The sequence below is a fragment of the Bacillus rossius genome, chromosome 3 (assembly GCF_032445375.1).
Source record: "Bacillus rossius redtenbacheri isolate Brsri chromosome 3, Brsri_v3, whole genome shotgun sequence".
Classification (NCBI taxonomy): domain Eukaryota; kingdom Metazoa; phylum Arthropoda; class Insecta; order Phasmatodea; family Bacillidae; genus Bacillus; species Bacillus rossius.
In genome coordinates, this window is record NC_086332.1 from 123943453 (window position 1) to 124015541 (window position 72089).

The 72089-nt window shown below is 46.9% G+C and overlaps 1 protein-coding gene across 1 annotated transcript; it reads right to left on the minus strand.

Moving 5' to 3' along the window:
• Positions 1–34134: 34134 nt before the first annotated feature.
• LOC134531373 (putative nuclease HARBI1) lies at positions 34135–41575 on the minus strand. Its single transcript, XM_063367075.1, has 4 exons — positions 41466–41575; positions 40535–40712; positions 40148–40168; positions 34135–34641 (listed from the first exon to the last, which is right to left on the minus strand). Exons 1-4 carry the CDS (start codon positions 41573–41575, stop codon positions 34135–34137), a joined length of 816 nt encoding a protein of 271 aa, XP_063223145.1.
• Positions 41576–72089: the final 30514 nt, after the last annotated feature.

The window sequence follows — 72089 nt, forward strand, 5'->3', positions numbered from 1 at the left end:
CTCCCCCTGAGTGAGCCTAACATCCCTAACCGACTCGTTACCACAGGAGAGAAGCATAGCCTCCCCCTGAGTGAGCCTAACATCCCTAACCGACTCGTTACCACAGGAGAGAAGCATAGCCTCCCCCTGAGTGAGCCTAACTTCCTAACCGACTCGTTACCACAGGAGAGAAGCATAGCCTCCCCCAGAGTGAGCCTAACATCCCTAACCGACTCGTTACCACAGGAGAGAAGCATAGCCTCCCCCTGAGTGAGCCTAACATCCCTAACCGACTCGTTACCACAGGGGAGAATCATAGCCTCCCCCTGAGTGAGCCTAACATCCCTAACCGACTCGTTACCACAGGAGAGAAGCATAGCCTCCCCCAGAGTGAGCCTGACATCCCTAACCGACTCGTTACCATTAGGAGAGAAGCATAGCCTCCCCCTGAGTGAGCCTAACATCCCTAACCGACTCGTTACCACAGGAGAGATGCATAGCCTCCCCAAGAGTGAGCCTAACATCCCTAACCGACTCGTTACCACAGGAGAGAAGCATAGCCTCCCCCAGAGTGAGCCTAACATCCCTAACCGACTCGTTACCACAGGAGAGAAGCATAGCCTCCCCCTGAGTGAGCCTAACATCCCTAACCGACTCGTTACCACAGGAGAGAAGCATAGCCTCCCCCTGAGTGAGCCTAACATCCCTAACCGACTCGTTACCACAGGAGAGAATCATAGCCTCCCCCTGAGTGAGCCTAACATCCCTAACCGACTCGTTACCACAGGAGAGAAGCATAGCCTCCCCCAGAGTGAGCCTAACATCCCTAACCGACTCGTTACCACAGGAGAGAAGCATAGCCTCCCCCAGAGTGAGCCTAACATCCCTAACCGACTCGTTACCACAGGAGAGAAGCATAGCCTCCCCCTGAGTGAGCCTAACATCCCTAACCGACTCGTTACCACAGGAGAGAAGCATAGCCTCCCCCAGAGTGAGCCTAACATCCCTAACCGACTCGTTACCACAGGAGAGAAGCATAGCCTCCCCCTGAGTGAGCCTAACATCCCTAACCGACTCGTTACAACAGGAGAGAAGCATAGCCTCCCCCTGAGTGAGCCTAACATCCCTAACCGACTCGTTACCACAGGAGAGAAGCATAGCCTCCCCCTGAGTGAGCCTAACATCCCTAACCGACTCGTTACCACAGGAGAGAAGCATAGCCTCCCCCTGAGTGAGCCTAACATCCCTAACCGACTCGTTACCACAGGAGAGAAGCATAGCCTCCCCCTGAGTGAGCCTAACATCCCTAACCGACTCGTTACCACAGGAGAGAAGCATAGCCTCCCCCAGAGTGAGCCTAACATCCCTAACCGATTCGTTACCACAGGAGAGAAGCATAGCCTCCCCCAGAGTGAGCCTAACATCCCTAACCGACTCGTTACCACAGGAGAGAAGCATAGCCTCCCCCTGAGTGAGCCTAACATCCCTAACCGACTCGTTACCACAGGAGAGAAGCATAGCCTCCCCCAGAGTGAGCCTAACATCCCTAACCGACTCGTTACCACAGGAGAGAAGCATAGCCTCCCCCTGAGTGAGCCTAACATCCCTAACCGACTCGTTACAACAGGAGAGAAGCATAGCCTCCCCCTGAGTGAGCCTAACATCCCTAACCGACTCGTTACCACAGGAGAGAAGCATAGCCTCCCCCTGAGTGAGCCTAACATCCCTAACCGACTCGTTACCACAGGAGAGAAGCATAGCCTCCCCCTGAGTGAGCCTAACATCCCTAACCGACTCGTTACCACAGGAGAGAAGCATAGCCTCCCCCAGAGTGAGCCTAACATCCCTAACCGACTCGTTACCACAGGAGAGAAGCATAGCCTCCCCCTGAGTGAGCCTAACATCCCTAACCGACTCGTTACCACAGGAGAGAAGCATAGCCTCCCCCTGAGTGAGCCTAACATCCCTAACCGACTCGTTACCACAGGAGAGAAGCATAGCCTCCCCCTGAGTGAGCCTAACATCCCTAACCGACTCGTTACCACAGGAGAGAAGCATAGCCTCCCCCTGAGTGAGCCTAACAACACTAACCGACTCGTTACCACAGGAGAGAAGCATAGCCTCCCCCTGAGTGAGCCTAACATCCCTAACCGACTCGTTACCACAGGAGAGAAGCATAGCCTCCCCCTGAGTGAGCCTAACAACACTAACCGACTCGTTACCACACGAGAGAAGCATAGCCTCCCCCTGAGTGAGCCTAACATCCCTAACCGACTCGTTACCACAGGAGAGAAGCATAGCCTCCCCCTGAGTGAGCCTAACATCCCTAACCGACTCGTTACCACAGGAGAGAAGCATAGCCTCCCCCTGAGTGAGCCTAACAACACTAACCGACTCGTTACCACAGGAGAGAAGCATAGCCTCCCCCTGAGTGAGCCTAACATCCCTAACCGACTCGTTACCACAGGAGAGAAGCATAGCCTCCCCCTGAGTGAGCCTAACATCCCTAACCGACTCGTTACCACAGGAGAGAAGCATAGCCTCCCCCTGAGTGAGCCTAACATCCCTAACCGACTCGTTACCACAGGAGAGAAGCATAGCCTCCCCCTGAGTGAGCCTAACATCCCTAACCGACTCGTTACCACAGGAGAGAAGCATAGCCTCCCCCTGAGTGAGCCTAACATCCCTAACCGACTCGTTACCACAGGAGAGAAGCATAGCCTCCCCCTGAGTGAGCCTAACAACACTAACCGACTCGTTACCACAGGAGAGAAGCATAGCCTCCCCCTGAGTGAGCCTAACATCCCTAACCGACTCGTTACCACAGGAGAGAAGCATAGCCTCCCCCTGAGTGAGCCTAACATCCCTAACCGACTCGTTACCACAGGAGAGAAGCATTGCCTCCCCCAGAGTGAGCCTAACATCCCTAACCGACTCGTTACCACAGGAGAGAAGCATAGCCTCCCCCAGAGTGAGCCTAACATCCCTAACCGACTCGTTACCACAGGAGAGAAGCATAGCCTCCCCCAGAGTGAGCCTAACATCCCTAACCGACTCGTTACCACAGGAGAGAAGCATAGCCTCCCCCTGAGTGAGCCTAACATCCCTAAGCGACTCGTTACCACAGGAGAGAAGCATAGCCTCCCCCAGAGTGAGCCTAACATCCCTAACCGACTCGTTACCACAGGAGAGAAGCATAGCCTCCCCCTGAGTGAGCCTAACATCCCTAACCGACTCGTTACCACAGGAGAGAAGCACAGCCTCCCCCTGAGTGAGCCTAACATCCCTAACCGACTCGTTACCACAGGAGAGAAGCATAGCCTCCCCCTGAGTGAGCCTAACATCCCTAACCGACTCGTTACCACAGGAGAGAAGCATAGCCTCCCCCTGAGTGAGCCTAACATCCCTAACCGACTCGTTACCACAGGAGAGAAGCATAGCCTCCCCCTGAGTGAGCCTAACATCCCTAACCGACTCGTTACCACAGGAGAGAAGCATAGCCTCCCCCAGAGTGAGCCTAACATCCCTAACCGACTCGTTACCACAGGAGAGAAGCATAGCCTCCCCCTGAGTGAGCCTAACATCCCTAACCGACTCGTTACCACAGGAGAGAAGCATAGCCTCCCCCTGAGTGAGCCTAACATCCCTAACCGACTCGTTACCACAGGAGAGAAGCATAGCCTCCCCCTGAGTGAGCCTAACATCCCTAACCGACTCGTTACCACAGGAGAGAAGCATAGCCTCCCCCTGAGTGAGCCTAACAACACTAACCGACTCGTTACCACAGGAGAGAAGCATAGCCTCCCCCTGAGTGAGCCTAACATCCCTAACCGACTCGTTACCACAGGAGAGAAGCATAGCCTCCCCCTGAGTGAGCCTAACAACACTAACCGACTCGTTACCACAGGAGAGAAGCATAGCCTCCCCCAGAGTGAGCCTAACATCCCTAACCGACTCGTTACCACAGGAGAGAAGCATAGCCTCCCCCAGAGTGAGCCTAACATCCCTAACCGACTCGTTACCACAGGAGAGAAGCATAGCCTCCCCCAGAGTGAGCCTAACATCCCTAACCGACTCGTTACCACAGGAGAGAAGCATAGCCTCCCCCAGAGTGAGCCTAACATCCCTAACCGACTCGTTACCACAGGAGAGAAGCATAGCCTCCCCCTGAGTGAGCCTAACATCCCTAACCGACTCGTTACCACAGGAGAGAAGCATAGCCTCCCCCTGAGTGAGCCTAACATCCCTAACCGACTCGTTACCACAGGAGAGAAGCATAGCCTCCCCCTGAGTGAGCCTAACATCCCTAACCGACTCGTTACCACAGGAGAGAAGCATAGCCTCCCCCTGAGTGAGCCTAACAACACTAACCGACTCGTTACCACAGGAGAGAAGCATAGCCTCCCCCTGAGTGAGCCTAACATCCCTAACCGACTCGTTACCACAGGAGAGAAGCATAGCCTCCCCCGAGTGAGCATAACAACACTAACCGACTCGTTACCACAGGAGAGAAGCATAGCCTCCCCCTGAGTGACCCTACATCCCTAACCGACTCGTTACCACAGGAGAGAAGCATAGCCTCCCCCTGAGTGAGCCTAACATCCCTAACCGACTCGTTACCACAGGAGAGAAGCATAGCCTCCCCCTGAGTGAGCCTAACATCCCTAACCGACTCGTTACCACAGGAGAGAAGCATAGCCTCCCCCAGAGTGAGCCTAACATCCCTAACCGACTCGTTACCACAGGAGAGAAGCATAGCCTCCCCCTGAGTGAGCCTAACATCCCTAACCGACTCGTTACCACAGGAGAGAAGCATAGCCTCCCCCAGAGTGAGCCTAACATCCCTAACCGACTCGTTACCACAGGAGAGAAGCATAGCCTCCCCCTGAGTGAGCCTAACATCCCTAACCGACTCGTTACCACAGGAGAGAAGCATAGCCTCCCCCTGAGTGAGCCTAACAACACTAACCGACTCGTTACCACAGGAGAGAAGCATAGCCTCCCCCTGAGTGAGCCTAACATCCCTAACCGACTCGTTACCACAGGAGAGAAGCATAGCCTCCCCCTGAGTGAGCCTAACATCCCTAACCGACTCGTTACCACAGGAGAGAAGCATAGCCTCCCCCTGAGTGAGCCTAACAACACTAACCGACTCGTTACCACAGGAGAGAAGCATAGCCTCCCCCTGAGTGAGCCTAACATCCCTAACCGACTCGTTACCACAGGAGAGAAGCATAGCCTCCCCCTGAGTGAGCCTAACATCCCTAACCGACTCGTTACCACAGGAGAGAAGCATAGCCTCCCCCTGAGTGAGCCTAACAACACTAACCGACTCGTTACCACAGGAGAGAAGCATAGCCTCCCCCTGAGTGAGCCTAACATCCCTAACCGACTCTTTACCACAGGAGAGAAGCATAGCCTCCCCCTGAGTGAGCCTAACATCCCTAACCGACTCGTTACCACAGGAGAGAAGCATAGCCTCCCCCTGACTGAGCCTATTAACACTAACCGACTCGTTACCACAGGAGAGAAGCATAGCCTCCCCCTGAGTAAGCCTAACATCCCTAACCGACTCTTTACCACAGGAGAGAAGCATAGCCTCCCCCTGAGTGAGCCTAACATCCCTAACCGACTCGTTACCACAGGAGAGAAGCATAGCCTCCCCCTGAGTGAGCCTAACAACACTAACCGACTCGTTACCACAGGAGAGAAGCATAGCCTCCCCCTGAGTGAGCCTAACAACACTAACCGACTCGTTACCACAGGAGAGAAGCATAGCCTCCCCCTGAGTGAGCCTAACATCCCTAACCGACTCGTTACCACAGGAGAGAAGCATAGCCTCCCCCTGAGTGAGCCTAACATCCCTAACCGACTCGTTACCACAGGAGAGAAGCATAGCCTCCCCCTGAGTGAGCCTAACAACACTAACCGACTCGTTACCACAGGAGAGAAGCATAGCCTCCCCCTGAGTGAGCCTAACATCCCTAACCGACTCGTTACCACAGGATAGAAGCATAGCCTCCCCCTGAGTGAGCCTAACATCCCTAACCGACTCGTTACCACAGGAGAGAAGCATAGCCTCCCCCTGAGTGAGCCTAACATCCCTAACCGACTCGTTACCACAGGAGAGAAGCATAGCCTCCCCCTGAGTGAGCCTAACAACACTAACCGACTCGTTACCACAGGAGAGAAGCATAGCCTCCCCCAGAGTGAGCCTAACATCCCTAACCGACTCGTTACCACAGGAGAGAAGCATAGCCTCCCCCTGAGTGAGCCTAACATCCCTAACCGACTCGTTACCACAGGAGAGAAGCATAGCCTCCCCCTGAGTGAGCCTAACATCCCTAACCGACTCGTTACCACAGGAGAGAAGCATAGCCTCCCCCAGAGTGAGCCTAACATCCCTAACCGACTCGTTACCACAGGAGAGAAGCATAGCCTCCCCCTGAGTGAGCCTAACATCCCTAACCGACTCGTTACCACAGGAGAGAAGCATAGCCTCCCCCAGAGTGAGCCTAACATCCCTAACCGACTCGTTACCACAGGAGAGAAGCATAGCCTCCCCCTGAGTGAGCCTAACATCCCTAACCGACTCGTTACCACAGGAGAGAAGCATAGCCTCCCCCAGAGTGAGCCTAACATCCCTAACCGACTCGTTACCACAGGAGGGAAGCATAGCCTCCCCTTGAGTGAGCCTAACATCCCTAACCGACTCGTTACCACAGGAGAGAAGCATAGCCTCCCCCAGAGTGAGCCTAACATCCCTAACCGACTCGTTACCACAGGAGAGAAGCATAGCCTCCCCCTGAGTGAGCCTAACATCCCTAACCGACTCGTTACCACAGGAGAGAAGCATAGCCTCCCCCAGAGTGAGCCTAACATCCCTAACCGACTCGTTACCACAGGAGAGAAGCATAGCCTCCCCCTGAGTGAGCCTAACATCCCTAACCGACTCGTTACCACAGGAGAGAAGCATAGGTTCCCCCTGAGTGAGCCTAACAACACTAACCGACTCGTTACCACAGGAGAGAAGCATAGCCTCCCCCTGAGTGAGCCTAACATACCTAACCGACTCGTTACCACAGGAGAGAAGCATAGCCTCCCCCTGAGTGAGCCTAACATCCCTAACCGACTCGTTAATACAGGAGAGAAGCATAGCCTCCCCCTAAATGAGCCTAACAACACTAACCGACTCGTTACCACAGGAGAGAAGCATAGCCTCCCCCTGAGTGAGTCTAACATCCCTAACCGACTCGTTACCACAGGAGAGAAGCATAGCCTCCCCCTGAGTGAGCCTAACATCCCTAACCGACTCGTTACCACAGGAGAGAAGCATAGCCTCCCCCTGAGTGAGCCTAACAACACTAACCGACTCGTTACCACAGGAGAGAAGCATAGCCTCCCCCTGAGTGAGCCTAACATCCCTAACCGACTCTTTACCACAGGAGAGAAGCATAGCCTCCCCCTGAGTGAGCCTAACATCCCTAACCGACTCGTTACCACAGGAGAGAAGCATAGCCTCCCCCTGAGTGAGCCTATTAACACTAACCGACTCGTTACCACAGGAGAGAAGCATAGCCTCCCCCTGAGTAAGCCTAACATCCCTAACCGACTCTTTACCACAGGAGAGAAGCATAGCCTCCCCCTGAGTGAGCCTAACATCCCTAACCGACTCGTTACCACAGGAGAGAAGCATAGCCTCCCCCTGAGTGAGCCTAGCAACACTAACCGACTCGTTACCACAGGAGAGAAGCATAGCCTCCCCCTGAGTGAGCCTAACAACACTAACCGACTCGTTACCACAGGAGAGAAGCATAGCCTCCCCCTGAGTGAGCCTAACATCCCTAACCGACTCGTTACCACAGGAGAGAAGCATAGCCTCCCCCTGAGTGAGCCTAACATCCCTAACCGACTCGTTACCACAGGAGAGAAGCATAGCCTCCCCCTGAGTGAGCCTAACAACACTAACCGACTCGTTACCACAGGAGAGAAGCATAGCCTCCCCCTGAGTGAGCCTAACATCCTTAACCGACTCGTTACCACAGGAGATTAGCATAGCCTCCCCCTGAGTGAGCCTAACATCCCTAACCGACTCGTTACCACAGGAGAGAAGCATAGCCTCCTCCTGAGTGAGCCTAACATCCCTAACCGACTCGTTACCACAGGAGAGAAGCATAGCCTCCCCCTGAGTGAGCCTAACAACACTAACCGACTCGTTACCACAGGAGAGAAGCATAGCCTCCCCCAGAGTGAGCCTAACATCCCTAACCGACTCGTTACCACAGGAGAGAAGCATAGCCTCCCCCTGAGTGAGCCTAACATCCCTAACCGACTCGTTACCACAGGAGAGAAGCATAGCCTCCCCCTGAGTGAGTCTAACATCCCTAACCGACTCGTTACCACAGGAGAGAAGCATAGCCTCCCCCAGAGTGAGCCTAACATCCCTAACCGACTCGTTACCACAGGAGAGAAGCATAGCCTCCCCCTGAGTGAGCCTAACATCCCTAACCGACTCGTTACCACAGGAGAGAAGCATAGCCTCCCCCAGAGTGAGCCTAACATCCCTAACCGACTCGTTACCACAGGAGAGAAGCATAGCCTCCCCCTGAGTGAGCCTAACATCCCTAACCGACTCGTTACCACAGGAGAGAAGCATAGCCTCCCCCTGAGTGAGCCTAACATCCCTAACCGACTCGTTACCACAGGAGAGAAGCATAGCCTCCCCCTGAGTGAGCCTAACATCCCTAACCGACTCGTTTCCACAGAAGAGAAGCATAGCCTCCCCCTGAGTGAGCCTAACTTCCTAACCAACTCGTTACCACAGGAGAGAAGCATAGCCTCCCCCAGAGTGAGCCTAACATCCCTAACCGACTCGTTACCACAGGAGGGAAGCATAGCCTCCCCTTGAGTGAGCCTAACATCCCTAACCGACTCGTTACCACAGGAGAGAAGCATAGCCTCCCCCTGAGTGAGCCTAACTTCCTAACCGACTCGTTACCACAGGAGAGAAGCATAGCCTCCCCCAGAGTGAGCCTAATATCCCTAACCGACTCGTTACCACAGGAGAGAAGCATAGCCTCCCCCTGAGTGAGCCTAACATCCCTAACCGACTCGTTACCACAGGAGAGAAGCATAGCCTCCCCCTGAGTGAGCCTAACAACACTAACCGACTCGTTACCACAGGAGAGAAGCATAGCCTCCCCCAGAGTGAGCCTAACATCCCTAACCGACTCGTTACCACAGGAGAGAAGCATAGCCTCCCCCTGAGTGAGCCTAACATCCCTAACCGACTCGTTACCACAGGAGAGAAGCATAGCCTCCCCCTGAGTGAGCCTAACAACACTAACCGGCTCGTTACCACAGGAGAGAAGCATAGCCTCCCCCAGAGTGAGCCTAACATCCCTAACCGACTCGTTACCACAGGAGAGAAGCATAGCCTCCCCCTGAGTGAGCCTAACATCCCTAACCGACTCGTTACCACAGGAGAGAAGCATAGCCTCCCCCAGAGTGAGCCTAACATCCCTAACCGACTCGTTACCACAGGAGAGAAGCATAGCCTCCCCCTGAGTGAGCCTAACATCCCTAACCGACTCGTTACCACAGGAGAGAAGCATAGCCTCCCCCTGAGTGAGCCTAACATCCCTAACCGACTCGTTACCACAGGAGAGAAGCATAGCCTCCCCCTGAGTGAGCCTAACATCCCTAACCGACTCGTTTCCACAGGAGAGAAGCATAGCCTCCCCCTGAGTGAGCCTAACTTCCTAACCGACTCGTTACCACAGGAGAGAAGCATAGCCTCCCCCAGAGTGAGCCTAACATCCCTAACCGACTCGTTACCACAGGAGAGAAGCATAGCCTCCCCCTGAGTGAGCCTATTAACACTAACCGACTCGTTACCACAGGAGAGAAGCATAGCCTCCCCCTGAGTAAGCCTAACATCCCTAACCGACTCTTTACCACAGGAGAGAAGCATAGCCTCCCCCTGAGTGAGCCTAACATCCCTAACCGACTCGTTACCACAGGAGAGAAGCATAGCCTCCCCCTGAGTGAGCCTAGCAACACTAACCGACTCGTTACCACAGGAGAGAAGCATAGCCTCCCCCTGAGTGAGCCTAACAACACTAACCGACTCGTTACCACAGGAGAGAAGCATAGCCTCCCCCTGAGTGAGCCTAACATCCCTAACCGACTCGTTACCACAGGAGAGAAGCATAGCCTCCCCCTGAGTGAGCCTAACATCCCTAACCGACTCGTTACCACAGGAGAGAAGCATAGCCTCCCCCTGAGTGAGCCTAACAACACTAACCGACTCGTTACCACAGGAGAGAAGCATAGCCTCCCCCTGAGTGAGCCTAACATCCTTAACCGACTCGTTACCACAGGAGATTAGCATAGCCTCCCCCTGAGTGAGCCTAACATCCCTAACCGACTCGTTACCACAGGAGAGAAGCATAGCCTCCTCCTGAGTGAGCCTAACATCCCTAACCGACTCGTTACCACAGGAGAGAAGCATAGCCTCCCCCTGAGTGAGCCTAACAACACTAACCGACTCGTTACCACAGGAGAGAAGCATAGCCTCCCCCAGAGTGAGCCTAACATCCCTAACCGACTCGTTACCACAGGAGAGAAGCATAGCCTCCCCCTGAGTGAGCCTAACATCCCTAACCGACTCGTTACCACAGGAGAGAAGCATAGCCTCCCCCTGAGTGAGTCTAACATCCCTAACCGACTCGTTACCACAGGAGAGAAGCATAGCCTCCCCCAGAGTGAGCCTAACATCCCTAACCGACTCGTTACCACAGGAGAGAAGCATAGCCTCCCCCTGAGTGAGCCTAACATCCCTAACCGACTCGTTACCACAGGAGAGAAGCATAGCCTCCCCCAGAGTGAGCCTAACATCCCTAACCGACTCGTTACCACAGGAGAGAAGCATAGCCTCCCCCTGAGTGAGCCTAACATCCCTAACCGACTCGTTACCACAGGAGAGAAGCATAGCCTCCCCCTGAGTGAGCCTAACATCCCTAACCGACTCGTTACCACAGGAGAGAAGCATAGCCTCCCCCTGAGTGAGCCTAACATCCCTAACCGACTCGTTTCCACAGAAGAGAAGCATAGCCTCCCCCTGAGTGAGCCTAACTTCCTAACCAACTCGTTACCACAGGAGAGAAGCATAGCCTCCCCCAGAGTGAGCCTAACATCCCTAACCGACTCGTTACCACAGGAGGGAAGCATAGCCTCCCCTTGAGTGAGCCTAACATCCCTAACCGACTCGTTACCACAGGAGAGAAGCATAGCCTCCCCCTGAGTGAGCCTAACTTCCTAACCGACTCGTTACCACAGGAGAGAAGCATAGCCTCCCCCAGAGTGAGCCTAATATCCCTAACCGACTCGTTACCACAGGAGAGAAGCATAGCCTCCCCCTGAGTGAGCCTAACATCCCTAACCGACTCGTTACCACAGGAGAGAAGCATAGCCTCCCCCTGAGTGAGCCTAACAACACTAACCGACTCGTTACCACAGGAGAGAAGCATAGCCTCCCCCAGAGTGAGCCTAACATCCCTAACCGACTCGTTACCACAGGAGAGAAGCATAGCCTCCCCCTGAGTGAGCCTAACATCCCTAACCGACTCGTTACCACAGGAGAGAAGCATAGCCTCCCCCTGAGTGAGCCTAACAACACTAACCGGCTCGTTACCACAGGAGAGAAGCATAGCCTCCCCCAGAGTGAGCCTAACATCCCTAACCGACTCGTTACCACAGGAGAGAAGCATAGCCTCCCCCTGAGTGAGCCTAACATCCCTAACCGACTCGTTACCACAGGAGAGAAGCATAGCCTCCCCCAGAGTGAGCCTAACATCCCTAACCGACTCGTTACCACAGGAGAGAAGCATAGCCTCCCCCTGAGTGAGCCTAACATCCCTAACCGACTCGTTACCACAGGAGAGAAGCATAGCCTCCCCCTGAGTGAGCCTAACATCCCTAACCGACTCGTTACCACAGGAGAGAAGCATAGCCTCCCCCTGAGTGAGCCTAACATCCCTAACCGACTCGTTTCCACAGGAGAGAAGCATAGCCTCCCCCTGAGTGAGCCTAACTTCCTAACCGACTCGTTACCACAGGAGAGAAGCATAGCCTCCCCCAGAGTGAGCCTAACATCCCTAACCGACTCGTTACCACAGGAGGGAAGCATAGCCTCCCCTTGAGTGAGCCTAACATCCCTAACCGACTCGTTACCACAGGAGAGAAGCATAGCCTCCCCCTGAGTGAGCCTAACTTCCTAACCGACTCGTTACCACAGGAGAGAAGCATAGCCTCCCCCTGAGTGAGCCTAACATCCCTAACCGACTCGTTACCACAGGAGAGAAGCATAGCCTCCCCCTGAGTGAGCCTAACATCCCTAACCGACTCGTTACAACAGGAGAGAAGCATAGCCTCCCCCTGAGTGAGCCTAACATCCCTAACCGACTCGTTACCACAGGAGAGAAGCATAGCCTCCCCCTGAGTAAGCCTAACATCCCTAACCGACTCGTTACCACAGGAGAGAAGCATAGCCTCCCCCTGAGTGAGCCTAACATCCCTAACCGACTCGTTACCACAGGAGAGAAGCATAGCCTCCCCCTGAGTGAGCCTAACATCCCTAACCGACTCGTTACCACAGGAGAGAAGCATAGCCTCCCCCAGAGTGAGCCTAACATCCCTAACCGATTCGTTACCACAGGAGAGAAGCATAGCCTCCCCCAGAGTGAGCCTAACATCCCTAACCGACTCGTTACCACAGGAGAGAAGCATAGCCTCCCCCTGAGTGAGCCTAACATCCCTAACCGACTCGTTACCACAGGAGAGAAGCATAGCCTCCCCCAGAGTGAGCCTAACATCCCTAACCGACTCGTTACCACAGGAGAGAAGCATAGCCTCCCCCTGAGTGAGCCTAACATCCCTAACCGACTCGTTACAACAGGAGAGAAGCATAGCCTCCCCCTGAGTGAGCCTAACATCCCTAACCGACTCGTTACCACAGGAGAGAAGCATAGCCTCCCCCTGAGTGAGCCTAACATCCCTAACCGACTCGTTACCACAGGAGAGAAGCATAGCCTCCCCCTGAGTGAGCCTAACATCCCTAACCGACTCGTTACCACAGGAGAGAAGCATAGCCTCCCCCAGAGTGAGCCTAACATCCCTAACCGACTCGTTACCACAGGAGAGAAGCATAGCCTCCCCCTGAGTGAGCCTAACATCCCTAACCGACTCGTTACCACAGGAGAGAAGCATAGCCTCCCCCTGAGTGAGCCTAACATCCCTAACCGACTCGTTACCACAGGAGAGAAGCATAGCCTCCCCCTGAGTGAGCCTAACATCCCTAACCGACTCGTTACCACAGGAGAGAAGCATAGCCTCCCCCTGAGTGAGCCTAACAACACTAACCGACTCGTTACCACAGGAGAGAAGCATAGCCTCCCCCTGAGTGAGCCTAACATCCCTAACCGACTCGTTACCACAGGAGAGAAGCATAGCCTCCCCCTGAGTGAGCCTAACAACACTAACCGACTCGTTACCACAGGAGAGAAGCATAGCCTCCCCCTGAGTGAGCCTAACATCCCTAACCGACTCGTTACCACAGGAGAGAAGCATAGCCTCCCCCTGAGTGAGCCTAACATCCCTAACCGACTCGTTACCACAGGAGAGAAGCATAGCCTCCCCCTGAGTGAGCCTAACAACACTAACCGACTCGTTACCACAGGAGAGAAGCATAGCCTCCCCCTGAGTGAGCCTAACATCCCTAACCGACTCGTTACCACAGGAGAGAAGCATAGCCTCCCCCTGAGTGAGCCTAACATCCCTAACCGACTCGTTACCACAGGAGAGAAGCATAGCCTCCCCCTGAGTGAGCCTAACATCCCTAACCGACTCGTTACCACAGGAGAGAAGCATAGCCTCCCCCTGAGTGAGCCTAACATCCCTAACCGACTCGTTACCACAGGAGAGAAGCATAGCCTCCCCCTGAGTGAGCCTAACATCCCTAACCGACTCGTTACCACAGGAGAGAAGCATAGCCTCCCCCTGAGTGAGCCTAACAACACTAACCGACTCGTTACCACAGGAGAGAAGCATAGCCTCCCCCTGAGTGAGCCTAACATCCCTAACCGACTCGTTACCACAGGAGAGAAGCATAGCCTCCCCCTGAGTGAGCCTAACATCCCTAACCGACTCGTTACCACAGGAGAGAAGCATAGCCTCCCCCTGAGTGAGCCTAACATCCCTAACCGACTCGTTACCACAGGAGAGAAGCATAGCCTCCCCCTGAGTGAGCCTAACATCCCTAACCGACTCGTTACCACAGGAGAGAAGCATAGCCTCCCCCTGAGTGAGCCTAACATCCCTAACCGACTCGTTACCACAGGAGAGAAGCATAGCCTCCCCCTGAGTGAGCCTAACAACACTAACCGACTCGTTACCACAGGAGAGAAGCATAGCCTCCCCCTGAGTGAGCCTAACATCCCTAACCGACTCGTTACCACAGGAGAGAAGCATAGCCTCCCCCTGAGTGAGCCTAACATCCCTAACCGACTCGTTACCACAGGAGAGAAGCATTGCCTCCCCCAGAGTGAGCCTAACATCCCTAACCGACTCGTTACCACAGGAGAGAAGCATAGCCTCCCCCAGAGTGAGCCTAACATCCCTAACCGACTCGTTACCACAGGAGAGAAGCATAGCCTCCCCCAGAGTGAGCCTAACATCCCTAACCGACTCGTTACCACAGGAGAGAAGCATAGCCTCCCCCTGAGTGAGCCTAACATCCCTAAGCGACTCGTTACCACAGGAGAGAAGCATAGCCTCCCCCAGAGTGAGCCTAACATCCCTAACCGACTCGTTACCACAGGAGAGAAGCATAGCCTCCCCCTGAGTGAGCCTAACATCCCTAACCGACTCGTTACCACAGGAGAGAAGCACAGCCTCCCCCTGAGTGAGCCTAACATCCCTAACCGACTCGTTACCACAGGAGAGAAGCATAGCCTCCCCCTGAGTGAGCCTAACATCCCTAACCGACTCGTTACCACAGGAGAGAAGCATAGCCTCCCCCTGAGTGAGCCTAACATCCCTAACCGACTCGTTACCACAGGAGAGAAGCATAGCCTCCCCCTGAGTGAGCCTAACATCCCTAACCGACTCGTTACCACAGGAGAGAAGCATAGCCTCCCCCAGAGTGAGCCTAACATCCCTAACCGACTCGTTACCACAGGAGAGAAGCATAGCCTCCCCCTGAGTGAGCCTAACATCCCTAACCGACTCGTTACCACAGGAGAGAAGCATAGCCTCCCCCTGAGTGAGCCTAACATCCCTAACCGACTCGTTACCACAGGAGAGAAGCATAGCCTCCCCCTGAGTGAGCCTAACATCCCTAACCGACTCGTTACCACAGGAGAGAAGCATAGCCTCCCCCTGAGTGAGCCTAACAACACTAACCGACTCGTTACCACAGGAGAGAAGCATAGCCTCCCCCTGAGTGAGCCTAACATCCCTAACCGACTCGTTACCACAGGAGAGAAGCATAGCCTCCCCCTGAGTGAGCCTAACAACACTAACCGACTCGTTACCACAGGAGAGAAGCATAGCCTCCCCCAGAGTGAGCCTAACATCCCTAACCGACTCGTTACCACAGGAGAGAAGCATAGCCTCCCCCAGAGTGAGCCTAACATCCCTAACCGACTCGTTACCACAGGAGAGAAGCATAGCCTCCCCCAGAGTGAGCCTAACATCCCTAACCGACTCGTTACCACAGGAGAGAAGCATAGCCTCCCCCAGAGTGAGCCTAACATCCCTAACCGACTCGTTACCACAGGAGAGAAGCATAGCCTCCCCCTGAGTGAGCCTAACATCCCTAACCGACTCGTTACCACAGGAGAGAAGCATAGCCTCCCCCTGAGTGAGCCTAACATCCCTAACCGACTCGTTACCACAGGAGAGAAGCATAGCCTCCCCCTGAGTGAGCCTAACATCCCTAACCGACTCGTTACCACAGGAGAGAAGCATAGCCTCCCCCTGAGTGAGCCTAACAACACTAACCGACTCGTTACCACAGGAGAGAAGCATAGCCTCCCCCTGAGTGAGCCTAACATCCCTAACCGACTCGTTACCACAGGAGAGAAGCATAGCCTCCCCCTGAGTGAGCATAACAACACTAACCGACTCGTTACCACAGGAGAGAAGCATAGCCTCCCCCTGAGTGACCCTACATCCCTAACCGACTCGTTACCACAGGAGAGAAGCATAGCCTCCCCCTGAGTGAGCCTAACATCCCTAACCGACTCGTTACCACAGGAGAGAAGCATAGCCTCCCCCTGAGTGAGCCTAACATCCCTAACCGACTCGTTACCACAGGAGAGAAGCATAGCCTCCCCCAGAGTGAGCCTAACATCCCTAACCGACTCGTTACCACAGGAGAGAAGCATAGCCTCCCCCTGAGTGAGCCTAACATCCCTAACCGACTCGTTACCACAGGAGAGAAGCATAGCCTCCCCCAGAGTGAGCCTAACATCCCTAACCGACTCGTTACCACAGGAGAGAAGCATAGCCTCCCCCTGAGTGAGCCTAACATCCCTAACCGACTCGTTACCACAGGAGAGAAGCATAGCCTCCCCCTGAGTGAGCCTAACAACACTAACCGACTCGTTACCACAGGAGAGAAGCATAGCCTCCCCCTGAGTGAGCCTAACATCCCTAACCGACTCGTTACCACAGGAGAGAAGCATAGCCTCCCCCTGAGTGAGCCTAACATCCCTAACCGACTCGTTACCACAGGAGAGAAGCATAGCCTCCCCCTGAGTGAGCCTAACAACACTAACCGACTCGTTACCACAGGAGAGAAGCATAGCCTCCCCCTGAGTGAGCCTAACATCCCTAACCGACTCGTTACCACAGGAGAGAAGCATAGCCTCCCCCTGAGTGAGCCTAACATCCCTAACCGACTCGTTACCACAGGAGAGAAGCATAGCCTCCCCCTGAGTGAGCCTAACAACACTAACCGACTCGTTACCACAGGAGAGAAGCATAGCCTCCCCCTGAGTGAGCCTAACATCCCTAACCGACTCTTTACCACAGGAGAGAAGCATAGCCTCCCCCTGAGTGAGCCTAACATCCCTAACCGACTCGTTACCACAGGAGAGAAGCATAGCCTCCCCCTGACTGAGCCTATTAACACTAACCGACTCGTTACCACAGGAGAGAAGCATAGCCTCCCCCTGAGTAAGCCTAACATCCCTAACCGACTCTTTACCACAGGAGAGAAGCATAGCCTCCCCCTGAGTGAGCCTAACATCCCTAACCGACTCGTTACCACAGGAGAGAAGCATAGCCTCCCCCTGAGTGAGCCTAACAACACTAACCGACTCGTTACCACAGGAGAGAAGCATAGCCTCCCCCTGAGTGAGCCTAACAACACTAACCGACTCGTTACCACAGGAGAGAAGCATAGCCTCCCCCTGAGTGAGCCTAACATCCCTAACCGACTCGTTACCACAGGAGAGAAGCATAGCCTCCCCCTGAGTGAGCCTAACATCCCTAACCGACTCGTTACCACAGGAGAGAAGCATAGCCTCCCCCTGAGTGAGCCTAACAACACTAACCGACTCGTTACCACAGGAGAGAAGCATAGCCTCCCCCTGAGTGAGCCTAACATCCCTAACCGACTCGTTACCACAGGAGAGAAGCATAGCCTCCCCCTGAGTGAGCCTAACATCCCTAACCGACTCGTTACCACAGGAGAGAAGCATAGCCTCCCCCTGAGTGAGCCTAACATCCCTAACCGACTCGTTACCACAGGAGAGAAGCATAGCCTCCCCCTGAGTGAGCCTAACAACACTAACCGACTCGTTACCACAGGAGAGAAGCATAGCCTCCCCCAGAGTGAGCCTAACATCCCTAACCGACTCGTTACCACAGGAGAGAAGCATAGCCTCCCCCTGAGTGAGCCTAACATCCCTAACCGACTCGTTACCACAGGAGAGAAGCATAGCCTCCCCCTGAGTGAGCCTAACATCCCTAACCGACTCGTTACCACAGGAGAGAAGCATAGCCTCCCCCAGAGTGAGCCTAACATCCCTAACCGACTCGTTACCACAGGAGAGAAGCATAGCCTCCCCCTGAGTGAGCCTAACATCCCTAACCGACTCGTTACCACAGGAGAGAAGCATAGCCTCCCCCAGAGTGAGCCTAACATCCCTAACCGACTCGTTACCACAGGAGAGAAGCATAGCCTCCCCCTGAGTGAGCCTAACATCCCTAACCGACTCGTTACCACAGGAGAGAAGCATAGCCTCCCCCTAAGTGAGCCTAACATCCCTAACCGACTCGTTACCACAGGAGAGAAGCATAGCCTCCCCCTGAGTGAGCCTAACATCCCTAACCGACTCGTTTCCACAGAAGAGAAGCATAGCCTCCCCCTGAGTGAGCCTAACTTCCTAACCGACTCGTTACCACAGGAGAGAAGCATAGCCTCCCCCAGAGTGAGCCTAACATCCCTAACCGACTCGTTACCACAGGAGGGAAGCATAGCCTCCCCTTGAGTGAGCCTAACATCCCTAACCGACTCGTTACCACAGGAGAGATGCATAGCCTCCCCCTGAGTGAGCCTAACTTCCTAACCGACTCGTTACCACAGGAGAGAAGCATAGCCTCCCCCAGAGTGAGCCTAACATCCCTAACCGACTCGTTACCACAGGAGAGAAGCATAGCCTCCCCCTGAGTGAGCCTAACATCCCTAACCGACTCGTTACCACAGGAGAGAAGCATAGCCTCCCCCAGAGTGAGCCTAACATCCCTAACCGACTCGTTACCACAGGAGGGAAGCATAGCCTCCCCTTGAGTGAGCCTAACATCCCTAACCGACTCGTTACCACAGGAGAGAAGCATAGCCTCCCCCAGAGTGAGCCTAACATCCCTAACCGACTCGTTACCACAGGAGAGAAGCATAGCCTCCCCCTGAGTGAGCCTAACATCCCTAACCGACTCGTTACCACAGGAGAGAAGCATAGCCTCCCCCAGAGTGAGCCTAACATCCCTAACCGACTCGTTACCACAGGAGAGAAGCATAGCCTCCCCCTGAGTGAGCCTAACATCCCTAACCGACTCGTTACCACAGGAGAGAAGCATAGGTTCCCCCTGAGTGAGCCTAACAACACTAACCGACTCGTTACCACAGGAGAGAAGCATAGCCTCCCCCTGAGTGAGCCTAACATACCTAACCGACTCGTTACTACAGGAGAGAAGCATAGCCTCCCCCTGAGTGAGCCTAACATCCCTAACCGACTCGTTACCACAGGAGAGAAGCATAGCCTCCCCCTAAATGAGCCTAACAACACTAACCGACTCGTTACCACAGGAGAGAAGCATAGCCTCCCCCTGAGTGAGTCTAACATCCCTAACCGACTCGTTACCACAGGAGAGAAGCATAGCCTCCCCCTGAGTGAGCCTAACATCCCTAACCGACTCGTTACCACAGGAGAGAAGCATAGCCTCCCCCTGAGTGAGCCTAACAACACTAACCGACTCGTTACCACAGGAGAGAAGCATAGCCTCCCCCTGAGTGAGCCTAACATCCCTAACCGACTCTTTACCACAGGAGAGAAGCATAGCCTCCCCCTGAGTGAGCCTAACATCCCTAACCGACTCGTTACCACAGGAGAGAAGCATAGCCTCCCCCTGAGTGAGCCTATTAACACTAACCGACTCGTTACCACAGGAGAGAAGCATAGCCTCCCCCTGAGTAAGCCTAACATCCCTAACCGACTCTTTACCACAGGAGAGAAGCATAGCCTCCCCCTGAGTGAGCCTAACATCCCTAACCGACTCGTTACCACAGGAGAGAAGCATAGCCTCCCCCTGAGTGAGCCTAGCAACACTAACCGACTCGTTACCACAGGAGAGAAGCATAGCCTCCCCCTGAGTGAGCCTAACAACACTAACCGACTCGTTACCACAGGAGAGAAGCATAGCCTCCCCCTGAGTGAGCCTAACATCCCTAACCGACTCGTTACCACAGGAGAGAAGCATAGCCTCCCCCTGAGTGAGCCTAACATCCCTAACCGACTCGTTACCACAGGAGAGAAGCATAGCCTCCCCCTGAGTGAGCCTAACAACACTAACCGACTCGTTACCACAGGAGAGAAGCATAGCCTCCCCCTGAGTGAGCCTAACATCCTTAACCGACTCGTTACCACAGGAGAGAAGCATAGCCTCCCCCTGAGTGAGCCTAACATCCCTAACCGACTCGTTACCACAGGAGAGAAGCATAGCCTCCTCCTGAGTGAGCCTAACATCCCTAACCGACTCGTTACCACAGGAGAGAAGCATAGCCTCCCCCTGAGTGAGCCTAACAACACTAACCGACTCGTTACCACAGGAGAGAAGCATAGCCTCCCCCAGAGTGAGCCTAACATCCCTAACCGACTCGTTACCACAGGAGAGAAGCATAGCCTCCCCCTGAGTGAGCCTAACATCCCTAACCGACTCGTTACCACAGGAGAGAAGCATAGCCTCCCCCTGAGTGAGTCTAACATCCCTAACCGACTCGTTACCACAGGAGAGAAGCATAGCCTCCCCCAGAGTGAGCCTAACATCCCTAACCGACTCGTTACCACAGGAGAGAAGCATAGCCTCCCCCTGAGTGAGCCTAACATCCCTAACCGACTCGTTACCACAGGAGAGAAGCATAGCCTCCCCCAGAGTGAGCCTAACATCCCTAACCGACTCGTTACCACAGGAGAGAAGCATAGCCTCCCCCTGAGTGAGCCTAACATCCCTAACCGACTCGTTACCACAGGAGAGAAGCATAGCCTCCCCCTGAGTGAGCCTAACATCCCTAACCGACTCGTTACCACAGGAGAGAAGCATAGCCTCCCCCTGAGTGAGCCTAACATCCCTAACCGACTCGTTTCCACAGAAGAGAAGCATAGCCTCCCCCTGAGTGAGCCTAACTTCCTAACCAACTCGTTACCACAGGAGAGAAGCATAGCCTCCCCCAGAGTGAGCCTAACATCCCTAACCGACTCGTTACCACAGGAGGGAAGCATAGCCTCCCCTTGAGTGAGCCTAACATCCCTAACCGACTCGTTACCACAGGAGAGAAGCATAGCCTCCCCCTGAGTGAGCCTAACTTCCTAACCGACTCGTTACCACAGGAGAGAAGCATAGCCTCCCCCAGAGTGAGCCTAATATCCCTAACCGACTCGTTACCACAGGAGAGAAGCATAGCCTCCCCCTGAGTGAGCCTAACATCCCTAACCGACTCGTTACCACAGGAGAGAAGCATAGCCTCCCCCTGAGTGAGCCTAACAACACTAACCGACTCGTTACCACAGGAGAGAAGCATAGCCTCCCCCAGAGTGAGCCTAACATCCCTAACCGACTCGTTACCACAGGAGAGAAGCATAGCCTCCCCCTGAGTGAGCCTAACATCCCTAACCGACTCGTTACCACAGGAGAGAAGCATAGCCTCCCCCTGAGTGAGCCTAACAACACTAACCGGCTCGTTACCACAGGAGAGAAGCATAGCCTCCCCCAGAGTGAGCCTAACATCCCTAACCGACTCGTTACCACAGGAGAGAAGCATAGCCTCCCCCTGAGTGAGCCTAACATCCCTAACCGACTCGTTACCACAGGAGAGAAGCATAGCCTCCCCCAGAGTGAGCCTAACATCCCTAACCGACTCGTTACCACAGGAGAGAAGCATAGCCTCCCCCTGAGTGAGCCTAACATCCCTAACCGACTCGTTACCACAGGAGAGAAGCATAGCCTCCCCCTGAGTGAGCCTAACATCCCTAACCGACTCGTTACCACAGGAGAGAAGCATAGCCTCCCCCTGAGTGAGCCTAACATCCCTAACCGACTCGTTTCCACAGGAGAGAAGCATAGCCTCCCCCTGAGTGAGCCTAACTTCCTAACCGACTCGTTACCACAGGAGAGAAGCATAGCCTCCCCCAGAGTGAGCCTAACATCCCTAACCGACTCGTTACCACAGGAGGGAAGCATAGCCTCCCCTTGAGTGAGCCTAACATCCCTAACCGACTCGTTACCACAGGAGAGAAGCATAGCCTCCCCCTGAGTGAGCCTAACTTCCTAACCGACTCGTTACCACAGGAGAGAAGCATAGCCTCCCCCTGAGTGAGCCTAACATCCCTAACCGACTCGTTACCACAGGAGAGAAGCATAGCCTCCCCCTGAGTGAGCCTAACATCCCTAACCGACTCGTTACCACAGGAGAGAAGCATAGCCTCCCCCTGAGTGAGCCTAACATCCCTAACCGACTCGTTGCCACTGGCGAGAAGCATAGCCTCCCCCTGAGTGAGCCTAACATCCCTAACCGACTCGTTACCACAGGAGAGAAGCATAGCCTCCCCCTGAGTGAGCCTAACTTCCTAACCGACTCGTTACCACAGGAGAGAAGCATAGCCTCCCCCTGAGTGAGCCTAACATCCCTAACCGACTCGTTACCACAGGAGAGAAGCATAGCTTCCCCCTGAGTGAGCCTAACATCCCTAACCGACTCGTTGCCACTGGCGAGAAGCATAGCCTCCCCCTGAGTGAGCCTAACATCCCTAACCGACTCGTTGCCACTGGCGAGAAGCATAGCCTCCCCCTGAGTGAGCCTAACATCCCTAACCGACTCGTTGCCACTGGCGAGAAGCATAGCCTCCCCCTGAGTGAGCCTAACATCCCTAACCGACTCGTTACAACAGGAGAGAAGCATAGCCTCCCCCTGAGTGAGCCTAACATCCCTAACCGACTCGTTGCCACTGGCGAGAAGCATAGCCTCCCCCTGAGTGAGCCTAACATCCCTAACCGACTCGTTACCACAGGAGAGAAGCATAGCCTCCCCCTGAGTGAGCCTAACTTCCTAACCGACTCGTTACCACAGGAGAGAAGCATAGCCTCCCCCTGAGTGAGCCTAACATCCCTAACCGACTCGTTACCACAGGAGAGAAGCATAGCCTCCCCCTGAGTGAGCCTAACATCCCTAACCGACTCGTTACCACAGGAGAGAAGCATAGCCTCCCCCAGAGTGAGCCTAACATCCCTAACCGACTCGTTGCCACTGGCGAGAAGCATAGCCTCCCCCTGAGTGAGCCTAACATCCCTAACCGACTCGTTACCACAGGAGAGAAGCATAGCCTCCCCCTGAGTGAGCCTAACATCCCTAACCGACTCGTTGCCACTGGCGAGAAGCATAGCCTCCCCCTGAGTGAGCCTAACATCCCTAACCGACTCGTTACCACAGGAGAGAAGCATAGCCTCCCCCTGAGTGAGCCTAACTTCCTAACCGACTCGTTACCACAGGAGAGAAGCATAGCCTCCCCCTGAGTGAGCCTAACATCCCTAACCGACTCGTTACCACAGGAGAGAAGCATAGCCTCCCCCTGAGTGATCCTAACATCCCTAACCGACTCGTTGCCACTGGCGAGAAGCATAGCCTCCCCCTGAGTGAGCCTAACATCCCTAACCGACTCGTTACCACAGGAGAGAAGCATAGCCTCCCCCTGAGTGAGCCTAACTTCCTAACCGACTCGTTACCACAGGAGAGAAGCATAGCCTCCCCCTGAGTGAGCCTAACATCCCTAACCGACTCGTTACCACAGGAGAGAAGCATAGCCTCCCCCTGAGTGAGCCTAACATCCCTAACCGACTCTTTACCACAGGAGAGAAGCATAGCCTCCCCCTGAGTGAGCCTAATATCCCTAACCGACTCGTTGCCACTGGCGAGAAGCATAGCCTCCCCCTGAGTGAGCCTAACATCCCTAACCGACTCGTTACCACAGGAGAGAAGCATAGCCTCCCCCTGAGTGAGCCTAACATCCCTAACCGACTCGTTGCCACTGGCGAGAAGCATAGCCTCCCCCTGAGTGAGCCTAACATCCCTAACCGACTTGTTACCACAGGAGAGAAGCATAGCCTCCCCCTGAGTGAGCCTAACATCCCTAACCGACTCGTTGCCACTGGCGAGAAGCATAGCCTCCCCCTGAGTGAGCCTAACATCCCTAACCGACTCGTTACCACAGGAGAGAAGCATAGCCTCCCCCTGAGTGAGCCTAACTTCCTAACCGACTCGTTACCACAGGAGAGAAGCATAGCCTCCCCCTGAGTGAGCCTAACATCCCTAACCGACTCGTTACCACAGGAGAGAAGCATAGCCTCCCCCAGAGTGAGCCTAACATCCCTAACCGACTCGTTACCACAGGAGAGAAGCATAGCCTCCCCCTGAGTGAGCCTAACATCCCTAACCGACTCGTTACCACAGGAGAGAAGCATAGCCTCCCCCTGAGTGAGCCTAACATCCCTAACCGACTCGTTACCACAGGAGAGAAGCATAGCCTCCCCCTGAGTGAGCCTAACATCCCTAACCGACTCGTTACCACAGGAGAGAAGCATAGCCTCCCCCAGAGTGAGCCTAACATCCCTAACCGACTCGTTACCACAGGAGAGAAGCATAGCCTCCCCCAGAGTGAGCCTAACATCCCTAACCGACTCGTTACCACAGGAGAGAAGCATAGCCTCCCCCTGAGTGAGCCTAACATCCCTAACCGACTCGTTACCACAGGAGAGAAGCATAGCCTCCCCCAGAGTGAGCCTAACATCCCTAACCGACTCGTTACCACAGGAGAGAAGCATAGCCTCCCATTGAGTGAGCCTAACATCCCTAACCGACTCGTTACCACAGGAGAGAAGCATAGCCTCCCCCTGAGTGAGCCTAACATCCCTAACCGACTCGTTACCACAGGAGAGAAGCATAGCCTCCCCCTGAGTGAGCCTAACATCCCTAACCGACTCGTTACCACAGGAGAGAAGCATAGCCTCCCCCAGAGTGAGCCTAACATCCCTAACCGACTCGTTACCACAGGAGAGAAGCATAGCCTCCCCCTGAGTGAGCCTAACTTCCTAACCGACTCGTTGCCACTGGCGAGAAGCATAGCCTCCCCCTGAGTGAGCCTAACATCCCTAACCGACTCGTTACCACAGGAGAGAAGCATAGCCTCCCCCAGAGTGAGCCTAACATCCCTAACCGACTCGTTACCACAGGAGAGAAGCATAGCCTCCCCCTGAGTGAGCCTAACATCCCTAACCGACTCGTTACCACAGGAGAGAAGCATAGCCTCCCCCTGAGTGAGCCTAACATCCCTAACCGACTCGTTACCACTGGCGAGAAGCATAGCCTCCCCCTGAGTGAGCCTAACATCCCTAACCGACTCGTTACCACAGGAGAGAAGCATAGCCTCCCCCAGAGTGAGCCTAACATCCCTAACCGACTCGTTACCACAGGAGAGAAGCATAGCCTCCCCCTGAGTGAGCCTAACATCCCTAACCGACTCGTTACCACAGGAGAGAAGCATAGCCTCCCCCTGAGTGAGCCTAACATCCCTAACCGACTCGTTACCACAGGAGAGAAGCATAGCCTCCCCCTGAGTGAGCCTAACATCCCTAACCGACTCGTTACCACAGGAGAGAAGCATAGCCTCCCCCAGAGTGAGCCTAACATCCCTAACCGACTCGTTACCACAGGAGAGAAGCATAGCCTCCCCCTGAGTGAGCCTAACATCCCTAACCGACTCGTTACCACAGGAGAGAAGCATAGCCTCCCCCAGAGTGAGCCTAACATCCCTAACCGACTCGTTACCACAGGAGAGAAGCATAGCCTCCCCCTGAGTGAGCCTAACATCCCTAACCGACTCGTTACCACAGGAGAGAAGCATAGCCTCCCCCAGAGTGAGCCTAACATCCCTAACCGACTCGTTACCACAGGAGAGAAGCATAGCCTCCCCCTGAGTGAGTCTAACTTCCTAACCGACTCGTTGCCACTGGCGAGAGGCATAACCTCCCCCAGAGTGAGCCTAACATCCCTAACCGACTCGTTACCACAGGAGAGAAGCATAGCCTCCCCCTGAGTGAGTCTAACTTCCTAACCGACTCGTTGCCACTGGCGAGAAGCATAGCCTCCCCCAGAGTGAGCCTAACATCCCTAACCGACTCGTTACCACATGAGAGAAGCATAGCCTCCCCCTGAGTGAGCCTAACATCCCTAACCGACTCGTTACCACAGGAGAGAAGCATAGCCTCCCCCTGAGTGAGCCTAACATCCCTAACCGACTCGTTACCACAGGAGAGAAGCATAGCCTCCCCCTGAGTGAGTCTAACTTCCTAACCGACTCGTTGCCACTGGCGAGAGGCATAACCTCCCCCAGAGTGAGCCTAACATCCCTAACCGACTCGTTACCACAGGAGAGAAGCATAGCCTCCCCCTGAGTGAGCCTAACATCCCTAACCGACTCGTTACCACAGGAGAGAAGCATAGCCTCCCCCTGAGTGAGTCTAACTTCCTAACCGACTCGTTGCCACTGGCGAGAGGCATAACCTCCCCCAGAGTGAGCCTAACATCCCTAACCGACTCGTTACCACAGGAGAGAAGCATAGCCTCCCCCTGAGTGAGTCTAACTTCCTAACCGACTCGTTGCTACTGGCGAGAGGCATAACCTCCCCCAGAGTGAGACCCGAGCAACCTCCAGCGGCTGCTTATAAACCCTCTCGGCCCCGCCGACGTTTCCATAGAACCTCGGCTCGCCGACGTTTCCAGAGAGTCCCGGCCCGCCGATGTTTCCAGAGAACCTCGGCCGCCGCCCCCAAATTCCGCAATCAGGGCCCGAGCCCGCGGAACGAGCACCGCGCTGCGACCTAGTTACGCCAGCAGACCGCCGCCTCGCGAGGGCCGATGACCCACGCGACTCATGAGGAATGTGCAGCGAGGGCAACCACACGCCACCGGCCGGTCGCTGACGAAACGAGGCCGCTTCTCGCACGGGCGCAGCGGCCCGCCCACAGCTCGCGCCATGAAAGACAGAAATCTGAACCCGGCCACACCGAGAAATTTCTGGAACGCGACAATATTCTAGTACATCTTGTTACACGATTCAGCTCACTTGAAAATTTTCCTGGGTCTAATGGATCCAAATAAGAACGAGGAAAATGCAAAAATATTTCCCGAGGAAACATTCACCTCTTTAAAATCTTCTTATGGCAACTACTTCGATTTATCTCGTCCAAGGAGTGAATTAATTGCAAAATTCAGTTTAGCAGAGTTTAAATCAAAATCAATTTATGAGATACTGCAGGTATTGAAACAGTCTGGTTTAAGTGTTGACGGTTTTCCTGAGCTGTATAAATTGTGTTCGTTAGTAGCTACAATTCCAGCAACAAGTGCATCTGTCGAGAGCTCGTTTTTCTCACTGAAACGAATTAAGACCTACATCAGAAATGCCCAGAAACAAGAAAGACTGTCAAATCTTGGACCCATTTAAATTGAACAGAAATTATTGCTTTCCCTGAAACAAAGCAAAACTTTCTACAGTGATGTAATTGACAATTTTGTTCGCAAGACACGAGGACTAGACTTGGTTTACAAATAACTAAGTAGCAGCCCACCTCAGCAATTCCCCGGATGTGGATATTACCGGACAATGTTGCTGGTCAGCAAGTTTACTCAAGATCTCCTGTATTCCCCGCTCTTGCATTCCAGTGCTGCTCCACCCGACCTCATTCACCTGCATCAGTTCTCAAGACCACAAATGTTAAGCGCCGCCCAAATCTCTCCACTCCACCCATAATGTCTACAAGCTGACAGGATGGTGAGTAGGAAATTTCCTAAATTACAGAGCTTTCTTCAATATTTTAGTTTCAAAATTGTTATGTATGCACAGATTTTTAACATTTTGGCAGTAAATATATATTGAGATTTTTTAAGACTGACTCGTATGTATTCATTGCTTAAGCGAAATAGCCTAACAAAACGACCATACATGCTCATGCTTGAAAGTGAGAGTTAAGATTATTAAATTCTGTCTGACTTTAACATGTATTTCATTGACTACCAAAATCATAATTTCGTGAATTTTTATATATGCTGGTTATGTGTTTCCGAGCGTATCTTTCACTGTTTCACTGATTAAAAAATCTTGCTTCGTGTAACGACGATTGCTCAAGTTTTAGTCGTTCCAGCTTTTTAATTTTCTTATAATATAGGAAATGTTGACTTAACATTTTGTAGAGAAACTCTTAGGCCTAGCTTTCATCGACACTTAAAATTGTTTTGCTGCGGAAGCCGCCTTATTAGTCGAGGCAACAAAAGAAAAATAGATGAAAAACAAACTAATAGACCCATTGGTCGGTGGTGAATGGGAGGTGGGAGGGCTTTTTAAAGCATCGCTTTTAGTAAAGTATTTTCCAAACTATGGGTTTTAGCAAAAAAAAATTTTTTTTGATATATAATTAAAGAGCATAAAATTTCCTACGAAAGAGATTTGTTAAACCACTTAAATAGCACCAATTTGCACCTTAAAATTAAATTTTTCCGGGGGAGGACCCCCGGTCCTCCTACCTTAATGTAATGGCGTCATCCAATTACTTAAAACTGAACTACACTGAGTGTACTCCGTACACTGAAAAAATGCAACTGTGATGTCATTGTACGAACTGAGTGTGATCGATTCTGCACTGGGTGTGTTGTTGATATTGGAACACGCACAGTTTTCAGAGAAAAACAAATACATAAACAAACATGAGCTAGGAATTTTATGTATTACAGGTTGGTGAAGAAGTCGGCAAGGGAATTTTTCGCTGCAAAGTATTACTTTGTGGTAAGTAACTAACTACTAATATCTCTTGAAATGAGTTTATATTTTTGGGTGTTAATTTTTGTACATGAGACATGACGAGCAGTTTCAACTTTGTAGGGAAGGAAGAAGAAGCTGATATTCCAGGAAACTTTTTACGAGAAATTGGATTGCTGACGGATAACATGACATTAAGAGGTATGTCTGAAATTAAAGCTGAAAGTAATGTTTAATTAGCGTAGGTTAAGTTTCCACACTGATGTGTTCCAACCGTCTTGTTCAGTCGGCATAAGTTTAAATAGCATTATACACACCATAACAAGGAAAACGGCCCTTATACAATCGGCATAATACCTATATAGGAAAGCAATTTAATTTTTAAAAAAACCTACCCTACTTCGGCAGATTGCTCTTTGAAAATGCCTTATATTGCATTGATGTTAATTGTAGGCTTAATGTGATTTAAGTAAAGTAAAAACAGATTTGTTTGTATTACACATTTGATATATAACTGCAACTTTGATCTCAATTATTTTAATTTTCTGAATGCTAATGGTTTCACAGGACCAAGCACATCTGAAACACCGGAGACTCCAAGATGCAACACAAGCAAAGGACAGGAGGCTTCTTCACAGGAGCCCAGTGGAGGTTCTTCCTCTAGTTCAGGTTGTCACATATGCTAGGCTTTAGAAATACACTCAATAAATTAATGAGTAAAAGGAAAGGCCTTGGAAACGTCAGCCCACAAAAACACAAAACAAATACAGTGTTGGTGTTGCTCGCGAATCTCACCGATGTCAGGCTGTCACTTGGAGGAAGTGGTGGGTGGCGAGCTGCCTTCGGCCAGCATTTTTTGAGTCCTGCGCAGGTGTTGGCTACCCACACCCGGAGCATGGTTCCAAGCGGGAAAAATATGAGTGGGCTGCTTCGCTAAGAGTAGCCGAGGCTGGGAACGTCACGGCGAAAGGTGAGGGGGGGGGGGGTGGAGAGGAAAGAAGCAAAAGGAATGGGCCTGAGCGTACAACCGGCTAAACAGGCCGTGGGCAAATAAATTTCAGTTTACAAGATTAAATAAACTCAATTATTATAGAATTAAAAAAAAGGTTGCCTATAATGCATATGATTGGCACAAGGTAGACATTTAATTCCTCCTACAGTTATTGAAAACAGTGTAGATTACGTACAGTTTATGTCACCACAAAGCTGAAAAATGGCATAAATTAGTTTTCATGAAAAAAAGTTGCTTGTTGGTATTTTGTTGGTTCCTTCAAAAAACAAAACTTTCTGCCATGTTATTAAGAGATTTCAGCCTAGGTGCTATGGCACATATCTAACCTGTATGATGTGATTGTCAAATTTACTTTTTAAAATAAAAGCCAAGTAAACAATTATTGTGGCTTGTGTCAGGGCAACAAAGTTGAAATACAGTGGGATTTACAAGGGGAACAGATATTATAGGACTTTGAAATGGGGCAATTAACAGACAGAAATAATGCCAAATGCAGACCCAAATGATAAAATTAATGTAAAAACTTAAAACTTATGTTCTTATATTTGCATACTGCTTAATAGCAGCATAATATCAAATACACTAGAGACTAATACCGGACAGCTATATACTAACACAGGCGAGAGTGTGAAAAATAACCTAGCGGCAGGAGGTGTAACTACAAACATATTTTTATATATAGTGTCAAATTATATGTAATATTATCTTTTGTCAACAATTATTCAATTCATATTTAAAAATTTAAGAACTGGAGGTTTATATCTCTCATAAATCTGTACTATGATTCAGGGGCGCAACAACAGGGGGGGGGGGAAAGGTTATATTGCTCCCCCCTCCCCTCTGAAACATTGAAGTGGGGGCAAACGGGGGCAAAGAAAGTGCTGTGTTATCAATTTTTAGGTAATAAAACTGCTTAAATAGCACCATTTTCCACCTTGAAATACAAATTTTCCCGGGGGAGGACCCCCGGACCCCCAGCTTCAATGGGGGGGATCAATGATTCTTTATAAAAAGGTATATTTCCACCCCTTTGGAAATTTAGTTGTTGCGCCCCTGCTATGATTAAAAAAAAGGTTTTTCCAAGAGAAAAGAAAGTTATTTTTGTTGCCATAATGTTGGTACTATATGTATTTAACAGATACATTATTCATACTGGGCATACCATTTGTCATCTATCGGACTGACGTGACAACAACGCAAGGTTTTCACAAAAATTTCTTGGAGCTGTCCGGTATTAGTCTCTAGTGTATTTGATAATATGGCTTAAAATAGTATTCTGGAAACATCACTATCAAATGTTATCGATTACACAGGTTTCAATTGTTTTGTGATATTTGTTTCAGATGGAGATTGGAGTGATAGCGAAACTAAATTACTTTTGGACAAGTATGCAACCTACTTAGATAAAGTGGGTCCCATGAAAAGATTTCGCACCAAAAAAAAAACATGTGGCAACAAATATCAGAAGTTATTCATAATATATTAGGTTTAAAAAGAACTGAAACCCAATGTGAAAACAGGTACAAAACTATCATGAGGCGAAAAAAGACATCAACTAAGAACAACTCAACTTCTGGAAGTATTCGCCAAATTGTTGCTTTCGAGCCTGAAATTAGGGCCATAGCAGCACTTGATAATTCGTTAGAGCCAGAAGTTCTAAGGGGCGTTGACCGAGTTGTAATTAATCAGAAAAGCACACCGTCCCCTCCATCCACACAGACATGTCACAGCATTTCATTACCATCTACATCATCTGCATCATCCACACCATCACCATTTCTCATCCGAAAAAAGAGAAAGTCTCCAAAAAAAAAATGACTTCAAACAAATTTTACTTGAACTTCACAACTTAAAAGAGGCAGCAAGAGAGCGGAGGCACCAATAAAAACTTAATCTATTAAGAGAGCTATTCAAAAAATAATTGGGGCTAAGCTTGTGTTTCCATTTTGTACCATAATTGTATGTGTTTTCAAAGTTAGTTTACTTTTTTTTTTTAATTTTTACAAGTTTCTTTAGTGGACCGTAGATTTTGTGGAATATATCTTCTTAATTTGATTTATAATAATACTGTTCCTGTTAGTTGATTCATTACCTTCAGTATTTCTTACTACTATATAAAGTTAGGCCTATGTTTTAAGAATAATTGTTTTAGCATAGTCATTTTTACTATTTCCCTATTACACTTTAGTTTTAGTGTATTGTACTTGAGATACAACTATGGTAAATAAATTAACACTAATAATGTATATGATTTACTTCAGATTTTTGTGATAATGTACAGTATATATGCAATACCATTCATAATAATATAATACCATAAATAATAGAAGAAAAACAAATGAGAAAACAGTGTTTCATTCACAAAATTGTATGCTGAAGTGTAAAACTAGTATAAGGAAAAATGTCTCTTTTTTAAATTATTCCTACATATTCCCCTGCATTTCAAAATGTATGTCCTGTGCATGTTGTGACGACAGTCGTCGTACCCTCCCAGATACAGAGGCCGTACCTGGCCACCAACGCGGACCTGAGGGGGTCTGTTTTTCCCCAGTGAGCCCTCAGTGTTGTGCATCGGCCAGGGACGCACCCGCGTGCGCCCTAGCACGCCAGTGAGCCAGTGTTAATGTGTAATTGTTTCTGTGTGTATATATTTCTTCCCAAATGACCGTGACTTTTTAAGTGTGTAAATAATGTAACTGTAATGTATTGACTATCGTGTAATAATCTTGTAATTCTCGTAAACGTGTCGCAGTGTCTATATGTAAGCGCGGCCTGGCGCTCATCCGCGTCGCGAGGGGTGGCGCTCTCCCACGCCGGCCGATTCCCCCTCCCCTCCTGTGCTGCCCGCGGGCGGGCGGGGGAGAGCAGTTGAACTCAGGACTCGGGCAGCGGCGGACGTGCGCTCCGCTCCGCGCTGATCGCGAGACGGGTCTATCCAGCTCACGGTACGGCGACACCGCCACAGTACGAGCATTCGCAGCAGCCGTGCTGCCTACGTTGTGCCGCCCACGCGATTGGGTGTCCGAGTTACGAGTTACGAGTTACGTCACGAGTCGGTCATTATAGGACGCGTAAGCATAGTTACGCATCGCAGAACTTTCGCCGACATTACGAGTCAGTACGTAAGAGCCGCGCACGCGTCACGTGCCTTTGCGAAGCAGTTGATTATCAGGAATGTTACGTGGGAGAACCGCCAGTACGCATCGGGACGAGTGGGCCGTACGAGACGGTCTCCGGGAGTCCGGGTCTTCGTGGGAAGGGCGCGCACCCCGCGACGGATCCGCCAGGCCGCGGCAAGCTCTCTGAATGCAATAAAAGATCTCGTAGAACGGTTAACATCGAGTGGTCCTTACGATCTACCTGTCACTCTACCTCCCCATCCCTCCAGGTCCCGCATTCCCCGGTCCCGGCCACGTTGGCCTGGACCCACACCTCTCCGACGAGGGCAGTACGGGCACAACAGGAATTTCTAGTAAACAGGGAAATAGGGACCAGAAGCCGAGGGACGTCAGTTGTTTTAAGTTAAACTGGCCTTAGTAGCACTTCCATAATCTATTCAGACTATAGCAAATATTTAGTAAAGCAAATGTACAAAAAAACATTATTTGTTACATAATGCATTGACTGAATAAAGTTGCTCACTTATTTACATTATATACAATTTTAAAGCAGCACAGATTAAAAAGGTGTCATGATGTCCTAATTAGGTACTTTAAATTTATTAGCAGTTTAAAGCTTTTGGATCTTGAAAAATTAATAACTTTATTTTTGCAGGCAATCATTTTATTTTTGCAGTAGTTACTAGTGAATGTGATACTGTATTATGATAATGATTTATCTTGCCTATTATTCCCCTAACGGCATGTCAAAGTTAATTCGTGCACATTATGGTGATGTACCCCCACTTGGTTTGGAGAATGTTTTTTAATAAAAAAATTGTTCTAATCATTTTTTTATAGCTCTAAGCAAATAACCTATAACATTTAATACCAGTGTTATTTATTTAGTGTCAGTAAGGTTTTAATTGCAGGGGCTGGGGAAGCTTCACCGTAATGTCAGAATGATAATTTGAACACGCTGTTACAGGATGAATATGCAAGTGAACATTTTTTCTTAAGTATATTGCAGTCACTAGTAACAACTGTAAAACAAACATCATTACATGCAAAAATGAAAACATAAAATTGGCAAGTTTCAACAGCCTTACACTTCCTTATTTCTCTATACTATACAAAATGATACCACTAAAGTGTGCTCAAATGAACAGAGAACTTATGGTGTTTCAATTAGGAAGGAAAAGGACAAAATAAAAAGGGTCCAAAAAACATTATTGACATATATTAGAGTAGTTGATGTATCACAAAAAACAAATTACTCTCCAAGGTTCTGAAAACTGTGTCTTATTCTATTCCGCTTCACTTCCCCTGCTGTTTTCAGTTGTGCTTCTCCCTTTACATCTTCTAGGAACAAATGACCATGTTCAACAGTTTCTGTATCACTTTAATTCCATAGGTCATTCCCTCGAATGCACAAATTGTGCAGGACACAGCATGACAGTACAAGCTTTGTTGCCCTGTCTACAGTCCAAACATCCACACGCATCAACTGGCGAAACCTCTGCTTCAGAATTCCAAATGTATTTTCTATGGTTACGCGGCAACCTGAATGGGTTCTGTTAAATACCTTCTCAGCTTCAGTCAGGTTACCATAATCTCTATACGGTGTAAGCAGCCATTCACGCAGAGGATATGCTGCATCACCTAACAGATGCCACTCACTCTCACAAAGTGCTGGGAGCTCACTAGAGAGAAAGGAGAGTTGAAAAATCCTGCTGTCATGCAACTTGCTTGGGGGTCCAACAAACACATCTACAAATTCTTTCTTAGCACTGCATATTCCTTGCAATGTTATAGATGGAAGGTCATGCCTGTTCACATAAGTTGATTTTATTTTTTTTGCTGGTGTTCTTATAGGGATAAAAGTGCCATCTATGCACCCCAGGGAAACCTGAAACCTATACAACATAATTGCTCAATCCACGGCATGTCAACAAAACTTTCAGCATCTCATCACAACCCAAGCAGCGAGGATATATTATTTTAACATTTTATGAATATAACATTGAAATTGCAATGTTTTATCAAATAATTATTTAAAAAAGTTTCGTCAATAATGTTTCATAATATTTTGAGAATAGTACATTATAGTGAAACACTTCTGTAGGTAATACTTTTTTTAAATACTACAAATATATTGCAAAAATTAATTTAGCAAGCATATTTTACAAATAAGCTGATATGTTCTACACTTTTATTTTCATATGATAGCAAAATACGCTTGCCTTCAGATTTCCAGTCAACCTTTTCAAACCGATACAGGTAATTGGAACAGCGAGGTCATTAATGATGGTTCAATCAAATGTATTATGAACATGCAATTATTCATTAATAAAACTACAGTTTAAAGAAATTGTTTTCGAGTTTACACTCAGGGTCTCATCAGTGTTTGACCCAAGTTAGAACTGTATTTGATATAGGGAAAATTTCGATCACTCACACACACACACACATATACATATTAGAGATTATTTACAAAATCTTTTTTCCTCGTTATCATAGCTATGTATTTCACAAGGTTCCTTGCATTAATGAAATCACCTAATTCATTTTTTAAATTGAGGGGTGAACACATTCATAGGTGCCCCATTTTAAATACATAACCATGTATGAACAATCTGTACAATAATTAAAATATTGCCCATGGAGAGTGTAAAATCATTCTAATAAAGGGCAATTATGCTGTGATACAGTCATGTTGCTACATATGCTTTACACATTCCAATCATAACAATAGGCATATTTTGGAGATTGAATTGTTGAAAAGTTGTTGTTGATAAGAATTTGCAAAGGACATTTGCATTAATACATTATGAAAATGCAGTATAGTGTACGAAATAGCTTCAACAAACAGATAGGTACACACATTGACATCGTCCGGGCCTGCGGCCCCTCTTAAGTCCGATATGCCACCGCCCAAACACCATCCACCCTCCATTCAAACCTTCCGCCTACCCGTGCGTACGTGTGCGTGCGTGTGTGCTCGCCCGGCAAGAGGGCGCTGTCGAGCCAGTGCGCCGCACCCCTAAAAACAAAAGTATATATAATTGTGTTGTTGTTTTTATATTCCCTAAGTGCAACGTGACGGCAGATCGGCCGGGAGGGTTTTATGTACTTTTATTTTAAAATAATGTATTAAAATATCATAGAGTTTCCGGACATTCCCGAGGAAACCCGAAGCCAGACAATAATTACGTTTCAATATTAATAATCATTATTTGTACAATCTTTTCTCTTTATTCAAAAATTGTTACATAATTTTCAATGCATTCTTGTCATGTTAATTTAGTTTCCCGTGGCACGAATTCGCTAATATCTTTTAACGGCAATTGTTTCGGCAGGAGGACGCCATGTTAGTCGTGCGAGCCATGATCTCAGCCCCAGTCTTCCGCCATCAACGACCGAGAGCACACACATCAGCACTCCGGGGACCTCACCGCTTGTGTTCTCTGCCAAGTAATTCTGTTAACTTTAATTTCGTCTCAATCACTTTCTTTTAGTCCTCGGAGCAGCTCTCGGTCGGGGGACTGCTTCATTAATTAGTTTACGGCCAGTCTCGGTCTTTTTCCTCGTACTACGTAATTTAATATGTGACCACGTGGTGGCTCATCATCTATAAACCGATTCGTGCCGCGGGCGTTTTGTACAGTTTCAACCGTGTACGTGATGAGCTAAATTAGCGGAATAAATCAGGCGTGCGAATTTAACGTATTCTTTTATTTTTCATCTGTGTGACCACGTGGAGTGTGACGGCGTGTGGGACGCCTGAGAGCCCACTTCGTAGGTAAAAGCGTGCCCGATGCTGAGAGCGGGCAGGAATTAGTGCTAGATGTTTTCAAGGAGGAATATCACGTCTCACATGGGCGACGTCACGCCCTGAGTTAGGAGTCTCACCGGGTCCATGTGCCGTACCACGTGGTGGCGCCCACTAACCTTCCACCTTAAAGCCGACCGATCGACCCCCCTGCGACAAGTGGCTCCCAAGAGCGTGGGGCGTGATAGAAGACGTCTAGTACCGAGACCTGTACGAGTGCGTGAGATAGGCGGTTGTTACGCGGAGCGCGCGGAACATAAGTTCGCGCTGGAACTATTGTTCGCGCGGAGCGCATAGCGGGACTCTGGCGCGCCGACCACGTGGCCAGCCAAGCGAGCACGCTTCCAGGAATCCGCGCACAAACAACACACTCCGAGCGCAGTAAGTAACACAGTGCTGATGTGTTCGTGTGTAGAGTACCACGTGCATAGACATGTATCCGGACGAGTGTATCGGGTGTTACTACCCCTGCCCGAGTTGGAACTTGCATGGCAGGACCGCCGCCGGGTATGAGTGTGGCTACTGCACGGAGTACCGCATACACGGCGTGACGAAGTGTGGAGCTAGTTCGTGTCCCGGAGGAAGTAGCGAGGTCTACCGCTGCCAGAAATGTGACGGCCTGTGGCATCGTAGCTGTATCGGCGAGCATGAAAGGACCATACTGCGCAAGTTTTTCACCTTCACGTGTGCACCATGTACCAACTACCTAGCCACCCAGGCGCAGTACCCGGCAGAGACGCCGAAAATTTCTTCTCCAAGACACGTCTCGACGCTTCCCGGTCCGCCGACGACGCTCACGCCGACGCCGCTCAAACCCACGCCGCTCAAGCCGAAAATAACGCAGATCGACTCGCCGACGCACCACATGCCAACGACGCCGACACCAGCATCACGATGGTACGTCCCGACGTCACCCGTACCGTCACGTGTTCCGACGCCTACCGCCCTGACTAAGATGCCCATCGTCCTGATGCCGACGTCCGTCGTCCTGACGCCGACGCCCGTCGTCCCAACGCCGACTGCCGTCGTGCCAACGCCGAAACTCATCGACTTGACGCCTCCCGACGCAAGTCCGATCCCGCCACTACCAGCAAGACCCCGCTTTGTTGACCCGACGCCACTCATCTCGACACCGACGCCCGCCGTCCCGACGCCAATTCCGCTCCCGCCACGTCCTGTCCCGGAGCCGACAGCCTCAGCACCTCTCGTTGACCTGACGTCTCCCGACACTGGTCCGATTACGTCATCATACGCAAGACCACGTTTCGCCGACCCGACGCCACTCATCCCGACTGTGATGACGCTTGACTCACCGAAGCTAACTGAGCGACGCACGACGCAGACCGTCCCGCCGCAGTCTGCAACGCCGTCCAGAACCCGCCTCGTGTCGGAGACACCTCCCGACGCCGGAATGACCTCGCCACCGCACCGAACCGCCGTCCCGACGCCACTCAGGTCCATTTCGACGAAACCCGCATCGTCTCCGCCACACGACTCGCCACGGACACCGCCAGACTCGACGCCGAAGCTTCGCGCCACCTTGTCGCCTCCACCTGGCTTCGACGTCATCATGCCTTCGTTACCGCCACCCGAGTGCTCGGTCGCAAACGAGACACTTTGCGACACGACGTTCAGGGCCCTGATGCCGAGACGCCTGAGCGCCGCACCGCCACCTGGATTCGCTCCTCTGTGCCCGCCTGGCTTCGAGGCACAGACGGATGAATCTGACCGAACGAGACGGACGCGCGCGACGCCGATGCTGACGCCGCCCTCGTGCACACCTATCGCGACGCCAGGAACGACCGAGACGCCATGACACCCGATTCCGACACCGATCGCCGCAGTATCGGTACGCCGATTGAGTGCCTCGCCGCCCGAGACGCCACGCGCATGCCGCAAGTTGGCAAAATTGAGACGCCGCACCTTCAAGTCACCACAGCTACGGGGTCGTCTGAGCTCCCTGCATCCGCCTCACGCAATGCAGGTCGACACCACGACACCTGGACGCCCAACCATCCCACCACCGAACGTGACAACCACCCGAGCACCTGTCACCCGTCTGTCACGACGGGCCGCGAAACGCCCGCATGTCGACGAGGCTGAACCAGGACGTGCCGAGCGCCACCCGCGCTTACTGCCCGCCTGTCACGAGCCGCCTGACTTTGATCGCCGCTGCCCCTGCCGGCCGGCACCCTGGCCACCACCGCGCCGCAGATTTGGAGCTCGGAGCAACTGGTGGGTCTCCACACCCAAGGTTAGTCAGCCAGCGCCCATTCTGCCCGTGTGTATTGTCCGTCATGTAAACATTACCCGCCCGCCATCATGTCAACATCGTCGCCCATCATCATATAAACATTGTTCGCCGCCATCATGTCAATGTTGTTCGCCCGTCACGTCAACATTGCTACGAGCCGCACGGACGTAAACAATAACATTGCCACGTGCGCGAGGTAAACATTGCAGGACACGCCTCTCAACCATCTGTCACTCGGCGCTGTCATATCGGCCTACTTTCGAGGGGGGGGGGGGGGGGCATTGACATCGTCCGGGCCTGCGGCCCCTCTTAAGTCCGATATGCCACCGCCCAAACACCATCCACCCTCCATTCAAACCTTCCGCCTACCCATGCGTACGTGTGCGTGCGTGTGTGCTCACCCGGCAAGAGGGCGCTGTCGAGCCAGTGCGCCGCACCCCTAAAAACAAAAGTATATATAATTGTGTTGTTGTTTTTATATTCTCTAAGTGCGACGTGACGGCAGATCGGCCGGGAGGGTTTTATGTACTTTTATTTTAAAATAATGTATTTAAATATCATAGCGTTTCCGGACATTCCCGAGGAAACCCGACGCCAAACAATAATTACGTTTCAATATTAATAATCATTATTTGTACAATCTTTTCTCTTTATTCAAAAAATGTTACATAATTTTCAATGCATTCTTGTCATGTTAATTTAGTTTCCCGTGGCACGAATTCGCTAATATCTTTTAACGGCAATTGTTTCGGCAGGAGGACGCCATGTTAGTCGTGCGAGCCATGATCTCAGCCCCAGTCTTCCGCCATCAACGACCGAGAGCAGACGCATCAGCACTCCGGGGACCTCACCGCTTGTGTTCTCTGCCAATTAATTCTGTTAACTTTAATTTCGTCTCAATCACTTTCTTTTTAGTCCTCGGAGCTACTCTCGGTCGGGGGACTGTTTCATTAATTAGTTTACAGCCAGTCTCGGTCTTTTTCCTCGTACTACGTAATTTAATATGTGACCACGTGGTGGCTCATCATCTATAAATCGATTCGTGCCGCGGGCGTTTTGTACAGTTTCAACCGTGTACGTGTGTGAGCTGAATTAGCGGAATAAATCAGGCATGCGAATTTAACGTATTATTCTTTAATATTTCATCTGTGTGACCACGTGGAGTGTGACGGCGTGTGGGACGCCTGAGAGCCCACTTCGTAGGTAAAAGCGTGCCCGACGCTGAGAGCGGGCAGGAATTAGTGCTAGATGTTTTCAAGGGGGAATATCACGTCTCGATGGGCGACGTCACGCTCTGAGTTAGGAGTCTCACCGGGTCACGTGCTGTACCACGTGGTGGCGCCCACTAACCTTCCACCTTAAAGCCGACCGATAGACCCCCCCCCCCCCCCGGCGGCAACTTATTTTAAGAATATTTTAAAACTTATCACAAAATATTATGCGATATTCTTTCCAGACAACTTTATTCACCTGTCTTGTGCCCAAGTACCATCTGTTTTGCTTCCAGATTAAATACAACAGTAAATTACATTAGAGGTAATGTGTGGTGAACAAACTCTGTAACCACCCTCTTGCTTTGGTTCCCAGAAACATGTTCTAAAACACCACTGTAAACAGGAGTGTGAAAATGCCTTCTTGACAGCTGGTATTGCTACCAATTAAACTGCCAAAATGTGCCTAATGTGCATATATATATGTACATCTGGGTTAGCACACCTCTAGGAAATCTTTAGCAGCTTTGACTTTCTCCTCTTGAGTTCTTGGAAACTTGATGACTGTAGGAGCTATATGGACCAAAAAATTCATTACTCTATCACAATTTCTGTGTATTGTTGACTCTCCAACTCCAAACCTGCTTGCGACATCTCTGAGAGAGGACTTGTTCCCAGCAAACATACAAATTACATTATTTAAACATCTGTGTAAGAACTGCATAGGCCTATGTGAATTATTAGGCAATATTCTGAATGCCTAGTATAAAATTACAGCACAAGTTGTAGGTCTACATTAATGCTCATGAGAACAGATCAGTATGCAAAACACTTCACAGAAGTCAAACTTTGCCCCTAACAACTCTATAACAATGGTAATAAAATGATATTCAAAAATAAAAGATCAAATATTTACTTCTGGATTAAAATGTTTATTCTGTTGACAAGTTTGTTAACTTCTTAACATCTATTAAAAGAGCAATAGTAATTACTTTGTTGGAAATTCTTGTAGTAGTAGACAAGCGAAGGTACGTATACAATGTGTCCATTGGCGCACCCATTTGCGGGGGGGGAGGGGGGGTTTAACCACACCCCCGAAAATGTGAACTTAAGTAACATACTAATAATTACTCATACTGCTACCAGCAGTATATTCAATAATTAGATACAAAAACTGCTTAAATAGCACTAATTTGCACCTAGAAATTCAAATTTTCCCCATCCCCCCCCCCTGCTTGATTTGTGAAACGAGTGTTCATAAAATTCCAAACTTCAAACACCCCCTGAAAAAATTTCTGAGTGCACCTCTGAATGTGTGTATGTGTAATGTATTAACATTCTGACATGCTTCATATCACTAATTTTTTTTTAAATGTTTAAAGAGATCAACGAAATGTAAAAAATAAATTAATAAGAATGAAACAATTATAACATACCATAAAAATGATATGTGATTTTCCGCAGAAACAGCTTTAACTCCATGGCCCGGATTCGGATAAAACTGGGATGCTTCAAATTCCAAAATCAAATTATCATTGGTTTGCATGGTGGCTCTGAAGTTTTTCTTAAACTATTAACAAACAAATAATGACAAGTGACAATTTTACTTTCGGACCAAAAATGCAGACAATGACAAATGTTTACTTTCAGACCAAAAATGCAAACAGTAAAACTAACTTCAACTTCACTGTAATGATGTACCACGTCATCAATATAATTAAAAATTTTGGGCTTTTTAGCAGTTTTAATATATTGTGTAATACACATGATTTGTTCATTTTCTTCAGAACTTTCATCTGTCGACTCTAGAAGCTCTAAACATGCTAAGATTTTTTTATTGTCACTATTATTGTTTACTTACTACCGAATCGGCCATTCTTACACTTGCGCAGCTACACTGGCTCCAGAGCCAGTGTAGAAAATATTACACTTGGTGCACACCATTTCAGTGTAAAAAAGTAAATTGACCACGATAACTACATGCACTCGACGCGAGTTCCGGTAATTGGATGATTCTACACGCAACCAGTGTAACACCAGTGCAGATAGTGCAGTAATTGGATGATGCTATAACTGACTCTTTTGCTACTAACAAAATAAATGCCCAAGTGACTGTAAAAGAAACGGAAGTGTGTGAGCAAAAGGAGAGCTAAGTAAATAACAAAAATAACATCAGAGGGAGCAACGAGAGGTCAGACAAACTAATTTAGATTTTCCCCTAAAAAGAGTGGGGAAAAAGAGGATCGTTATTTGTTTTAAATAAATACTGCAAAAATGTTTATTGGCATAGTTCGTTTATTAAGAAAAATAACCTTCTTTAGTTAAGATGTTACTCTAAAGGCATAGCATCATGATGAGAAATAAAAAAGTTACATATATAGGTTAAGTAGCGCAGTTACATTAATTTAGGTTAAGCTATGGTAATTTATGGTAAACTAGGGCCGGCCCGAAAATTACTATGACAAAGCATAATACTAAATTACAATAAGAAAAAAGTCATAATAAATTTAACATTTAACAACACCAGACTAGTTTTGTTTTAAACTTTGGCTGTCTTATTCACTTTTATATTAACAAAAATATATATACATAATTTCATTTGGTGTCCGAAATTGCCATGCTGTCCGCGATGCACTTAAATTAAACTTTCCGATGCTTTTAAAAGCCCAGTAGATTCAGAAGCTTAGGAAGGGGGTCTTGATGCGGTAATAGGCTCATGATGCCGGCTATTCGTAGGCTGTTGCTTGGAAATTATTATGTGGTCGGTGGTCCTTGAATCTTGGGCTGGGATCCGTCTCTTGGATCCTTGGATTCGTGAACCCTACCTGCAACAGAGATCAATTCTTGCATATAATACTTGTTTGCAGACAGTCCCGAATAACATTGGCCCAAAAGGCTTGAAAAGGGTTGGGGGGGGGGGGAATCTAGCGAAGAGAAATAAACACTCACCAATGCAGGGTGGATGATGCAGTCACTCAGGGTGGAGTCGCGCATTGGAGTCCCGACACACGCGACGCGATTTTTACAAAGAATTCCATCATTTAATATAATTTAAATAAAACCAGAAAAGGAAAACTACACTAACACTTCGACTATGAAACTCTACTGGCTGGCTAAACAATTTCATCTAAATTAGGGAGTTCATCTCTCGTAGACTGTTGACTTCATGGTACAAGTGACGGCGTTCTTCTTGGCGGAGACAAGCGTCGACGATTACGGTAGTACCAGCCAGAAAGGACCTGCGCGCCGAAGTGCAGGTGCGCGCGGAAAGAGTCTTAATTTAAAACAGGGTTCAGCCCTGGAACAAAAGGTTGAGGGGGCGGGGGTGTACCGAAGGTACCCGAAGATGCCCGAAGGGCTAAGTAGACGGAAAAAGCGCTTGCCGCGCGCTCACCCGAGTCGCGGGCGGACTAAAGTCACAATCGCACATCGACTGCTTCCAAAGTCGATTATGACAAGCAGTCGCTTATGGGAGGGATGAGTAGTGGGTCTGGTGGTCAAGAGGAGAAACTGGCTGGAGGGTCACCGAAAGATCCGCTAGAGTGCACTGGGCGTACTCACAACCAGTGGACAGAGCTAGGTTAGGGATATTTGCTGCCGCTAGAGCTCGCTGAGAGCTCTGTTGGACAAGGGCGTATGTCCTTGGAGAGACCATGTACCGTGCGCGGGTTAACTGGAGGTCGATGCTCTGGGTTGAAGTTCCCAAGTAGCCACAGGGTGGAGAAGAGGGAAGGGGGGGGGTCAAAACTTGCTATGTCGCCTGGGAAAAGCGTCGTGTGGACCGTCCCGAGGCATCGCCGAGGACTGTAATATGCTCCTCGACGTGCTGCCAAACAGCTTACCCATGTTGGACTCTGAAAAATGAAAGGTGCTAGCGGTGGGCTTGGGGTAGCGTTCGCTAGCACTAAAAGTCATACTGTTACAGGGAGAAAACGTGATGCAAACTGCAGCCGAGAAGCTGCGATAACCAATCGTCAGCAAAAGTATATAATTGGGCCTGCGAACAAGTGCAGATGCACTGGGTTGCACAAGATTACGTCGTAGAGTACAGCAATCAGGGGCGCAACAACTAAATTTCCAAAGGGGGGGGGGCAAAAGACCTTTTTATAAAGAATCATCGATCCCCCCATTGAAGCGGGGGGTCCGGGGGGTTCTCCCCCGGGAAAATTTGTATTTCAAGGTGGAAAATGGTGCTATTTAAGCAGTTTTATTATCTAAAAATTGATTACATAGCACTTTCTTTGCCCCAGTTTGCCCCCCTTCAAGGTTTCAGAGGGGGGCAAAATACCCTTGCCCCCCCCCCCCTGTTGTTGCGCCCCTGACAGAAATGGAAACATTTTGAATGAAATTAAAAATGCAGCTTTATTTGTTGGTTTCCTTCTTTAAAAATAAAAAATTAAACTTAAAATTCAAAACTTGTGCCCGAAAATTATGATAAACGGCACATTAATAGGGGGTGACATTGAACATACTTGTTTCCCCCACTTTGAAATTCACCCTTCGCCACTGTTAAAATATATTATGAAAATGATTTGGTATTGCTCAAACAAGATGTAACAACTTCATTCAGATGAGATATTGATTTTTTAAGGGAGTTCGTAAACATGTTACTGTCAATTGAATCAAATGTGTAATGCTATAAAATGTCAGCAATTTATTATAAAAGTATGTAACCTATAATTAATTTTCGATGTATTACTTTCTGCGCGTCACTTGCAAACAAATAACTAAGTTATCTTAGTATTAAAAAAATAGTAGATTTAGGCTTAACGAGATTGAATTTTAAACTCCAGTTACATAACATTAAAAGGATATGAGTAAATTGGGTTTTGCTTTAATGTAAGGCTAACAGGCACATATGTAGTTAAGTTCCAATAAAGTGTTCGTTTATTCAGCAAAAATATTAGACATCCATTTCCTAATATAATATGTTAATTTTTCTTGTTCAAGTTACTTGTGATCCTGTAATGGAATCTTATTAGAAGTAAAACATAGTGTCACGAAGCCAAACGAGTATGAAATAACCAAACCAATGGACTTAGCTATATATTTCAATATATTATAACAATTATATAAACAAAAATATTATTAATACAATTTTTCTTAAAGTTATATTTGTATTCAATAACCTGCTGTAATTAAAAACAATTATTTTTGTAACTAACAAGATTTGAACCACATATATAATTTCACCTGGTCCATTTTTGTCCGAAATCTTTCACTCTAACCATTACACTGACACCGACCGCCAATGCTCCTCTATGTCGCATAGACCGCTATGCCTCATCAACGTCTCGCAAAGGCATGTGCACCGAACGCGCTCGTGCGCGCAGCAAAGTGTAGTTCGTGCGACGAGGCGAACGCCAGGCAATGAGTGCTACGCCGCAGGAAGGATACGGCCGGGTGTGGCATATCCCTCCGCCACACTACAAAAAATTAATTTATGCATATTTTTTTCCACAGGTTTTTATTAAACATTATTTTTCATCAATTAATATTTCAGTCCTTTCAAAATCATGTTTCATTATGCGCTATGTCCCGAACCTGGCCGGTTCAGTTTCCCGCAAAATTCACACGTTTCCGCAGGAGGGCTGGCGGGGGAGGGAGGTCGCGCGCGGCGACACCGGCAGTGTCCTTCAGGGGCTCGGGGCGGCCGGCAGCCTGCGCGCAACGCGGAACCATCAACCTTTGCTTTCACCGACATGTAGTTCCAATAGTATAACATCTTCTTAATCTTTTACGTACAGTTCCGCGGCCGGCCTCAATCTACCATGAGGTATTTCACTTAATTAAAACAGTGCTCCGAGATGAGTGTTCTACGTAATACGTAAGTACTGTCGGGAGTCTACGAGACTTTACGTCGGTGCTTCACGCCCCAACTTAGCTTACCGGCTACTTAGTTTTGGCCCGCACGGGGCGGCCAGAAGGCGACACGTGCCACCGAACGTACTAACGAATCAGTCCCTGGGACGCATCTAGGTATCACGTAGAGTCGCCGGAGACACGGGCCTACGTGCCACTAGCCCAGTATAATAAGTGTTATGTAATAGTGAAGTGTTTGCTCATCAAAGTATAATTTGTCATGTTAGAGTTAGTTACCACCGCCGCACGGTATCGTGATACCAAATGTACTAACGAATCAGTCCCTGGGACACATCTAGGTATCACGTAGAGTCGCCGGAGACACGGGCCTACGTGCCACTAGCCCAGTATATTAAGTGTTAGGTAATAGTGAAGTGTTTTGTTCGTCAAGGTATAATTCGTCATGTTAGAGTGTATTTTGTAACCGCCGCATCATGTGTACAAGTCAGCCCCTCACGCGCATTAAAATCGTGAGCCGCCACTGAGGAAGTGAGCTGCGCGTGTGACTAGTCGCGTCGGGAAAACCGTTACGGCCAGAATGGGCAGCACTATGTATAGGGCTGTGCCGTAATAAATTCATCAACTATTCTGCAGAAACTTTGTGTTCTTCTTCAGGCGTCCCGAGTGGCCATAACAGCTCGGGGGGCCCTACTGCGTTAACCCCTACCTCTAGCCACAAGGCCGAACCCTCCCTGAGATCTCGAACCCAAGCAAAAATCACGTCAAAATAGTAAGAGGTAGCGGGGACGGCGTCAACACTACCGAAGCTGTAAGGAGCTTGAGAGGGAGATTATTTATTATTAGGTACTGTGAATGCCACAGTTTTTTATTAATTATTTTTAATGGAATCTGGGTGTTACGAATGTAGATTTAATTTTTCTGATGGTGATATGAACTTTATCAACAATCATTAAACTAATCGTCTTCCACATCCATTGTACTCGTTCTGTAATCGATATGTAAATAAATGGGTCTGTTTAGCACTTGAAAATGTAACCACCGGTTACAAACAAATACTAAACTCATTTAAAACACATATCAAATTGCTTCAGCCTTTCATTTGGATTTATATAAGTTTTAAATTATGAGGTCCACGAGAATCAGCCATTTTATACTATACACTGTGATCTGAACAAGCAATTGCTTGAGACTTGTCTGCAGTGGTCTTGGCAAAGACAGTCTTATTCGTTTTCTTCAGCAAGGTTTCAGCGACTATGAAACATGCTTATGCAATGGTGTTCTCAAGCAACGACTATGATACAAGAGAATGTCCTCTTGGAAATAAGAAATATGGGACTATCATAAGATGGTCTTCATCAAGACTATCTTGTTTGCGATCTCTTGAGACAATCTCAAGTAACGTCTATGGCACCAAAATATTTAAATAAGAATGCATATAAGAATTTCTTGACGAAGGAATTGCTCAAGACATAAATATGAATACCACCCCAAGTCATTACCAAGTAATAACTTTTAAAAACAATTTGTCACTTGTAACAGGAGGAATTATAATTGTTTGGTTTAATGGCTCCTTGGAAACAATCTATGTACTGACACCGACTGCCATTGCTCCCGATGGTCGTGCAGACCATTTCGCCTCGATGATTCCAACAAGATGTGTGTAGCAGGTATAGGGCCATGCACCACCCCAAACACTAGCCAGAGTAGGTCAGTGCAGTATAGTGAGTGTGACTGCCTGGAACCACACAATGGCTATCGCCCACACGATAGTCACATTGGAACTTTTTTCAGGATAAAATTTTTACATTTCTGTAGTTACAGAAAACAATTTAAAGAAACCTACAAACCACTCATGTGTGTAAGTTATTTGCAAATTAATGAGTAGGGTTATGTGTTTATGCTATAGTGATCTAGACCGGCTGTTGATGGATGTTCATCTCATGCGCATGCTGCCCCAGGTGGTGGTCTCTCTCCGCCAGGGGAAGGTAGTCCTGGCTAAGATCCTTTCAGTTAAGGAGGGGTCTCGAAACCACAGTGACCTAGCTTTCCTGCAGGCGACATTCGATAGCAGCAATAGTATGTTCCTAAGCTAATCTTTTGTGAGCCCCACTGCTTCACCCACATGGCCCATTTCATATATGAATCGCTACATTTAATAGTACATGCAACAGTGCATTTTTGAAATGATCTGTGAAATTATGCTGGGACATGAGATTATCCCCGGCCTCTTTGTAGTGGATTTGGCCATTTATACTGTGTGTTAGGATCATTTGTGTGCTCCTCAATCCGCCTGCGGGTGTTTAATTTAAATTGACTGTGTACTCTGTTAGGTAAACTGTTTGCATGCTCCCTGTTCCATGTGTTATGTACATCATTGCACTAATTCATTCATAGAATGGATGCTCGATGCATTTCTGTGCCAATAGTATAATACTATTACAGCATTCACAGTTACCCACCGTACTCTTTGTGCACCGAGTGCCTAGACATGCATCACGTGCGACCTGGTGATAAGGTAGATCATCGAACAGATGTGGTTCACATCAGAAGATCCTGCAATGGTTAGGAGCCTATTTTCCTTCTGCAAATCCTGCAATAGTTTAGGGAGCTGTTGAGGTATAGACCAGGCTTTACTATCATATGATATATATATATACACATACATACATACATACACACACACCAACAGTACCAGTCCCCACTGGCAGAATGCAGCCTTACATCACGTCCGCACAAGTCAAGTTATTAATTGTGTCTGGAACTAAGTAAATGCTCCGTGCCCAGTGTTAGGAACCTGTATGAGTATCAGTGTATTTAAATCTCATAAGAATTTACACAACAACATAATATTCGCAAAATAAAGTGCGTGCCACCTGGCATGCCGCTACCACAAATGTCCGTGCTACGCCTGACCACCAGCACACAACCAGGCCTAATGCTGGGCTCCGCGGATCTGGATATAATTTTGTGCGACTTGACCACTACAATTACAGCCCTTGTAGTAGAGGATTTGCACTAAGACATTGTGATATGTCAGCTGTAGTTAGTGGAACATGATATGGTGTTGGAAATGAAACCAGCCCGTGTCCATTTGGGATCATACAAGTGGCACAATGTCTATGCCACGAGTCTCGCACCCAAGCTGTCTGGCGAGCTATTGATATTGGAGCAATTCCATCACGTGCCCAGTACCAGGCTGTGGTCAACCATGAGCTGCATGAGCAGCAATATGTGTGTCCCTGGCCAAACCGCTGCAACACACCACAGTGGCGAATCACAGGATTCCGACTACCATTAACAGACCCATTCATGAGCCCCCTCGGGGCTATGGCTTTAAAGAACAACATGACATACGTGAGCAAGTCTCGTAAACGAGATGGCATCATTGATCCTTCTAACAGCCCTTAAAACTCGCGTGTCATGCTAGCACCAAAGAAGAATGGCGGATTGCATTTCTCCTTTGACTTCCAGCCGTTGAACGTCATTGTAGTCAGCTCTCAACCCCCACAAATCAGTGTCGAATCCACCATTGAGGTTTTAGGTGATCTCAAGGCAGGATATTGGCAGGTGCCCATACAATATGAGGATCGAGAGAAGACAGTGTTCACCACCCTGGATGGGCAGAGATTTCAGTTTCGAGCAATATCTTTCGGCTTGAAATGCACTCCAAGCACCTTTCAGGGGATAAGTAGAGTACTGGAGGGTTATGTGGGACAGTTTGCCATTGCCTATCTGGATGATGCCATTATCTTCTCCGAGACATGAAAAGACCACTCCACCCACTTATCGCACATGCTAGAGTGATTAGCTTTCCACCATCTCATGGCTACTATACCAAAATGTCATCTAGGAACACTGAAGGTGGAATTCCTGGGACATGTAATGAGTACCAAAGTCAACCACCCCCAGCCTGGTTAATTGCGCAGAATCTCTGAGGCTGAGGTGGCGCGAAACCACAAATAACTACAGATAGTCAGAGGGCTTTACAACTGGCTATTATTTTAATGTCCCTGAATTATCACAAATAATTTCACCACTGACTGACTTGCTTTCCCCTCAGTACTGCTATAAGTGAGATGCCACAACCCAGATGGCCTTTGACCAGGTTAAGATCGCATTCACCCTGTGCACATTCTGGCCCGAGTCGACACCGAGAGACGCCTATATTTACAGACAGATGAGAGCGCACTCGGGTTGGGAGCAACATTGTTTCATGTGGATTCCCAGGGGGATTGGCATATCAATGATTATGGTAGCGTGAAGTTTGGAGTGTCGTTATCACAGTAACGAGTAAGAGTGTCGGGCTGTCGTGTGGGCGATGAAGAAGTACCGCCCACACATGGAAGGAAAAAACTTCACGGAATGCATCGACAACAGGTGTCTGACATTGCTGCAGAATATGCAAGGGTGAAAGGGCAAACTGTTCCAGTGGCCATTGTTCCTGCAATCCTTTGAATTTGAAGTACAGCAAGCTAGACGACAGCGAGAACTGGGAGGAATGCTACCCCCTTACCACCCAGATAGATTAAATGACCAAGACCCGACCTGCTCACCTAATACCTCCGATGTGCAATGTGAGGGTGACCCACCTGACACCTCCACGGAAGTGCACCGATGCATGCTCGAGGCCCAGAGAACCTCGCCGAAGCTGCCAGCGGTGCCTGCAGGTGGCAGCTGGATCTCAAGAGACCTGGTGCATACGAGACTGCCAGGTGCTGAACCATACACCGAGGGCCAATGTAAAGTAGAAGACGTATGTTCCACCCTAGGCCCGGGGAGAAGTATGTACTTAGTTTCTTTCATGACCACAATAATTTGGCCGGCCATCCTCGCGTGGACCAAACCAGACATGCCAGCTCTCAGCTATTTTATTTGTCAAGCACCACTCATGATGTGCGTGAATACATGTGCGATTGTAAAATATGTCAATCACGAAAAGCACAGAGACAGGACGGGGAAAAACAAGTTTCACGAGAACCCACCATGGCTTTTCAAGCAATAGCCTTGAATGAAATGGGACTGTATGCACGGACACTCCGAGAGAAAAGGTTCATCCTAGTAGTAACAGACTTGTGAACTAGATGGACAAAAGCATATCCGTACAAAACCGTACGGACTTCCATGATCATCAATCGGAAGTTTCTGCAGCGCTGGGGCTATCCACTGTCCATACTCTCGGACAATGCAAGTCAGTTCCTGGGAAGGCAATGAATGGCGTATTGCGATAGCCAACAAATTGGGCACCATACAACATTCATTTATCATCCAAGGGTGAATTCCACAGATCACCGAAACCAGGAACTGAAGGCGCAACTGCGAATATGCCTCGGAGTGGACCATGTCCAATGGGATATACATGTTGCTGACACACTGTTCTGTGCCCACTGCTGGGTGAATGCAGCCACCGGAATGACACCCACCGAGATGGTGCAGGGCCACAATTTGCCATTGCTCGGTGAGTGGGTGACTTATGGCACTTCCCACCAGTGCAGGAGACATAAGAGCGACTTCAGCGATGAAACGAGGACCACAAGAGGGTGCGACGATGGCAGAGCACATTTGCGCAGGAGATAATGCTGTTCACCAACCATCCCCCATCATAAATGTGGGCAGGTGACCAAGTGTTCGCCCGAGTGCATCTGTTGTCAGCAGCTACTCGGGCTCATGTGCAGGCCTAGCACCATTATGGGGAGATCCCTATACAGTTCAGCAGAAGCTCGGTCGTATGACCTACCTGGTACAATTGGATGGCCACCAAAGTGAGAAATCAACACCACTATGACCCTTGCCTTGATATGCTGTCGGTGTAAGTTTTACCCGGGATTAGAGACACTGGAACATCGCCAGATGGAAAGGCACCCGAAAGGGAAACAGACAAAGCATTACCAGACTCACAAGCATCCACACGAGAACACGGTGGACCACCATCATCTGTACAAGAAACGGACGAAAATTCTGAGCCCGAACAAACACCGAGTCGATGACGCCAGTGATGATGCCGACTGCAAACATTCACTATCGTGGATGTTTCACAGGATCACAGAGGACGAACAACGACCTATACCCCTCATGACCGAGCTGGTAGATGCCGAACCCAAACTGCCCAGAACACAGGTATGTGGTGCCCGAGGCCATTGGGAGTCACTTGTCAATTCAAGATTCAGCATCCAAGTGGACCAACCCTTGGACGATTCCAGGAGACAATGTCAACGACGATGTCGCCCTCATCCTGCCGATGGCGAGGGGGCGAGAAAGCTACAATGGCATGCTGTGGGCAGGAATCCACCCACTAATGCCTTGCTGCGAGACCTGAAGGACCATCTTAAACTACCAAGCAATTTTTTTCAGCACCGAGGAGCAGCAGCGACAGCGGACAGCCGCAACGAGTGCGGTGACGCCCAGGGTACCTGGCAGTGTACCACACAGGGAGAATCCCAGGGGCCACATCCGGCGATGCTGAGTGTACCAGTACCAGTCCCTGCTGGGGGAACGCACCCTTGCATCACGTCTGCACGAGTCAAGTTAGTGATCCTGTCCGCAACAAAGTAAGTGCTCTGCACCATGTGGAAGGCATCTGTATGAGTACCAGTGTATTCAATTCCCATAACAATTTATGTAGTCATAATATTGTTACAAAACGTAAGTAGGTTTTAGAAATGTCTCATTAATTAAGGTTACTTCCACTCCGTACTCCTCAAGAACTCTCTCAAGTTCGTAGAGTTGTGTAATTATACCATTGGCATTCCAGTAAAGGATGGAAAGGGTACCTGGGTTCGGTGCAGGAGGGTGTGTTACCATTAAACGGCCCCGGTGAAAGTTGTCAGGGCCTGCACCAGCAGGAGGGTCTTCATTGAAGGATCGGTGGCTGTGTTGGCAAGGAGCTTGTAGGGCTTCATGTGTGCCATGAAGGCGGCGAAGTTGGCACCACGCAGGAAGTTCATGAGGTCCCGGAGGTCGGACATGGCGGATTGGATGCCAGCACAGTCGCCGAGGGAGCTTGGTGTTGCGGTAGGAGTTTTATGAGTTGGGGGGGGGGGGGGTGGTTGATGGGAGGGGGACGGGGGGAGGGGGGGGGTGGGAGCTGGTGTGTGATGTGGTACAATGACTCGTTGTGCTTTGTTCGCCGCCTGTGCGAACGAGAAAGTTGGTACCACTGGCCTTGTGGGTGCGGGGGGTGGTAGCAGTGGGTAGTGAGCTGGTGTTGGCTGTGGCGCAAGAGGCTGCGCTAGTTCTGCGCACGAAGACGCCTGATCCTGTCGGAATTGCACGTATTTGAGATATTCGGGGCAGAGTTTTGAGTTCCCCTCGTGCACGCCTTTGCCCTTGCAGTTTGCACAGTTTGGGTTTTTGTTGAGGTTGGGACAGGCGGCGTACGTGTGTGGCCCGGCGCAGTGTTTACATTGGGTAGCGAGTCGGCAGAAGTTGCGAGTGTGCTGGTACCTCCAGCAGTTCTGACACTGCGCAACGTCCCCGACACGTTTTCGGTAGTGCGTCACTTCAACACGAGTCATGTTGATTGTTGTGAGTGACGTGAGGCGAGGGAGAGTGTCATTTTTAGCGGCCGTGACGCTGAAGAGTGGCAGTGGTTCCTCCCAGGTGTTGGTGGGATCGGCAGGGTCTGCTCATTTCTTCTGAAATTGGTATACATCCAAGATGGTGTACCCATGTGCCTCCAGGTCTTCCCTGATTGAGTCTATTGGTGTGGCGCGCGGCATGCGGACAACTTTCTGAGGTAACTCAGAGGATGTGCAGAAAGTGTAGTATGGTATGGGCACTGAGTCTAGGTACTGTTTAAGTGACTGGTATGCTTGGATGTGCTCGCACGCAATCTGCAGCCCCTCGCGCACGAGAGAAATCTGCGCGGCCCCTGGGGCGAGAGATCGCATGCGAGACACCAGCTGACTGTACAGAGACTGGTCGGGAATGACCAGCCTGAGCGCGTGTTTGCGCGGACCTTTGACACGCGGGGTGCGGGTGGAGGGGGCGGCTGCGCCCTGATTGGCCGGAGCGGGAGCGGGCCGCGAGGGGGCGCTGGAGGGCCCTGCCGCGGGTCGGGAAGCGTATGCCTCCGCGAGCGTGGCGAAGCGATTTGAAATCGTTATTTCAGGTGGCCTGACTGCTGGCACTGTTGTTCGCTGCCGTTTTCTCTGCATGGTCCATTCTGCTGTGCGCTCTTGCTCCTCCTCTCGCTGCTCCATCGCGTTCTTTTCCTTTTCCTGGGCATGCAGCCAGGCCCTGAACTTTGCCATGTCGCTCGCGGGGACCAAGACAGGTGCGGTGTCTTGGGGGGGGGGGGAGGTGCGGTGTCTGTAACTGTATGGTCAGGTACCTGTACCTGAAAGGTACCTCCCTCGTATGAGATCAGGGCTGCGCCAGGCGAAAGGTTGTCCGGGATTGACAGGGCCGGGATTCCCTGCTCCTGCATGCCACTGGCCCCTTCCCCAGCCGGCCCCAGGGCGCGGGTGTAGGAGGGGGGGAGGTTACTGGAATGTCTTTCTGTTGCTTTAAGAGCGTGTGGTCTAACAAAAACGTATCCCTAATCGCTGTGAGGGGGCTCGCCGCTGACCCAAACGGGCTAGGCTCTAGATGACCTGTCGAGTTTTCAAAAGTTAACTCGCCACCCACAAGTGCTCCGGCGCTAAAGAAAAAGGTTTAAACAGTACGGAAATAAATAAAAAAAAAACATTTATTTAAGTCATACATTTATTAGCTTAAATTTACAACTTGTATTTACTAAACATAAAATAATGACATCACATTACATTAAAACATATGTATTTTTTATCCAGCTGTTTTCAGATTTATCAAATCCTAACCACTTTACAAACAACCTATCATCTTTTCGTCTCAACACTATTCTCTACCAAATAATCATTCGGGTACTTGGTAGGCTGGATTTCTTCCGCATAGAATCCACCGCGTATCGTCGAACCTCGTAAATCTTCCAAGTAGTAACATCTCGGACGTAAATTACGTATTTTAACAACACGGAATATTTCTGTAGACCAGTTAGGTGTATACCCTTTTTTAAAAGTATGTTTATATTTTGAAATGCGTACAAATTCTCCGACTTGTGCTTTAGGTTGTTTTACCTCTATTTTATTCATATTAGAATAAACATTTTTAAGGAGTGAGTCATATTTTACATTAACAGGTGCCATACCGATTGTTCGATGTTTTCTGTTGTTATAGTCATTTAATAATGTCGGTAACATATAAATCCACTTATAACTTCCTTTTGCTGTGAACTCCCTCCACATGGATTCCTTTAAAGTCGATTAAAACGTTCTACAACCCCTGCTTTTATCTCGGTGAATGTGGAATAATGGTTTATTGCATGTTTTTTCATAAGAGCCTGGAATTTACTATTATAGAATTCTTTTCCTGCGTCCATCTGCAAATTCTTAGATGATGAACTTAATTTAAAAACATGTTCCATGGCAACAGCCACATCATTCGAGTTTTTACTCTTAACAGGCTTTGGCCATGCTCGTTTAGAATAGACGTCTATAACAGTAAGCAGATACTTGTACCCGCTATTCACTTTAGAATAAGGAATCATTTCAACCAAATCCGCCTGAAATAAGTCTAAAACCCCTAATGTCAGAACACTTCGTCTAGGAAAAGTACGTTTCGCCGGCTTATGTAATTCTTTTGCAATAGCTCGACGACTCATTTCGAGATGTATCCGTCTTCCTGTAATTCTTCAAGTATGGATATTATTTCGTTTTGATGCGAAGTATTCCCTGCTTCTTTAGAAGCAAGTAGCAAGCGAAGCCGATCAACAAGTTCATTAGGATCATTACAAAATATGTATGACAGTCTTTTATTATCAAATAATTTACTAACTAAACCGGATCCTGTTGAAACACCTACTTCAGGGAACAGTTTAGATATAATTTCATACTTTATATGATGCTCATCTTTAAAAAAGTTAGTTTTCGAACAGTTGTTTTTGTAATGAGCACTTGTAGTATTTAACATTAACTTATATTGTTCTAAATCTGTATTTGTATATAGCTGAGGATTCTAAGAAACAGCAAATTATAGAGTCCAGGTGTCCCAGTCGTGGTAAATCCACCTACTTGTATGACATCACCAGGTAACAAATATACTTCCAATTTACCCATGTACCACTTTTTGCTACGTTTAAAAACACCATAAATAGGATCTCCTTTGCATGACGAGTATGAAGACAATTAAGTAGAAGCAAGAGTTTCCGGCTCAACTTCTGAGGAACGTAATTTTTTATGCTGTAGTAAATATGAAATCGGTACATCTTCGTTTACATGTATGATACGTCGCTTTCTACGGTAAGATTTAGCAGGATTCTTTTATTTCGCTTCAGAAGAAACATTTTCAATTTTAACAAGTGTAGGAGAAACATTTTCATGTTTTAAATTATCTAGACGTGAAGTAATTGGTTCGAATATTCTTTCGTTGACAAAATCGCACCCTAACTTTTCCTTCTTCGCGAGTAAGTATTTATCACGTATACTTTTGATTATGTCATGCAGCTCTTTCGTTGATTCAGACATGTTAATAAAATGACGGTTAACTCCATCATCATGTATTTATATAAGTTTTTGAGACCTACTTTCTCCCTTTTTCCGGTAAAGTTTTAGGATCTTGTAAAGGTTTAATAACTATATGTTCTTCTAATCTATCCATGCGAGCATTCGTTTATGTCAGGAACTGTTTATGTAAATTAGTAAAACTTTTTTCAACTACCAGTTTAATTCCCTCACTTTGTTTTAGTAAAGATTCACGTATGTGTTTACAATGTCTAAATAACTCATCATCATGACTCAGATACAAAATGTTCTCATTCATATCATCCAAAACAATTTCTAGTTTGCTGTTAAGAATTTCATCAAACACATTTCTTATGTTAGTGAATAAATGTTCAAATTTTTCATTTTGTTTTTCACTTACAGAGTCCACATCTAGTTTCAGACATTGTAATGTTTGCGAGTTTATTTCCTGCACATACTGCTTTGTGCTAGCATCTGAAGAATGTGCAGGCTGTCCTAAATTACGTAAAAATTTTCCATTTACCGACAAGTTCCCATCACACATTTCCGTAATATTACTTTTTTTCACACGTACGTTTCAAGGCACTATGCCCGAACTTACTTATGGAGTCAGTCATCTCTAACGATATACTGATCCAACTGCCTTCTGAAACGGTCATTATATAGTGGAAAATCTTTAAAAATCGAGATGAAACCGAACCTATCGTTCCAACACACGGAACACATTTGTTTAAACTCGTCAAATGTCATATCGCTCGAAATATGGTCTTCGTACGCCTGTTTAAGATTTAGGTCATCCATTTTGAATAAAATAATGACATTTGCATTATCATGTACAAGATGTTTCGGTATTCTCGAGTATGTTTGACATAAGTATATGCAATCCACGTATGAGTGTCGACACATCGAAAAATATCTTTGAATATTACCCTGTTTTTCGTTAGCGACGTCATCGAATATAATTGTAGAATTATGTTTAGCTTCTTCTGGAGGTATGACAACATTATTATCGCTAAAAGGATAGTATCCTATACCATCAATACATTTTAGTATGTATTCAAGTCGTACATATTTAGGCTGTTGTAAGGATGTATATGTTTTCAAAACGTAAACCATTGGGATGCTCGCGCAAGCTCATGAGCACGCACATTTTCCCACACCCAGATGGCCCTGCAATGATACATCTTACAGTATTCGGTAGTAAGCTTCCGTGTCTACATTCTAGAGAACTATATTTTTTGCCCACTTCTGATATTTTCACAGGTAAAGTTAAATCAGGTTTAATAATTTTCATACCACAACCTAAAACTATTAGTTATTACGTGATCGGTGTTTGAATCATCATTCAACAAGTATGAATTTATGTTTGAAATATGTTCATTTATGTTTGAAATAGGCTGAGTTTTGTTTGAAATATGCATATCTATGTTTAAAATAGGCTCAGTTTTGTTTGAAATATGCATATCTATGTCTGAAATATGCTGAGTTTTGTTTGAAATATGTGGATTTTTGTTTAAAATGTGTTTAGAATTGTTTGAAATATTTTCCCTATCCGTACTACAAGTAATGATGTGCCTTTGCAAGCTAGGGCTATCTACTCTCTTGAATTCTCGAGGACATTTAAGACAGCGAAACAAGTGGTAGGAATAAGTATTGAAACACTCATTTTCTTCATGATGTGAAGCATTATGTTTTAAACTGAAACATTTACCACAGTATTTACACAAGTAAAACATTCTGTCTCAAGCGAACTATCGACGCTACTACTTCAATGTTCAGTTTACAACTGAGGTACTTAGCTATATAAGGAGCTGTATTTATATGTCTCCCTCAGTAAGCTTCAATGACTTGTGAGAGTAAGTCCAAATTCGGTTACGGATTAGAAATAGTTTGATAAACAAATTGCCATTCGAATTACATATTCCTGGTTATAACTACTGTGGTCCGGGCACGAAATTAGCTAAGAGACTTAGGCGGAGAGATGATTTTTGTAAAAACCACGACGTTGCTTATAGTAAAAGCACAGATCTGAAAAACCGACACGAGGCCGACAAAATCCTATCGCAGGCAGCAGAGAATTTGTACAAGGCGGGAGGTACTAAAATAGGTGAAAAACTAGCTTCATTTGCCGTTTCAAAAATCATGAATTAAAAAGTGAAATTAGGTATGGGGCTTAAGAAAAAACGTAAAATCAAGAAAACTATTAAGAAACGAGTCAAGAAGTGTGGATTCTTACCGCTTATACCGGCTATTGCCGCACTAGTAGGATTGGTCGGTGCAGGAAGCGGTGATGTTAGGGCAATTAATTCGGCAAAGACCAATAAAAAAACTTGGAAGAAGCCAGACGTCACAACGAGAAGATGGAGGCACTAGCTATAAGTTCAATAAACGGAAAGGGAATGTTTCTACGTCCATATGCAAAAGGAGACGGGAAAATAAAGAAAAAACAACGAAAACGTCAAAAAGTTATAAACTCAATACCGACTCGAGCATTATCAAACACGGAAAAATAAAATATGCTCATAAACTAAAAATCAAGCACTATAGAGGTGTGTTTATGAGAGATGGAATGCCAGAAAAACCTAATGTTAACGAATCTTCAATTGTTAATTTAGATAGTAAAAGTAACAGTGGTACTCACTGGACAGCATATGTGAAACGCGATAAAACAGCTATTTACTATGATAGTTTCGGGGATTTAAAGCCTCCAAGAGAACTCGTAATTTATTTAAAAGGTGCAAAAATATCATACAATTACAATAGGGAACAAAAATTTAACTCTGAAAATTGTGGAAAACTATGTTTAATATTTGTCGGAATATTCGTGAAATATTTCTGGTAGCAGTCGCAGACAGCCATCAGTATACCGCCGCCAAACCTGTCGTGAAACAACCGCGCGAGTAATGACGTCTGTTCGAACACACATTCCTCAGTCACAGAGTACCCTACCAAAAATTTACAACAGAAACCAATAAAATACAACAGGAATTTCAGTGTATCCTGTTGTATGACAGATGAGATTTCAGTGTATTTTATTGGATCCTGTTGGTTTTTGTTGTAAACACACTGACTTCATTGGGTTTCAGTGTATTTTGTTGGGGAAAATTTACACACCAAAAAAAATACATCATTGTATTCTAGTGGGTTCTGTTGTCAAAGACCACTGAATTAATTGGTTTTTATTGGATTCTGTTGTGAAAGATATTGGATCAGAATGTGTTGGGTTTTGATGTTTTCTGGTGTAAAGCAGTATGTTATATTCTATTGTATTTTAGTGTTTATTATTGTATTCTGTTGGATCTTGTTGTTTTCTGTTGCAAAGAGTTATGTTGGTTTTGGTTGTATTCCAGTGTTTTTCATTGTATTTTGTTGGGTCTTGTTGTTTTCTGTTGCAAAGAGTTCGGTTGGTTTTGGTATTATTCCAGTGTTTTTCATTGTATTCTGTTGGGTCTTGTTGTTTTCTGTTGCAAAAAGTTCTGTTGGTTTCTGTTGTATTTCAGTGTTTTTCATTGTATTCTGTTAGGTCTTGTTGATTTCTGTTGCAAAAAGTTCTGTTGGTTTTGGTTGTATTCCAGTGTTTTTCATTGTATTCTGTTGGGTTGTGTTGTTTTCTGTTGCAAAGAGTTCTATTGTATTCTGTAGGGTTGTGTTGTTTTCTGTAGCAAAGAGTTGTTGGATTCTGTTGTTTTCTAGTGTTTCTCATTGCAATCTGTTGTGTTTTGTTGTTTTCTGTTGTAAAGAGTTATGTTGGTTTCTGTTGTATTTCAGTGTTTTTCATTGTATTCTGTTGTTTTCTGTTGGATTCTGTTGTTTTCTAGTGTTTCTCATTGTAATCTGTTGGGTTTTGTTGTTTTCTGTTGCAAAGAGTTAATTTGGTTTTTGTTGTATTCCAGTGTTTTTCATTGTATTATGTTGGGTTTTGTTGTTTTCTTTTGCGAAGTGATCTGTTGTATTCTAGTGTTTTTCACCCATACAGCACAGAATGTTTCAGTTATATTTCAGTTACGTTGCAATGTTTCAAATACATAACATTTCACAATCCAGCTTTCATAAACATTTCAGACATGTTTCTTTGCAACATTTCATATACTTATATGTGTTTTGAAATATGTATGAAATATAACAGTATTTCGAAAATTGAACATATTTCAAGTGATGTACTTGGTACATAGCTGAAATCTAATCTATACAGTGCACTGTGCATTTGTTTCCTATTGATGAGTTGTTGTCCGCAATGTTCATGTGGTTACCTATGTTTGTAGTGATTTTTGATCTGTAGGTATGATTATGTTCTTTATACATTATTCGTATTAAGCATAGCATTACTAAACGTTGTATAGTAAGTATTTTACATATTACTATTATATAGAACCTAGACTGTGTGTTAGAAATATCCACTATACTTTTGTTATTGCGTACATAGGATATTTAAATATTTTCATTCATTGCTGTTAAATAAACCAAGGGTGTCTACCGGTCACGGAAGTCACGGAAAAGTTACGGAATTGAACACATAGTCAGGGATGTCACGGATAAGTCACGAAAGTGGCCATATGGGTCACGTTTTATTTTTTTTAAATATAAATAATAATTTCCAGTCTACAACTACGCGTGCTTGTATTGTATTTTTTTTCTTTTATCATACGTTAAAGCTTAGTTTTATATTAAAATTTTCATTCTTTTTTCAACTTTTCAGCATAAACTAACCTACTTTATGCAAACAAATACCGTAATCAAATAATGTAAACATCAAATATGTTTCGTCATGCAAGTGTCTCGCTTTACGCGGCATGATGGGTAGTGTATCGTTTTGTTGACAATATGGCGCCGCGAGCGTGTGTTATACGTGATGGCTATGCAGTTAATCGGTAACATTTTAATGCTTGCAGTAAAAGGATATACGATGTAATGTATTGGTTAATTGAAGTTTTCTGCGTAAAAGATTACCGATAAAAAGTATCAAGTGTTTTTGTAAGATTTAGGAAGTATTTTCTGGACGCGTGTTTACAAAAACTGTGTTTTCAACGGTTTTATATTGTTTTTTATTATCAATGGGTGTTTGCATGTGAAGTTTAAATAGTTCAAAAAGCTGTGTTAGACGTATTCAGCACACCTATAGCACGCACGCCTCAGCAAGACGGGAGGAAGACCTAATTGATAATTGATAATATTTATTGTCATTAGACACAGGGTTGCCGTCACCCGCGGTCTTGGCTTCGAGACCTGGGCGGGGCCTAGTGGGAAGTGGTGGTGTGTGGGTATGTTCCGGTGGGCGCCAGGCTAGCACAGTCGCTAACCAATGGTTTTGGGCGTGGATACTTTCTGCCCCGGCGTGGCCCACTAGGCCTTCGGCTGTGATTGAATTTAAGAGGGGGGTTTTCGTAGAGCTAGTTATCCAGTACTGACGTGTCCCAGGGTTGAAAACCCCCGAGGTGTAACGGGTTCAGGCGCTACCGAAGAGTTCCTTCATGTCCAGCTGGTGATTGCCCTGCCTGGAATGTCGTCTGCCTGCCCTCTTGCTGGGCATGAGCGAAGATAGGGGTGGAAGGGGGGAGAACAGGAGCCTAGAGCGAAAACCCCGAAGGGCCGCTCCAAGGGGGGGGAGAGAGTCTAGAGCGTAATCCCGAAGGCCGCTTCAGAGAGAGAGAGAGAGAGAGAGAGAGAGAGAGAAAAAAGTAAAAAATCACCAATCCAATATTACTGCTGTATTTCCCCAGATTTCTCTGGGGTAAGGATCTCGCCAGGTCAACATTGCTGGAGTAATATATCCCCCAGCCTGGTACAATGGTCAGTGGCATACAGTGGCAAAATACAGTTACCCATAAGATCTCGGCACACTTCCCTAATTTAACAAATACTTTACAACATTACTATATTACACATGAATGCTAATTGGTGCCACAGTTTAATAGAGGCCAAGTCACATCATTGTTTAGTCTGTATGTGTATAAATTATAGTTGCCATCTATGGGCGCTGGCTGAACTAACATTCCATAGAAGCACCAGGTCGTAGACATGTACAATGTCTTTCAGACAAGGGTCTGTTCCAGAAAGAGGTGGGTTTACTGGCGGGCGGTTGCAAGTCGGGCTTGAATCGGCCTCCGGCCGGACGACGTCAGGGTGCAATAGACATTGTCATTGAAAATACATAATAATAATATATACACATTTTTAAGTTAAAAGAAAAACATCTTAACAATAATATAACTTTACACAAACTTAAGGTCATTAAAATTTAAATTGTTCCATTCGTCTAGTGAGTATAAAGGATTGGATATGAGCTATTGTTCTAAGATTTGTTTATACTTATCAAAAGATACTGTTCTTGCACACAAGGGTAATCTATTAAAAAACTTACACTTACATTTTTAAAACTCATATATGATTTACATAGTCGTTTATAACTGACATAAATTAAATATCTATTTCTGGTAAGAAGGAAACATAACGAACAGGATGAGGTGTTAAATGCAAGAAAAAGAGCTGCACATGAAATCAAATTACTCGAAATGAAAAAGGAAAAAATTGCTTGAAGAGAATAAAGGAGAATTATAAGAAACAGAGAATGAATTGAAAATCTCCAAAAAAGTGTATAAACTGTTTTTAGTGTCGGTAAATAGTCGATTATAGAATATTTAAGTTAGATGATAGTGCATAACTTTGAAAAAATTTTGTGTATTCTGTTTTAAAAGAGTCTAATGCATAACATATATTTAAATTTTTGGTCATAAAGATTTTTTGTAAGGTCCCAAAAAGTCCCCAAAAAGTCACTGATTTTTGCTTTTGGGACTGGTAGACACCCTGATACTACTTGATAATCCATAAAGTTTAATCCGTATTACTTTTTTGTCCAATATATCCCGGTTATCGTTCGCTTTTATGTAAATGAATTAATATTATCCTAAAACACATTCTCCCCCCTCTCCCGAAACAGTACTATCATCTTGATCGTTATAATCTTGAAATTGGTATGTAACAAACTTATTATTTTAAGAAATACTATTTAAATGTGTTGTTTTTAGTTCTGTTTAGCTGATCTTATACAGAAATTTATAATAAATAGTTTTGCATAATGCAAAGGTTAGATTGTAAACAATATGTTTGTTCCAGTAAAAAATTTTTTTTCAGATATTTTCCCAACTATATTTATATTTGGTTCGTAATAATTTAATGCATGTTTCAGAGTGGGTTTTATTAATATGTATCTTTAGCCTAAGTAAAAACATATATCTTCTTGACAAAATTAGTTTTATCCATTTGTCATTCGCAACACTGGACTATTTGCAATTCCATGTAGGTTTCTTGTGTCTATACACTTGTAATTTAACCCTTATGCACAGTTTGTAGGTATTAATGTTTGCAGGTTTGAGTCCTAACATTTAATGAGCATTTCTTTTCCCTTAGGGCTGGTCTTACCATCATCTGGGCAAACTTCCAGGTAGCTACCCTGCGGATAAGCTACCCGGACCCTTTACCCGATGGTCCTGTCTTACCATCCCATTTACACCTCCGTGTAGCTAACTGGAACTTGCCCTGTGGATAGCGAGGATGTGTGTTAAGTTGGTATATTTTTGACAGAGATATTGAAGAAACGATGATTGTGATTGGCCCTCAGATTTTTATTTTATCTTGCTAAACATTAGAGTACCGAAGGCTTAGTTTATTTACATTGTGATGAAAATTCGCCCAATAATTTGGGAATATAAATAAACACTTGTCAAGGAGAAGAGGTTATGGTAGTTTAAATTAGAATTTCCTTTCTCTTTAAAACAATTCTTGTCAAATAAGGCTACAGCTGTAATTCACACTGTGACCTTAGTTTCTGTTTACCAAGTGCCACAAAGGGGGAGGGGGGGGGGGCAGTAAAACGCGCAAAAAACCAAAGCTCATGTATACGCAAACTTATGCCCTATTATAGTGATGAAACATGATTTTTAAAAAATACCCACCTGGGGACTTAAGTCTTACATGTGTGCAATCAATAGCACCAATTACTTTTGGAAACTGGGCCATTTCGTAGAAATTTGCCTGAGAATTTCTTATTTCTTGCTCAGTCGATGGCATCCTAATATATGCAGGTCTCAATGAAGCAATTCCAAATGTCACTTGTTTAATTATTCTAGAAGCTGTTGCTTTACTGACATCTACAAAATCTCCAACACTGGGTAACATTGTTCCCAGGGCATAAAACCGCAGTGTTAGCAACAGTTTGTTCAGTGGCGAGACTGCATGATTTCTGGGGGAAATAAAAGCAACAAGATGACAAACTGTTGTTTACATGTAGGTTAGGACCCTGGGGTAGGAATACAAAAAGGCACTTTGAGAATTCATAACAGCCAAAATAAAGCACATTCTGAATGTAATTTACAAAATAAAGGCAGGAATATTTTATTAAAGCGATGTTGACAATGTAAACATTATGCACATGTTATGGTCCAATATAACCTATAAAGCTATCAGTTTCATTCAATTTTACAGAATATATAGCATAAGCATATATTTGTAATGTAAAAACAAATGCATTTTTTTTGGTAAAAGTAATTGCCTGTCTGTTCGCGATCTAATCAGTTGTTCAAGCTCTTCCAAGTGCAGAACTGTATCTTTACTTAGCCTGAATTTCGCTGAAAACTCTTTATCGTTCCATTGGTTCAAATGGTCTGGTCTTTCTCTAAAAATACGTGGACCTCTTGCTAAAGCATTGATTACTTCAATGATCTCTTCATCGTCGTCATCGTCTCCAAAAATCTCACCAACATTATTGACGACATCAATGAACCCTGCTTCGGCCAATTAGATAAACGAGGGAAGAAAATTACAGTCCATGCACCACGTTTTGGCAAATGAACACAATTCAACACATTGCAATAAACGTGCCACGATGTGGCGCACAGATTATATAGTTATCTGCCGGGTAGCGATTTACCCAGAGCTTCAACCTCCCGGTAAAATCGACAATTATTTATCTTCCGGGTACGCCTACTCATAGGTGGTAAGACACATTTTGTCATTTGCCAAGGAGATAAATTTTACCCGGACCTTGCCAAGGGATGGTAAGACCGGCCCTTAGTGTTACAAGAAGTATGTAAATGGGGCTACTAGATCAGGCGCCAGGCGGTGGATTGAAGATTGTCGGTCCGCCATCTTGGATTGTGACGTCACGGCGGCCATCTTGGATGGTTGTGATCTTGAACTTTGACCTTGACCTTGAATTTGATCCTCAAAAATCGCCAAAATCCGCCAAAATTGGGCAAAATTTGCCCAAAATTCCTCAAAAATCGCCAAAATTTCCATTTCTGTGGAAAAAAGTTCCGCCAAAAAAATCTCAAAAAATTCCACAAATTAAAAATTTCTCTTTTCGAGGGAAAAATTTCCCGTTTCGAGGGAAAAATTCCCGTTTTTAGTCCTTAAAAATCCCAGCGGCTGAAAATTCTTAAAACTGGCTTAAGCATCCTTAACTCAAGCCTCAGTTAAGCCATTTCTAGGAATAAGGATACCATGACCGCCATCTTGGATTATGTCGTCACCGTTGCAATTTTCGTTATGGTCGCCATCTTTAACTTTTTTATTATCCGATTATAATAAAAAAAAATTAAAATTTATAAAAAAAATTCAAATAATAAAAATTTAATAAAAATATTTAAAAAGCATACTTTTTCGACACGTAGCTCGGAGTCCTCGGTTCGAACCCGACGAATGCAAAAAAATAAAAATGACGACCGATCCTTCCCCCGTGGTGGGTGCTGGCAGACTGACTCCCACCACTTTTTATCATCATCTAGTATGACGTCATGGCCGCCATCTTGTCTTTGATGCTGGAAGCCATCATCAATGTATGGTCGGCGAGAGTGCGCTGACGCCATGTTAGTTTAGTTCTTATCCGCTAGAGTGCAGTAATCATTTATTACTGTGACACCCGCCATCTTGAAATTTGGCCGCCATCTTGAAAATCCGTAATTATTTAGCTATAAATTCGGGAAAAGTTCCAAAATTCATTAAATAAATTTATAATCTATATACTGATTGATTAGATCGACTAAGGTTCTTGGTTCGATCCCTGGCCGATACAAAACAACTTTTATTTAAAAAAATACTAAAAAAGTGTTAGGTTTGAGAAAATAAAAACACCACAAGTTCTTTTAAAAAAAATTTATTACATAAATTCAATACACTACTACAAGTACAAAAAAATACACAGACAAATTACTAAAGTTTTGTGGATTTCTCGATTCAAACAGTCTTCTTATTGTATGGACTAAGTCCTTTACATGACTTGAAATGTCTATTCAGTCCATCAGGTCGACATATTGGTACACCACAATTTTCACACAAAGACGAATTATCGACTTCATTAAAAGGACAGTGATATATTTCATGTTGTTTTGCACTTCGAATAGTTGCTAATGTTTTGTTACAAAATATACAGCTTGATTCTGATGAATGTACACCTAGTCTATTACAATTCCTGAGGTGTCGTTTTAATCTTCCATAGTGTATAAACTTGCTTAAACACCTGTTGCACTGATATTTAATGCGTTCAGAGTTACTACTACAATTGTGTATTACATAATCACGTAATTTCAAGTTTTTGATCTTCTCGCAGTATGTGCAGTCGGGTGATGGAACACCGTTGGATGCTCCTTCCTTCATCAATGCCACTGGAACTGTTGACAACCATTGTAACACTGCTGACATGTTAACTTCTGAAGCCGTTGAGGTCTGCTCTGCGGAAGATGTTGCACGCGTCGAAATCTCCTGCTGTGCTGAGAGAGCAGGTGTAGCTGTAGACGTCGTTGTCATCGTGCTCTGCACTGATGATGGTAGACCTTCGATCCAGGTTGGTGTTGATACTGGTAATGATGCCATCGAGTTCTCAAGAATAGCTAGATACTGGTCTATTATGTTATACAAGTCTAACTATCCGAGCCGTTCATCACCGCAGTCAGAGACAAACTGAAGTACATATCACCTGGGGTCTCACTTATATAGTCTCATTTGCTTGTTCAACACATGAGTCAAATCAATAACCATGTTCATTATACTTCTCGGAGCATTTTTTATAATGATGATGTAAGCTGTCGAGATGTGAAATTAGTTAATTGCACTTATTGCACTGAAACAGTATTCTTTGAGCATTATTCTGACAGCTGCTTCTTTCATGTCTGCGCGCATTTGAAGTGAAAGTAAATGATGCACCACAATATTTGCATTGATGCGATGTATGCTCTTCATTAATTGATGTCTGGAATGCAGATGGTGAAACTTCAGCTGATGGTGGAACAGCACGTATCGTTGTCTCCTCTGCAGCAGGTATCGGGATCTTCACAGCTGTCGACACCTCAGCCATTGAGCCCTCCGCTGCCATGGTCTCCTCTGCTAATGGTATCGGGATCTCCGTCTCCATCATCGTTGCTGCCATCGAGGTCCCCGCTGCTATCGGTAAACATTCTATTCCGGTCGACATAACTAAATCTCACGAAACTTAATGGAGAGAGCACGTCCGTACTGCACCGCGGCCAGAGGTGAACTGCGGGTCCAGTCGTCCGAACCTCGCTTATATACCCGTGGTCTACTGGTATACTACATGAGTCAAAATATCGTCTGTATTTAAAAATTTTTTATTAGGTACCTAAAAATTGTAGAAATAAAAAACACACGAGTTCAAGTTTTACACATTTATTTATAAAAAGTACACAAATACATATTAGGTTAAGGAATTAAGCATTTTCACAAGCAAAGTCTTTAATGCCACACGAACTGACTCGTCGACTCCGGTTCCAAATGGTTCGTTGACTCCGGTTCCAACTGGTTCGCCAGTCACGCGATCAGGAACACAGGTTTCCAGCTGGTCATCTTCTGCAACGTCGACAACTCCGACAAGACATGGTCGGTGACGTCTGTGACCACGTCTACGCCTGGGCTTTGGCTCAGTGCCAGTTGGGACAGATTCACTGCCTGAACTGCGACGACGAGACGCACACCGTTTGAACGTCTGCGTAGAAGCATCATAGGTCGCAACAGGTTGCAACACGTTCATGTTTGGTGTTGCACATGCAGACGAGGCGACTACCTCAGCGATGCTAGCAGGAAGGATTGTGTGTGGTCTCATGTGATAGACGGCGCAGTTTCCAGGTTCGCAACAATCTACCAGCTGCTGAGTCGGTTCGTAGGACACAGGAAAGTGCGCAAACCGCCAATGCTGAGCGCCTCCATCACAGGTTTCTGTATATGTACGTAGATACCCGGAATCCCAGTAGCTGTACTCGACACTGCTGAAGCTAGGTCTTGCGCACACGTACATGTTAGCAGGATGAAACGTAAACATCTTCTTGCAGGTCGAACGCCAACTGAAGGCACGTACATAGGTACGACATTTATATATGCAGGCTCCTACTAACACTGTGTGTGCCATTTCTGCATTAACTGCGAGTTTGTACAGGCACAGACACGTTCAAACTTGTCATGTAGCTGCACGGCGTATATTGCACTAAGCTTGCGCAGGGAAGGACAACCGTAGTCGGTCTGTATATCCACAATTTCAGCTGCTCCGACGTCACACAGTTCTCGTAGCCATTTCTTCTGTTCAGGTCCGGCGACGTAGATTATTTCGTTTTGCAGTAGTAAATCTTCAATAGTGTTTTTCACTTGGTGGTACGGAATTTTTCCTTCGTCCCACTCTAGTCCATGATAATATTTACATAGCCATTCATTCGACCGTTTACTTTTTTCGTCTAGTAGTTTCCACGGATACGGAGGTCGGAAAGTGCGTGTTCGAGTCCGGCCGTCGTGAGTGACGCCAATTTCCTTGAGCACGAATCCGTTTTGGCTCTGGAAACCTTGCAGGTTGCAGTACATCTTGTCGCTAGCAATGCTCGGTCGTAACTAAATTATCATAGAAAACGAAACGGTATTTATGTCAGAATTTTCACAAGTTTGTCTCGACAATTGTACGATGCAAGCCGATCGTGAAGTATCAGACAAAAAGCATAGGTGTTTGGCGGAATATTTCCGCTAGTCGTTATCTCGATCCTACAGTCGATGATGTTTGAATTTATACGATCATCCTGTTTGGAAACGTCAAACACCATTAACGGTGCCTTGTTCTTGAAACTGTCGGGACTCAGTATCGGTGACTGTATCCGCCCGTAGTAAGCTTGCTGAAACTTGGCATACATTTGATATGCTAGAAGAAATCTTCCACTTTCAAAATCCATGTTCATGTCAACGTACGGATAACTTTCGCTGTTTAAAAATATTTTTACATTACATATTTGACAGTTATCGAATACGGAGCGACTTACTCCTGCATTGAGCTGTCTTCCGGTCTGAAGTCCGACGATGATGTATCTTGGTTTTTCCGTAGCGAAGCTGGACTTTACTATCCAATTGATACGCTGACTATGAGGCAAGCCAGGATAAGTTTCCAGGCTCCAGGATCGGAATGGCACATCGAAGTTCTTGCCATTTTCTATGTTCTTCAACATCTTGACTCGCTCAACGGTGCTCACTTGGATGTGGGGCAGCATCCACTCGATAGACTGAAGTGTTAGCGAGACATCTTGAGGGTTTTCAGCAGTGGCGACAATTGCATTAATGTGCGTGTTGGCTAGAAGCAGTACGAGCTCTTGTTTCGAATTAATGATTATATGCTTGTAGTCCTCAGCGAATCCGAGAAGCATGGACAGAGGAACACAAACTTCGAACTTCCCTTCGGCATAAACCGGTAGCTTATATTCATCCTCGAGAGCCCAACCGGCCATCTTTGCAGCAGACAGTTCATTTGGCGTGAGCGAAAGGTAATTTTTCATAGCAGATGTTATGCCTACATCTCTCGTCTGGTCTACCTCGACACCATTGAGTACATAAGTAATGCGCTCGATTAGGTGAAGAATACCATTGCAGGATATTGATGTCGTTGTCGGGTGCGTACCATCCGCTTTTGTAAGCGTGCCTCTTATACGTAGAAATGACTGCGAAGGTAAAGTACAAATATCTTGGTGCTGTACAGCAATGCGTACTTCCGATGGTAGTGCGTACGGTCCGAGCAGGAAAGGCTGGTACTCGTGCAATTCCATTTTCGTAATGCTGTCATCAAAAATGACCGGATCTTCCACGTTGAGGATTTCGTCTTCCATATTTATTCGGCACTTGTTCAATACTAAGGAGATACTTTATGTTGTCAGGTGTTAATGCACCGATGTCTGGTAGAGAACTGTTCTTATTCACGACATTACGATTTCTTTTATAACTGTTCGGTGTTACGAACTTTATGCCCATAGCTTCAAGTGCAGACGTAATGTAATTTCCTCGTCTTGAAAATTCACCAATCGTCCTCGCTGGTCAACGATTCGGATGACGACTTCGTGTGCGCACTTCACGACGACTGGAACGTAAATGATACTTTGCGGTACTTCGACCAGTTTATATCCTGGCGGTACCATCGGCGAAAACTCGTGCAGCATGTTGCTTAGTCTTCCGTTGAGATACGTTCCACTTGCCAAATTACAGTTTATTCTTATGACATTCACAGGCAAAATGTTTACTGCGCGCGTAGATTCGTACGTTCTTCCCGTATCATAAACCTTTGATTCGAATCCGAGCATCGTACCTATGGTCCCAGGTTTCGTAAAGTCGACATTTTCACTGCATGTTAGAATGCTTTTTTGAGTGTTTGGATTTCCACGCAGTTGAAAGTCTACATCCTGTGGTAACATATCCCTGATGTAATTTGCAATGTCATCTATTTCGTAAGAGCCAACAGGTAACCGTATTTCATGAGCGGTCCCATCGCTTTTCAGGAAGCATATCTTGCAGTTTTCCTCGTCGATGTTCGGTATGGCATTATACGTTTGAAAATCTACGAGTCCGATACACCATTCTCCGTCTAAATCCAGAGGCGGGAAATGAACCGCCCGCAGCTCAGATGCGTGACCTGTCAAGATAAGTGTTATCGAAATGACTAATAAATTATCGTCACTGCACAACCTTTAAGTAGCAATTTTTATTGGTCAGCTAATTTTTGTTTGTTAAAAAGCGAAGACACAAGTGTCCGCAGTTTGTTTGATTTGGCCTCTGTTCCGTTTCGTAATTGTAAAACAACGTAGTGGTCCGACCCAGGTACTGTCGCAGTTCGGACGGAGGCCGTAAATTTCCAAAACTATCGTAGTACTCGGCCATGTTTCCAGTCTTTACATAGGCCACCCAGTGCGTGCCGCGACCCGCCGACGTGTCTAAATTAATGATGGCACGTTCGTGCGTTTTTGGCTTGCTGGGCAAAGTGTCTCGCATAAACACGCCACGGAAGTTTGGTATTTTAAGTTTGCGTGCGTACTTTATTAAATCTACGTTGGTGAGCGGTCGTTTCGGTAGGGAACTTAGGATTTTCTCTTTACTCGTTTCTTTTTCATGCCTCGGCCTGATTTGTGCGGCCGTAAGTACAGTCCTGCGCCGTTTTTTTTACCGATGGCAATGGCTTCCATGCTGGCATTATGTCGCTGTGCTTCTTTTAACTGCTTGCGTTCATTCTTCGAAGTGTTGACTGCCCGCACTATACCGCTCGTTGCACCGATGAGGCCGCCGAGAACACCCAATGCAGGCAAAAGCAAAGGAAGAAATCCTCCTATAATCTTCTTGTCGAGAGTCTGTCATTTTTGCTTGGCTTTTTGCACGCCTGCACCAGTCTTGCGTTTGGTCTTGCGCGAGTTA

Coding starts and splice junctions, on each gene's coding strand:
- LOC134531373 (XM_063367075.1), bottom strand. CDS start 41,575: ATGCAAACCAATGATAATTTGATTTTGGAATTTGAAGCATCCCAGTTT. Junction 40,169..40,534: donor CTGCTAAAGATTTCCTAGAG/GTGTGCTAACCC, acceptor TTAAGGTGGAAG/GTTAGTGGGCGCCACCACGT. Junction 34,642..40,147: donor TTAGTGGGCGCCACCACGTG/GTACAGCACGTG, acceptor TATAGGTTTCAG/GTTTCCCTGGGGTGCATAGA.